At 38.5% G+C, this 72089-nt stretch overlaps 2 protein-coding genes across 3 annotated transcripts in view; one reads left to right on the plus strand and one right to left on the minus strand.

Annotated features, from left to right (window-relative positions):
* The first annotated feature begins 28959 nt into the window (after positions 1–28959).
* Positions 28960–56955, plus strand: emp2.L (epithelial membrane protein 2 L homeolog). Its single transcript, NM_001086112.1, is given in 5 exon segments — positions 28960–29027; positions 48527–48642; positions 50547–50646; positions 52293–52439; positions 55690–56955. Coding segments are annotated over 4 exon segments (498 nt in total). The 5' UTR covers positions 28960–29027; positions 48527–48564; the 3' UTR covers positions 55863–56955.
* Positions 56956–60880: 3925 nt separating this feature from the next.
* LOC108701520 (activating transcription factor 7-interacting protein 2) overlaps positions 60881–72089 on the minus strand; it is a 17237-nt gene continuing 6028 nt past the window's right edge. For both annotated transcript variants that reach the window (XM_018236294.2, XM_018236293.2), the window contains exons 4-13: positions 70880–71014; positions 70661–70771; positions 69397–69560; positions 67272–67342; positions 66575–66618; positions 65962–66010; positions 65380–65534; positions 64570–64624; positions 64191–64321; positions 60881–62547 (exon numbers count right to left, since the gene is read on the minus strand). In XM_018236294.2, the coding sequence (XP_018091783.1) occupies positions 62158–62547; positions 64191–64321; positions 64570–64624; positions 65380–65534; positions 65962–66010; positions 66575–66618; positions 67272–67342; positions 69397–69560; positions 70661–70771; positions 70880–71014 (1305 nt within the window). In that variant the 3' untranslated portion in view covers positions 60881–62157. The remainder of the gene's footprint in view (positions 62548–64190; positions 64322–64569; positions 64625–65379; positions 65535–65961; positions 66011–66574; positions 66619–67271; positions 67343–69396; positions 69561–70660; positions 70772–70879; positions 71015–72089) is intronic.

The raw sequence follows: 72089 nt of genomic DNA on the forward strand, positions 1-72089 counted from the left end.
CAGTCTGGCCGCTCAGTAATTCAGGTGCAGATTCTGCCCTGTTACAAATTTGCAACATTGAGTTGATACATTTCTCAGCAGCATCTCTGGAGTATTAGCAACTATTGTATCAATTCTAATTGCCTTTAATGAAACCCAGGTATTCGTCTCAGCAGGGACAAAGATAAGAAATGTATCAACTAAATGTATTTAGAACAGTCACAGAGTCAGCGACCCCCCCCCCCCTCCCTGAGCTGCTATAGAAAGACAAAATAAGATGAAAAATGTAACTTTACACTTCAATATTAGAAAAACATAGAAAATAGAAAGTAATTGGAAAACGTCCTTATTTCTGGTGAACTATCTGAAACCAAATGAACTGAAAAAGGTGTTGGAAGGTGAACAACCCCTCTAAGTTCTGAAATTCCTTGGACCTTACAGCAATGCGCCTCAGGTTTTTAATCCACCGAAAGGAGTATAGGTCAGCCATTGCTCGTCTAGATGCAAGTGTGCCGAAGCACTAAAAGGTGAAATGCTTTTGCACTTGTGCCCAGATCAATAATAGATGAGCCTTATATGGTCACATCCTCCATATCTTAAAGACCATATTACATAGTATTTGGCTTATTTACAAAGGGTATCCACCAAAATTACGTTACGTCACAGGCAACCTTTGCAGGAAACAAATTTTAAAAAAACACTCACATCACACTCAATTATGTTTGAATGCACAGAGAATGGATCTTGAGGCAGGAGGAAAAGGTTACGCATCTCAGTAAAAATCACAGGAAAATGTAAATTGAAGTAATGATGTCAGCTGATGATGGACAAGGTAGAACCATGAGAACAAAGCAGAGCTGCTGGCAGCGAGGGAAGGAAAAGTAACACATCAAAGGGGATATTCACTTTTTGTATGATGTATATATAGATATTGGGAAACAAATTGCACTTGGTCTTTTTATCTACTTACTGCTGTTTAAATGACATGAAACTGATGTTGCAGAATTTGAAACATTTCTCAGAAAAAAAGACTAAAACAAGAATAGATTAAAATTAGAACAAGCATGTCACTATTTAACTACGAGAAAGATTTCTTTGCAGAAAACAATAGTGTTACTGAAAATGAAAATGAATCTGAAGAACAAAATCAATCCAAAAAGCAAGTATACATGTGATTTCAAAAGAGAAGGTATGAAGCATTTGACCTAGACACAAGAGTAGTATTTTAAAGAACCATTGTACATTACTTCTGTCATACTTTACTTTACTAATGGAAACGATGAGAGATCAAAATATAGCTACTAATCTACAGATTTAGGAGACTCTGTTATAATATTCTTGGCTTATATTGCTGCTTCAGTCATGTTAAGCCTTCATTGATCCCAAGCTGAATGTCCACTGCCTTCTTATCATCTAACAAATCCATCCTGTAGTGTAGTTATCCCATTAGGACAAGAGCACACACAGTGATTCATCCACTTTCCTACTCCTGCATTTTGTTTCAGCTCAGTAATGTCCACGTTTGTAAAGGAGGCTCTGTTTGGCAGTACACCTAACCAAAACTTGCCTCCAAGCCAGGGATACAAAATAAGCACCTGTTTTGAGGCCACTGGGAGCAACATCCAAGGGGACGAGCCACTGGTTGGGGACCATTGTTCTCAAGCAAAAGAAGTAACATAGTTTGTGCAAAAGCCTTTTTACAGCGAGAATTATCAAGTTGTAGAAATGTCTCCCTGAAGCAGATATGTAACGACAGATATATCACATTGTTGCGACAGAAGGATTTAATGCAAGTTAGAAAATACATTGTAATTGACACTCAATACTCTATACAATGTTAATGCAGGCACTAGTCTAGAGTCCTGCAGCGGGTCAGGTACAAACGGCTTACCCGCAAAAACCTGCGGTACCCTGCGGGTTGCGTTTAGAGGTTCCAGGTACGGGTGTACCCGCGGGTCGGTGGTTCTGAGGGTTTGCAGGTCGGGCCGCGGGTCTTCTCAATATCGATATTCACTCCTTTTCTTCTGGTCACGTCGACTTCCGATGACGTCACTTCCAGTTTACAATGACAGCACTTCCTGATTCTTGATGGTCAGCGGGTCGCGGGTCCAGGTTGCAGATAAGGTAGTTGCGGGTAGGGTCGGGTAGCGGGTCCAATCGGTTAAGAATGCGGGTTGCGGGTAAGGGTTGGTTCGGGTCCCAAAAAATGGACCCACGCAGGAATCTACACTAGTCTGAATGTTCATTTACAGTTAGGGTTGCCAACTGGCCAGAATTTTACCACCTGGACGGTAAAAATGATGGTTGATCCCAATGTTATTAATAGGGGACAAGATAAATAAATAGGAAGGCCGGTATTTTTTTCCAGAAAAGGTGGCAACCCTATTTACAGTCCAAAGGGATTTTATTCCCTTCATATGTTTTGAAAAGCTCTATTGTACCTGCCAGTACAGGTATGGGACCTGTTATGCAGAATGCTCTGGACCTGGGGTTTTCCGGAAAATGGATCTTTCTGTAATTTGGATCTTCATACCTTAAGTCTACTAGAAAATCATGGAAACATTAAATAAACCCAATAGACTGGTTCTGCTTTCAATAAGGATTAATTATATCTTAGCTTGGTCAAGTATAAGGTACTGTTTTATTATTACAGAGAAAAGGTGAATTCTAAAAAATTGGATTATTTGATTATAATGGAGTCTATGGGAGATTATTACAGAGAAAAAGTGAATTCTAAAAAATTGGATTATTTGATTATAATGGAGTCTATGGGAGATGTCCATTCCATAATTCGGAACTTTCTGGATAACGGGTTTCCGGATAACGGATCTTATACCTGTACAATAATTTCAGTAGGGTAGAGTTTTGTTCATTCTTTGCTGATAACCAAGAGAAATATATAAGGGCGCCAAGTAGAAAGATAGAGCTTCTGGTTGGCAAATAAAATATCATGAGAAATTAAGTTTTTACCTGCAGCAGAGTTAATTTCCTGCCACAGCTAGAAGCCACGGAGTTGTGCCCTAGAATCTTGTAACCCTAAACACCAATATCGGTACAAAAGGTGAGGAAGACCCTGTGTAAAAGAGCTTACAATCTAAAGGGAAGGGAATAAGACACAAGGTGTGGGAGTGGGCAAGATCAGAATGAAGTGGGTGAGAGATGTGGTACTGTATGTGGTATTGTGTTTGCTAGTTAAGCAGAATGAGGGTAGGATTCTCTAAATAAGTGTGTTTTAAGAGATTTTTTGAAAGCAGAAAGGTTGGGAGAAAGTTGAAGAGACCGTGGGAGAGAATTCCAGAGGAAGGGTGCAGCCCTTGCAAAGTCTTGAATGCGAGCATGTGAGGAGGTAATGAGAGGAAAATTTTGTAGCAGGTCAGTAGAGGAGCATAGTAAGCGTTTGGGAGAGTATATAGAGTTCAGTAATGTAGGGTGGGGCAGAGTTACGAAGTGCTTTGAATGTCAGGGTCATTTGTTTCAATTTTATTCTGAAAGGTAATGGAAGCAAGTGCAGGGATTGGCAGAGTGGCATGGCAGAGGAGGAGCGCTTGCTGAGGTGTATAAGCCTGGCAGCAGTGTTCATAATGGACTGAAGAGGTGACAGTCTTTGGGAAGGCCAATTAAAAGAGAGTTACAGTAGTCTAAACATGATATGACGAGAGAGTGAACAAAGAATTTTGGTAGCATCCAGGGGGATAAATGATCTTATTTTGGATATGTTCCAAAATGATTTAATACATGACTGGAAATGAGGAGTGAAGGACAGGGCAGAATCTAGGATAACCCTTATTAAGCTGATGTTATGGAGTAGTAATCCTTCCTCAAACCATGAAACGTCATTGAAAAAAATCCCCACCAATAATTTCCTCCTGTGTGAAGAAAGCCCAGTAACGATTCAACCCACAGGATTCCTAACGTACAATATTGTGTTATCATCAAATAAAAACATGTCAGTATTTAGCCTTTTCTCTTTGCTGTCATTTTTACATTGGATGAGAAACATCATGTGTGCCATATACCTTAAGGTCTATATAGAGGCGTATAAAACCAGATTCATATACCGAAAATGCAGCATTTTTTCCAGAATTCCAAGATAATGGTAGAAGCTCCAAAAGTAGCATGCGCCACAACTTACATGTGATTTACCAAAACAGATTCCAATTGGCACCCACATGAATGTAGCATTCACATTTTGCTTGGATCAGTTGTGTTACAAAATGCATCAACAACAATAAGCTTTAGCATGCAACTAATTAGATACAAGTCATATCTGTAGACACAAGACACAAAGGGAGCCCTGTAAGTAAGCCTCCCTCAAGGCATGTGCTAATTGCAGGGCATCCCTTTGTCTCAATCGTGTGTTCATTAATGAGACAGAATAGTAAATGCTGCATTTCTTGCTGTCCAAAATAATCTGCCATGTTAACAGCCCCCCAGGTGTAATTGCTGTCGCATAAACGGGTATTTCACAATTCCCATTAATATAAACTGACATAACTGGAAGTAAATCTGGTTCCCATGATTGCCACTTGAATTTGGAGGAAATACTGTTTGTTATCTCAAAAGTAGTTATTATTTAAAATAAATACAATCGCTTGTTTTGTAACCTGTTTGTTGTCCACAGGTATAGTCATAAAGTGCTAATGGCAACAAGAAAATCCCTTACATTCCTCCCCATCCAGCATACAAAGATACTTAGTTAGCATAGAACCTTGCTTTATTAGTTTTATTAAAAAAATGATAACTATCAAACCTATATCCATTTGTGTTTTTATGAACAAGAGGGAATATGTCTTAGGTTATACTATACATAAGGGGCAGATATATGAAGGGTCGAATATCGAGGGTTAATTAACCCTCGATATTCGACTAGGAACTAAAATCCTTTGACTTCGAATATCGAAGTCGAAGGATTTAGCGCAAATCCTACGATCGAACGATCGAAGGATTATTCCTTCGATCGAACGATTAAATCCTTCGAATCGAACGATTCGAAGGATTTTAATTCAACGATCGAAGGAATATCCTTCGATCAAAAAAACTTAGGCAAGCCTATGGGGACCTTCCCCATAGGCTAACATTGAGTTCGGTAGCTTTTAGCTGCTGAACTAGGGGGTCAAAGTTTTTTTTAAAGAGACAGTACTTCGACTATCGAATGGTCGAATAGTCTAACGATTTTTAGTTCGAATCCTTCGATTCGTAGTCGTAGTCGAAGGTCGAAGTAGCCCATTCGATGGTCGAAGTAGCCCAAAAAACACTTCGAAATTCGAAGTTTTTTTAATTCGAATCCTTCACTCAAGCTTCATGAATCGGCCCCTTAATGTTTAAATGAATTGAATCTACAGTGAAAACTAACCCAACTTTGATTGCCTTTCTATGTAGTTTGATTGTTCCATTTCTTTAACCAGTTTTCTGGTCAAAAAAGATGCACATCCATCAATCTCCAAATCAAACTTAACTAGCTGCTCATGAGCCAAAAGAGAAGTGGAAAAAATCATCGCCAGTTTGCCCCAGAACCGGAAAAAACTCTGTCTTGAAAAGTCCTTGGTCAACAACCTACAGTTGCCAAGTCTATTATACTTATTCTTATGTTAGCAGGCCCCAGCACAAACAGAGATGAAAATGTTAAGGGCAAAAATGATCACAATTTGCCATGCTTCTAGCCACAATTCCAGTGACATTACACGCAACACTGATGTTGTGCCCCCACTAGGCGGTTAAGGAACCTACTTGAGTTTAATATTTGGGTATTTTCAGTGTGCTTAGCTTCCTCTGGCATAGGTACTGATTGGGGGCCTGGGAGCAAGCTAAAGGATTGACTGCCATTGGAACAAGTAAAAATGGGGGCAATAGGATAGTTGCTGGCACTGGTATAGGGGGCAATATGAATGGTAACGTGGGAAATGATAATGCATGCCTGTGTAGGGGGGGGCACTGATTAAAGCCCTTCCCTAGGGTGTCAAAAAAACCTTGGCCAGGCCCTAATGCTCAGATTTCATCCATGTCAATATGGGCCGTGTGTGAGGGCGGGTGTTATTTTACATACCCTATATTTGCTGTTATTCAGTTAAAGCAAAAATATAAAGGCATATTTACAAATGAATGTGTTAATAGAGTTCAAGTGCACTATATTTTGCATCCATTTTAGCACTTTGTACTTTTATTTGCATTTGTAAATACAAAGTGAACCCTAAACTTAGTGAGGTGCAATGTACCAGGTTCCTTTGTGCCCATAATAATACTACACACTGCGCCTTGTGCCTCAGTCACAATGGATAGGTGTAAAGACATCTATAATGCAATATGGACTCTAAATTCTGCAGTGCATGGCATGAATGCTTTCTGTATAGTGTTTTGCAGACAGACATTTATGCTCATTTTTGAACCTAGCGCTGAACCAGCAGTTTGTGAATGAGACCCAGATGTGGGAATGTACTTTATTCAGCAAAAAACATGTATAATTCCCAGTAATTGAGGGGGATATCCCTTAAATGGCTGATTGTCTTGCTTTATTTGTGACCCCAGAACTGCCATGATATCAGATGAATAAAATCTTATTAACTGTGATGTTAGCAAATGTCAACAGACACACTAGGTAAATGCACAGAGTGAATAAATAACATGTTCCAAGCTTTCACTGACAACGGGTCTTTTGACTTCCAAATGAAAGATCTGTTTGTATGTTTTTATCTTGGATTGACAAGGCTTGTGTTTGGATGACGCAAAGGGTAAAACACTGGGCGTTTTGGGGAGATTTGGTCGCCTGACTAATCGCCTCGTCTTTGCGGCGACCAATCTCCCCAAACGCCTTCCCTCACTCTGCGCCGACTAAAAAGAAAAAAACGCCAGCACTAATCACACGCGGCGGTTCGTTTTCCGAAGTTGCCTCACGAGCAAATTGTTCATAACTGGAATAACTGCATCATAAAATGCCACATGAGGCTACAAAAAATGCACCCTGTGACCCTATTCTATGGCCTCTCTGTGTTTAAGAGCTGTAGACAAGGTTTTCCAGTAGCCTTTCTTACATGGGTCATGGCATGAAAAGATCCCACTAAATGAATTTTATATTTTTGCTCTATTTGCCTTTAGATTAAAATATTCAAAGTCTAAACCTATACATACTGTACAATGGAAACACCAGTCTAAATGATAGTTTCTTAAAACAATAAAAACAGGGATTTTTGTCTAACTTTAGTATCCTACTTTGTGTACAGAGACATTTTATTCAGCACATTGGATAACACTGCACATACTCAGGGGCAGATTTATGAAGGGTCGAATTTCAAAATGAAAAAACGTCGAAATTCTAATTCAAAAAGACCAACCAAAATGAAGCCAAAGTTTTTTTTGGGTTGAATAGGTCCATTTTCGATCAAGTAGGTCCGTATTTGACCAAATTTTAATTGTTCGAATAGAAGGAATAGTTTTTCCCCCAAAAAAAGTCCACCAATTGACTCCAAATAGGTTCTAGGAGGTCCCCCATAGGCTAAAACAGCAATTTGGCAGGTTTTAGATGGCAAATGGTCGAAGTTGAATTTTTAAAGAGATAGTACATGATAAATTTCGATATTAGATTTTTTGAATTTTGGGCAAATTCAAATCGAATTTGGACTATTCCCTAGTCAAAGTACACAAAAAATAGCTCTAAATTCGAACTTTTTCAATTAAAAAATTCACACCGATCTTTGATAAATTTGCCCCTCCGTGTGCTTTGGAGAGCTTTGGAGAAGCTAAGCTTAGAGTTATCACAAATAAGCTAATGCTACAGATTTTGGTGCTAATTGCTCGGGTTTTAGAGCAGCCATGTAATAAGAATCTGATTTATTAGTCAGTCTTCTATTGTGACATATAGGGGGTTATTTATCAAAGGTCGAATTTTAAAGCTATGTGAGGTTTTTTTATACCTTGAATGAACTCACAACTCAAATTTTTTCCGAATTAAGAAAAAACTTGGATGGAAAAAACTCGAATCGGTGAATTCAAGTTGAACAACCTAAAAACTCAAATTGATCGAGTTTTCTGCGGGGAAAAAACTCAAATTGCTCGAATTGATTAAGCTTTAAAGCGAAAATCACCAAAAAAAACTCGAACATCATGAAGGCTATTAACATTGTCAAATGGTATTATATATATTACATCGTAAGCCAGGGAGCTGCTAGTGAAGTAGAAGCACAGATCTTCACTGCTAAAGGGCCATGGTTGTCCTGGTACAGGGCTAGTAAAGAACCCCAAAACATAATGTGCAGCGTTTCTACACTACTGATTTTCTATGCTTTAGTTTTCCTTTAACAAGATATGTATCATGTTTATTGCCAAATTCTTCCAAACTGAGTTTGGAGAAAGCTGCTCATTCCAGATCATTAGAGCGGATGATAGACAAATGGCTAAAACACCATGTGAGCAGTGTAGAAAATACAGCAATAAGAATAATAGCTGATGGAAACCCACAATTTTCTCAGTGAGCTCTGCCAAAGGCTTTTCGGATTGTCCCACTTTGTAGCCTCATGCAGTAGTTTACTTTCATTTGCTGTTTAAATTGCCTAGAAAACCTAAACTAATTGACCTCCCAAGATGTGGCCCTGAAGGAAGCTGGCTGACAAATCTTGCAGAGCAAATGTTTCATTGCTAGCTTATATTCATCCAAACGTCTGTGGCTGATGTATATGCCAGTGTAAATGGCAGGTCAAGCTCCTGTTCAACAAGAGTTTTGGTATTTAACAAAGGGACTTATTTTATATATTTCACATGCAGGCAATATATTTAAAATGTATTTAGTAGAATATAGTGAGAGCACAGTGGTCATCTGTACAGGACCGGGCCGTGATTTGGTGCATTGCATATAATGCACTGTGGCCTACAATTCTGTCTTTCCTAACTTTGTAGCATTAGTGGCCAAGTGCAAGTGTGTAGATCTAGGAAACTTGGTCTATGTCATTCATAGAGTTTCACTCTTCAAAATATCCTCTGAATATCATCACACAAGTCTGACCTCATCCTCTCAGAAGTAGCTTTTCATTTTGTTTTGAAGCCAAGTTTTGAGTGTGTAAGAATATGCTCTAAATATTTACTTGTGCCAAGGTGTTGTAGGGGGTTAGTGAATGAGCCATTCCAATGTCATATAATCTTAGTTAGTTACACCCAGTAAAGAAGAGTTGGAGCCTATAGCTTATAGCATCTATGACTGCAAGTGCAATTATGGGGTACCTAAATTGTCCCGTCAGTTGCACAATAAATCCTATTCATTAAAGATATGGCATGAAAAGGTGCTCCTTGCATTTTCATACAGTAATTCTTGGTACTGTTACCTTCCACCTGTTCACAATTAAGTGCAAGTGTGTCTCATTATGCAGGGGAACCCTGGAGCAGAAGTGGTGGTAGTACCAGGGTAGTAGAAGGGTAGTAGCTAGTGTGGGCTGCATCAATAGACACATTAGATGTGCACTTAAAAAATCATCTCCTACGCACAAATCATTTAAAAGGCAAGAACCAAAGCACAAAACACGTGTCAATTTTGAAGTATTAGACACAACTGCATCAAGCGCTGTAATAAAGGGAACAAATTCTGCATTATGGATGAAAAACATGGCGGTTGGATCCCTACTAGGTGATGTTAGGACACATTGGTACAGGTGCCAGGGACTTTCCTAAGGGAAAGACATGGCCTTGAGGTTAAGTAGTCTAAATTTGATGCTGGATGTCATGCTAAAGATGCCCAAGAATTTCCCCCTTGGAACAACACTGAATATACAGAGATGCATTCAGGAAATCATTAGGAATTAGAAAGGCTAGAGTCTAAGGCAGCTTTGATTGTCATGCTAGAGACTCTGAATGGAATCCCTGTGGCAGCTTTTTGTTACCCTGGACAAGTCACCTCTTCTGGTGTCTCATCATAATTATGTGTGCTTATGATGACAGTCGTGATTCTTTCCAGGAGATAATAACCATATAACACTCAAGAACCATGAATATCCTGTAAATGATACCCTTATTAACAGTGATTAGTGATGTCATGGAACTCCTCAGTGACTTGCATTAAACTAGTCATTATTGGCTGAGTTGGAACTGTTGGAACTGTATTTGGTGCCTTTAGCAGTGGTTGTCAAACATTTCGTTTAAGCCCTAGTTGAAGTTCAGTTGTTGACTATGGCCCCATCCAACCCTCCATAACGCCAACCCTCCATAATTCATCAAATGACTAAAGATCATCATCATCATCATCATTTATTTATATAGCGCTGTCAAGATACGCAGTGCTTTACTGCAGTTATAGCAAACAGGGAATAAATGGTCGATAACAAACAAGCATTACAGAATACAATAGGGTTCGTTAGAAGGACCTAGAGATTAGAGTTCACAAACTAAAAGGTTAAAGTACAATTGAGACATTAGGATTATATAAACATTTTGTCATAAAGATATAGGAAAAACAGTATTTCTTCTAGTAAAAATACATATCCACCAAAATATCAACATAACTGACCTTCAAACTGGGCTTTTAGATGTATCTAGGAGAACATATAAAGCTGTGTATTGTTTTTATGTGATTGTGCAGACAAGTGTAAAAGTCTAAGCGTAAAAAGTTTTTATATTACATTTTAGAACAGTTTATTATGCCATAAACTCTTTGGCAGCTGAATTGCTCTCTTGGTCTCCACCTGGTTAAGACAATTATAGTGTAATATAAAATAATTAAGTTTTTTTAACTGGTCATGCAAGAAACGTGTTATTACATATTTGTGGTACAGAGAAAAGCAAATGTTTAAAGGGGCAGTATACCCCCTTGTTCAACATGACTGCAATGAACAGGGCTTGTGCTGAACATACTTTTTACCTTTTGTTTTACTCACAAAAAATATTCTTATTACTTCTCAAGTTAAACAATGCAAATGGGGAAACTGAAGTGACTTGATCTTTGGTCCTTTGGCAGATAATTAGATTCCCAGTACACAGATAATCCCCCACATAATGGTCTTCTGCGAACAAAGCAGTCACAACAAGCGAAGGGAGGGGAATGTATACTGTATGTCTAATTAAATATGGACTATCATAAATTTCCTTGTTTGCCCTGTTTAGATCAAGATATAGCAATGCCTCTTTAATAAACAAATAAAGTTAAAACAAAGCATGTTTCTTTGATCTGCCCATACAGTGCTTTGTGTATACATTTTCTAGGACTGAGAATATAATAACACTCCCTGGCCTGCGGACACAATTTGCTAAAGGGCAATAAGGAATGTGTGCAAATTCAGTCAGGGTCTCCAGTTTATAGTTAGTGTTATTTTGTGGCTGTACCACCCAAAAGAGTGGGTTGCAATGCACAGCTACAAAAGGAACTCTGCACCCCTTGTACTGGCTCCATTTTTTAACATTGATTCGTAGGGGCAAATTCACTAACCGGCGGAAATTCGCCAGTGCTGGCTTTGCGCACATTGCAAAACTTCGTCTGGCGTAAATTCGCCTGGACAACGCTAATTCACGAAGATCCGAAGTTGCGCACAGGGTACCGAACGCTGTCGAAATTACGCCAGCGAAATTACGCTCAGCAGTTCGAAGTTACGCTAGCGTTGGCTAATTTGCATATGGCGTGCAGTTAAAGTACAATGGCAGTATATGCTGCAGCAAATACATTACACTACACAAGGCCAGGGAGCCTTAATAAAATTATATAAAGTTGTTATAATGACCTACACATGTGCCCACAGTATAGTTTAGGTGCCATATGTTAGCGAATGTAGGGGGGAAGGGGGGTATACCAAAAACAAATTTACGATCTTTTTCAGTCTATCACCCTTTAAATTGGAAAGAAACGCCAGCCTTAGAAAAATGTTCAACTTTTTTCAACTCCTATCTACTCTATTACACTTTGCCCGGTTGAAGGTGGCGAAGCAAGTACTTATTTGTCTGCCTCCAAAATTGAATCTACTGTGGGGTCTGTGTTTGCCATGTTTCTGTTGATAACAATTATAACAACTAGGTGAGTCAGTAATAGGGGCCTAATATGCTTTGAGCATTAAAGTACAGCAGTGAAGCAGAATAGCACACAGCATGTATTCATTGAAACCAACTTTTTAAACGTTTCCAACTTTTCGACATTTCAAAATGTCTACATTTTACGATAATGGAATGAAACAACAAATCTTGTCATCAAAGGGGTGTTTCATATTTAAGTAAACCTTTAGGGGGTTATTTACTAATTTATCTAATTATCTTATTAAAAAACCACAATGAAACTCCCATGTCCAATTTGACCTTATTTATTAATAAAAAAAACTTGAATTAATCAGATCAGGAAAAACCCCTGATAATATAGAGCAAAAACCCGAAACGTCCAATTTTTTTGAACTTTTTTCCCGCATTGCTAGTTTTTTTCGGGTTTTGGCCTGAAAACCCTGAATTATTCTGATTTTCGGGGGAAACTCAGCGCAAACCACAATAACTTCACATTGAGATTGGTGCCTCTCCCATTAACTTTTACAGGACCTCGACAGGTCTGAGATGGCGGATTTTTGAATTCGGGGATTTTTGCAGCGTTGGAGTATAACAAACCTTGAAAAATTCTATTTTATTTTCACAAAGAATTTCAGTTTATGCCCCAAAAAGCCCGACCAGATAAATTGAGCTTTAGTAAATAACCCCCTTAATATGTTATAGAATGGCCAATTCTAAGCTACTTTTCAGTTGGTTTTAATTATTTATTTTTCATAGTTTTATATTATTTGCCTTTTTCTTCTGACTTTTTCAAGCTTTCAAATGGGCGATGCTGACCCAATCTCAAAAGCAAATGCTCTATAAGGCTACAAATGTATTGTTATTGCTACTTTTTATTTCTCGTCTTTCTATTTAGGCCCTTTCCTAGTCATATTCCAGTCTCTTATTCAAAACAATGAATGGTTGCTAGGGTTATTTGGACCCTAGCTACCAGATTGCTTAAAATGCAAATTGAAGAGCTGCTGAATAAAAAGCGAAATAACTCAAAAACCTTAAATAATAAAACATGACAACCAATTGCAAATTGTCTCAGGATATCACTACAACATACTAAAGGGATATCTACATCATACTAAAAACAACTCAAAGGTGAACAGCCCCTTTAATATTTTTAAATTTACAGATTATAGCCTGGCAAATAGAAGATAATACATTATGCATTTCTCCATATATCTAAAAGAAGGCCTTGATATGAATGCTTTACATTTTACTGATATCACAAAAGTACCTTTGTACTTTTGTACTTTTAAGGTTAAAAAAACAACATCATTATGTCTATTGCATTTTCTTGTGCTACAAACAAAACAAGCTAAACATGCTTAACACATTGCGGATGCCCATAGCATTAAAGTCCCCATGACAGCACATGTTAATTCTCTAAAGCTGTATGTTCCTGTATTAAAGTGAATAATAGTTCTCTTTACCTCTTTAAAGGAGAAAGTTTCTTTTTGCCCAGGATAAAATGCATATTGTGTACTAGGCAGCAAGTGAGAGATGTGAACTACAACAGAGAGTTTTAAGTATGGAACATCTCTTTCTTAAATATTCCCAATTATTAAACCAGTAACCAGAACCAATAATGTAAATTGGTGATATTATAAATGTTTCATTAGCTCTGAAGGAGTGAAGTGTCATTTTAATTAAACACCACACAACAGGCTTTCCCTTTTGCTATTTGTTCCTTTAATATTGAGTGAAAGATGAGTGAAAGATCTGATAACTGTAAATGGTACCTGTTACTTATTTGGCGATGTTGACTAAAGATTACTATAAAGATTATAATGTTTTTCATTTTTATCTATTTTTTTGTGAGACACTTGGCAACTATTAATTGCAATTAAAGGGAACTAGAGAATAATTAATTTGGTGTGAGTAGTACAGATGTTACACTTATTTAATTGATTGCAGATTTGGAAACCTAAAACATTTTTAGTTTTGCGAAAAAACTTGATTGAGGAAAAGTAGACCATCTTCTAGATGGTGATCATCACCAATGTTCATCTGCTGTCCTTGTATCTTTTAAAATTCTAATATTATCCCTAAAAAATAAATTTTGTAATTTTGTAAAAATATTGTTTACTTACAGCAGCTACTTGGGGAAATTGTTGAAAACTACTTAAAACTGTATATAGAGTGTTTTTTTCTATTTTAGCTCCCCTATATTATATCCCCAAATAAACTCCTCATACAATGTCAGTGCCTAGTAAAAACATTACAGGTGTGGGATCTATTATCTGTAAATAGGGTTGCCACCTTTTCTGGAAAAAAAATACCCTATTTGTAGGGAATGTATAACTTTAACCGCTTTATACTGTATTTCCCTATCACTTGTGTACCCTTTTCTATTTTTCCAGATAGATTTGTTTTGCAAAAAAAATGGCTTCAATAATGGACTTTTCTGATTTAAACAGACTATTTATGCAAATAGACATTCATTACTTTTTTTTTACTTACTTTTTTTAATGCTTTTTTCCTTTGGTGGGAGGGCCTTTAGGATATTTTAGGGGCTGTGATTAATGTCTGCCACATTAACTGACGAAGGGGCCAGACCCCCAAAACATTGTGTATTACTTGACACATTAAACACTTAGGGGCATATTTATCAAGGGTCGAATTTCATATTGAAAACCGTACCTTATTTGACCCCAATTAAGATATAGTTAATAATTTTTGGAGGTAAAACAATCCTGTTGTGTTTATTTAATGGTTAAATCATTTTTTAGTAGACTTAGGGGGTTATTTATCAAAGGTCGAATGTTAGAGTTTTCTTTATACCTTGAATGAACTTGAATAAATTCACAACTGGAATGGTATCTTATTTTGGAAAAAACTCGAATGGAAAAAAACTCGATTCTGTGAGTTCAATTTGCGAAACCCAAACACTTGAATTAATTAAGTTTTCCGTGGAAAAAACTCAAATTGCTGGAATTCTAAGGGCAAAATCCTCTGAAAAAGCTAGAACATCAAGCAGGCTATTAACATCTTCAAATGGTTCAGGGGACTTGTCACTGACTCCTACATCACCTCAAAAAAATTTTTTATGTATTTTCAGATTCAAGCTATTTCCAGGGTCGAGTATAATAAATTGTAGGGAATTATTGCAAACGCTTTGCTCTTATCCCTGTAAGGGCAGAAGCACAGAGCATGTGTCTGTGTGCTGTGAGCTGTTACCTAGCAACCAGCTATTCAGTGCAGTAGGAAGTGACACAGCAGCTAGTGAGTGGCTGGCAGGAAGAGGAAGTCACAGAGACTGGCAAAAGAAGAGAGCCTGGCATAGAGAACAGAGAAAGAGGCCAGAGAGCTGCTGGTGGGCCCAGAGAGCTGAGAGGCTACACCACAAGCATTCATTTGGATCCTGCTGGCACAGGGAAGCCACATACTATGCATGAAACGACAGAGAGTGTGAACAAACAGCCGTAGATTCCTATCTGAGCATCCAAAGGAGCTGGTAATTGCACTGTATGACTGAATGTGCTGGACTCGCCTGAAGAGAGCTCTAAAGTATCTGAAGAGGATTTGTGAGTATCCTGTTTAAAGGGACAGTACCATAAAGAGTGCTGAAGATAAAAAGACTGTTATTGAAAGGACTTTGCCTTTTTAGGTAGCTAGACAGCTTTGCGCTAGCAAGTTAGTTAGTGAGGCCCTATTGCCACCGGTTAGGAGTGCTGCATGTACTAGTTGGCGATTTATTTTATAATAAACCGTTATTCAGTTTAACCAATACTGTGTGTGTTGTTACTGTATTCCTAGTGGGGCCACCCGTAGGTGCATTCCCGGATCCCACTAGGTGGAGGCACTGCGCTAGTAAGTGCCAGGTACCCAGTCTCTCCCCATACCACTGTGGAGTGGCTCAGGTTTGTCACGTGCCATCAGGTAAGCGCCACACGTGGAGTGTAACACCAACAAAGGGGTGTCAAAAGGGTTACAAAATCTTGACAAATTTGAGATTATTTTTAACCTGAAAATGTGAGTGACCAAAATAATCAACTAGAAAACTCGAATTATCATGGTAATAAATAACCCCCTTAAAGTATGGAGATCCAAATAATGGAAAGATCCCTTCTGGAAAACTCCAGGTCCCTAACATTCTGGATGACAGGTCCCATGCCTGTATTATACTTTAGTAATATAGTGCCAACATATTCCTCAGCTCTTTACAGAAGTTGTACACCATTCACACCAGTCCCTATCCCAGTGGAGTTTACAATCAAAGGTCCCTATCACATTCACATACATTATCATCAATTTGATGAGGAACCAATTTACCCGCCCGTAAGTTTTTATAGTGTGAGTGGAAAACTATGAAATGTAAAAACGTCTTGAGAATGTATAAACTTCTTGCAGATAGTGTCTTGGCTGGAATCCAGGACTCCTGTTCTGCAAGGTAGCAGCATGAGTGCCACTGTAAAGTAAACACAGACCAAGAACTAGGCAACCTTTATTCTTAGTGCATTCCTTTCATTTTTCATGATCAGTCATATTACAGTGTACTTTAGTGTAGTTATTGTAACATTGTAAGAGACTATAATGGTAACTTATACTGTAGTTCCAATGACGGGATTATGGATATTAACCTTTGGCTAGAGGCTCTCAATCTATTTGCGCCTCACACCCCTATGTACAGTACATGGAGGTTAAAAGTTTCTCAGCCAAATAATCTACATTTAAATGCAATCATGAGCATCACTCCCAGTCCTAGTCCTGTTTGTTTGGCTTTTAATAAAAACATATATCAAAGTAGAAAAAGTAATATTTAGGCGTTCCTTTGAAGGTCAGATTGACCTATTTCACTTGTATAATGTTTAAACTCTACAAACATAATGGTTGGTGTTTTTCCAAGAGGATTGTAGTTTAACAAAGACAAATGTGTTCGTAAACTCAGTGCTAGTCTTCTGCTTTATATAGAATCAAAAGAGGTTCATGAAGAAAAATTCCTCATGTTGTACAACTGTGACCATAAAAGGGCTGACAAATATAAAAGTGGAGACTGGATTATTTAGGGAAGTGAAGTAAAGGAAACAGAACTCTAATATAGGCCATGATTTTCATTTATTCAACCAGTCAACAGTATAAATATAATATTATGGACCCATGAAGAAAAACAGCAGCCATGTATGAAGATCAACATTCCACATGGGCTTCACTAAATTTCAAGAAAGTCTCACAAGTAAGATTGGTTTCACTCTTTGAGAAAAGTGGTCTGTAAGCATATATAAGATGGCAAGGTTGGAGGGTCAGGCCTTAAAGGAGAACTAAACCCTAAGAATTAATATGGTTAGAAATGCGATATTTGACATACTGAACTGATTGTACCAGCCTAAAGTTTCAGCATGTCATTAGCAGCAATGATCCAGAATTTCAAACTTGTCACAGGGGGTCACCATCTTGGAAAGTGTCTGTGACACTCACATGCTCAATGGGATCTGAGCAGCTGTTGAGAAGCTAGTTTACAAAAAGAAAACGAGGTTTGTCTGCAATATAAGCTGAAGGCTGATTACTAAATGTTGCACTGGTTTCTGAGCTGCCATGTAGTAATTATCTGTATTAAATACTAATCAGCCTTATATTGTGACATTTATATTCTGTATATACGGTATATTGTGAGTTGATCCCTAAGCTCAGTAAGTGACAGCAGCACAGAGCATGTGCAGTGAATCAGCAGAAAAGAAGATGGGGAGCTACTATGGTGACTTTGGAGACATAGATCTTCCCTGCTAAAGGGCTGTGGTTTCCTTGGGCTGGTATAGATGTCTAAAGCTAGGCTTTAGTTCTCTTTTAAGGATATGTGTTTGCAACCTGCAATATCAAAAGCTAAGCAGGGTCTAACTAAATGTTTGATGACATGACAGTTTTAAGCACTTTCAGCAAACTCTGAAAAACGTTAAACTGAGCTACCAATAAGGCTTCCCCAGATCTGCTGAGATGTTAAAATTTTAGCTGGCTATACACCTTAATATCCACTAGTTTAGTGAGGTCGCTAATTTGGCCATCTAAATTGTGCTCAACCGTGTTGACCACCGTGCCAATGATTGGATCACAATGAACGCAGGCACATCAGACGAGGATGACATAAACACACCAATGTGGTCTCTGTCCAAGAAGATTTTTAAACCTGCCCAAAATATATCTGGACAATTTTCTGCCAGACTCCATCTGGGTGGCAGTTTTCGAGTGTCCATACACGGACAGATAAGTTGCACTGAAGGGGCCAAATCAGTAGCATAAATCTGCCCATCTATGACCAGCTTTACACCAAATAGTTAGGACTGCATTTTAACCAGGTACGTTGCTCATGTTATTTTTATGTACAACCTTGTGTAAAGCGTGGGTATCTTTACCATATTCTAGTGGTATCATTCTGCAAACTTAAAGGGGCAGTTAACCCCCTTGTTCAACATGAGTTCAATGAGCAGGGCTTGTGCTGAACATAGTTTTTTCCTATTGTTTAAATCTATAAATATCTATGGTTTGTGTTATTTCTTGAGCTAAACAGCACAAACAGGAAAGTTTCTACATAGTGAGTACTTACAAGGTAGATCTTTATTAACTGTGTACAGTTAAGCCTACATAATGGACTTATGCAAACAAAACAGTCACAACACAAGGTGAAGAGGGAGGGGGTTCTAAACTGGTAGTCTAATTACCTCTCACAAGAACAAAACAAGACACTGCTTTCATTTCCTTGTTTTCCCTATTTAGCTCGAAATATAACAAAAACCATAGACTTTTTTGTTATTAAAACAACAGTGCACTGTATACAGCCCCTTTAAAAAGCTATAAATAATTACAGACAGATAAATTATTGAAAAAAACAGCCTGTGGAATAACTAAATTAAGATGCTTGGGAGAATGCATTGGGAATGATAGTGTATATGAGTGGTAGCATGCTCGTTTGGCAGCAAATATATATATATATATATATATCACTGAGACGTGGAGAAGTGAATGAGATCTTCCTCAGTGTGAGTCATGTGAGATTTAAAAAAATAACTTGCTGGACTAGATATACAAAGTTCCATGAGCAGGTTTAATTTGTTAGTCAAAGCATTCTTTCAATGTTCAATTTATAAGCACATGATAAAGACTTTCTTCCAAGAGTGTTTATGTAAGTTTGGAGTTCTAAGGCTTGCTCCAAGACAGGCTGTTTGCCATCTGTATCCTCCCAACAAGCGTTTGGCAAATGGACTTATTTCACCAAATATCTTGGAAACTTGCTAAGCACTCAGAAAGGAAATTACTTTTCTATGCACTTCAGAAGAATGTGACACAAAATAGCTGAGAATGTTTTGTATAGATCTGTTAAATAAAAATAACCACAACATTATTATAATTTGCATGTAAAATCAATCAGTGCATTAATACATGTATTGACTTCCACAGGATGAATCTTTAAAGGCAGCATTTACTAAACTACAACCATCCAAACCATCTGATAGAAATTAGTTTTTTTTTTCCCATCACATGATATTAAGTGCCCAGAATAGAAATAAGAAATAAACAGAATATAGACTTTTATACTGCATATTTTAGAATGTAATGTTATTATTTATACATATAGCATTGATAATTATAAACATATCTGTGCACAGGAAGATTAAGCAGTTTGCCCAAGGTTATCAGTGTTTGAAACAGTTTTAGGGCCACAAGGATCATGACAAACTTGGGGGGCACATTTACTAAGATCGAGTGAAGGATTCGAATGAAAAAAACTTTGAATTTTGAAGTATTTTTTTTGGGTACTTCGACCATCGAATAGGCTACTACGACCATCAATTACGACTTCGACTCGAACGATTCGAAGTAAAAATCATTTGACTATTCGACCATTCGATTGTCGAAGTACTGTCTCTTTAAAAAAAACTTTGACTACATACTTCGGCAGGTTAAACCTACCGAGGTACAATATTAGCCTATGGGGACCTTCCCCATCACTTTTCTAAGATTTTTTTTAATCGAAGAATAATCCTTCGATCGATCGATTAAAATCGTTTGAATCGAAGGATTTTATTGTTCGATCGAACGATTTTTATTTGATCGTTCGATTGTAGGATTTGCCCTAAAATCCTTCTAATTCGATATTCGATATTCGACCCTTAGTAAATGTGCCCCTTAGTATATTCTACCTGGAGAAGTGTGCAAACCTGAATGAGGAAGCCGTGATTAGTTTTAACAGAAACTGCATTTTCTGGTCAAAATGACAGGCTCTTTTTCAGTATTTAGGCACTGTGCAGTGACTTATACATGCCAGCAGAAAATGTGTTCAGTCTGCCATGAGGCTAAACCATTCGTTAGCACTGCAGCACAAGTGCCTTGTTTTAATGACTATTTTTTAAGGTACTATGGGAACCCACCCGTAACAGCATGGGAACACAGTTTTGAGTGCTGACCCATAGGTTAGTTACCTCAATCATAGGCAAATGCACATTATTGTTCATTTATTAAAGTGCATCAAGCACTTTAGTAATGATTTCTGTGAGTGCATTCAAATTGTTTGTTATGGGTGCAGTTATCAAAACTTGTGTATAAATGTACTCATCTAGTTTAGATGCTATGTCTACTAGAGATGCACCAAATCCACTATTTTGTATTCGGCCGAACCCCCGAATCCTTTGTGAAAGATTTGTCCGAAAACCGAACCCTAATTTGCATATGCAAATTAGGGGTGGGAATGGGAAAACATTTTTTTACTTTCTTGTTTTGTGACAAAAAGTCATGCAATTTTCCTCCCCGTCCCTAATTTGCATATGCAAATTGGGATTTGGATTTGGTTCGGCCAGGCAGAAGAATTCGGACGAATCTGAATCCTGCTGAAAAAGGCCGAATCCTGGTTGAATCCCGAACCGAATCCTGGATTCGGTGCATCACTAATGTCTACTATTACTCCCTTGTACATGCATAAAAGGAGATAGGCCATTGGTTTCTTAGTAGAACTGTGTATACAAGGTTATCTCTAAATATCTATTTCCTGTGGATCTGAGCATTTCTTAGTAACATTTTTGTCAAATCAGTTATTTACCTGAATTACCACTCTGCTGTCCTTATATTTTACATTAGAATTGTATTCTTATTTTCTGAAAACATAGTTCTTGCTGAGCTTCACATCCAGCTGTCCAAATGAATAAGGTTGGACTTAGAGCACCACTAATTTACACAATATATAGTATTTGCTCATCTTTACTGATCTACTGGAGCGCAACGGTGCTCAAGTTGTACCCAACATATGGTTCTCGGTATATACGGTTGTTGCTAAATACATATTTCTTATAAAACACGTAGCAGGATTGAGGTCTTTCACCCTACTTCTCCCTACTCAAAATACAGTCTAAATATACCTCCAACTAAAGTCAATAAAAATCGCATGAAAGTCACCTGTTCCGTCATTTTCACTCTCTCCCCACAAAAATGATTATGGGTTATAACAGGAAAAAGTGCAAGTCAAGGAACTGCGACCTGATACTGCTCATTTCACATACAAAATAACTTATAGACTGTTCTGAAAATGTTTAACTACCATAAGTAAACTACATAGGTTTTATAGACTTGTTTTTTAAATGTAAGCCTTATAACTTAAATCATCTATATTAAAGGGGTTGTTCACCTTCATATATAGAAATAACGACTTTTTCCAATTACTTTCTATTTTCTATGTGTTACCGTTTTTCTAATAGTGATGTGTAAAGCATAATTTTTCACCTTCTAAAGCAACTCTGGGAGGGGGGTCACCAACCCTGTAAACTGTTCTAAATTGATACATTTAGTTGATACATTTCTTATCTTTGTCCCTGCTGAGCAGGATCTCTGGGTTTCATTACAGGCAGCTCTTAGAATTGATACAATAGTTACTAATATTCCAGAGATTCTGCTGAGAAATGTATCTAAATGTTGTAACTAAATGTTGCAAAATTATAACAGTTCAGGGTCTGCACCTGAATTACTGAGCTGCTAGACTGAAACACCAGAGACAGGGACATTCAACTTTAAACTTAGATTTTAGAAAAACAGTAAGAAAATTAATAATGGAAAGTAATTGAAAAAAAGTCTTTATTTCTGGGGAACAATCTGAAAACTGAAAAAAAGTGTATGGAAGGTGAACAACCCCTTAAAGGGCTTTTTATTTGCAAATTTGTTCTCTTTGCAAATTTTATTACATTTCCCCATAAGTATTTTTTCAGTATTATCTCATTCCAGGGTGTCTACAAATGCTCCTGTGTATGTACCATTATGCATCTTATTTTACAGCTGATGCCCATATGTCCTTTATAATAATAGCTCATATGTGAGCTCAGATTCTGTTGAATAGAATAAAAGTGAAAATGCTCTCAACTGTCGCATTTCCCTTTTGTTGACTTGGTGCTTTTCCCACAAATGATAAAAGCAACCAAAATATATTTTCATGGTTACAACCCACATATTCTTCGTGCTGTTTATCAAACATAACACATTTTTATTGTCCGGAAGCATCCATTTCCTTTGTGATTAAACAGCGACTGCCTTCATAGTTTGGATAAGCCTAGAGTTCCTTTCCTCAGTATACAAGTGTTCTCAGAAATGGAACCATGCAGGAAATTACACATGGACAAATGTGAGTGAAAAGCCTTAATAAAGAATATGAGTGCTGCATTTATAAAACTGTCATAATAATTATCATATTCACTCAATAAACACATATTTAAATATATATTTTTGTTGGCAAACTGAAAAATGGAAAAAGCCCATTTAAACAGAAAGCAAACTGCACCTCTCACCAATTCAATGCCACGTAGCAGTGAACTGAATAAAAACATATTTTAATGAATATAAATTAACCAAATACAGGAAAGTAAAGATAAATGATAGTCTCATAACAAATGAAAATGTTGGGGGCTTATAATAAATCTGGGCTCTAGTGTGCAATTTGACCCAGCCAGTCAGATGAAGAGAGAGAGTAGCAGTTATTTTGAGCAACATAAAATACAAAAAACTGCTTCTATGTGGGGAATATTTCAACCCCAAACAAAAGTAGTTTTTATTTGCTTCTGTTCTCTTTAAATTTTAAACTTTTTGTACGTTATAGAGGCAAGAACACAGTGCCCATACTTCTTAGTATGAGACTGATAACTTTATGTTTCCTAAAAACCTTTTTGTACACTAATCTCTAAAATGTTTGACCTTAATGATGCTTAGTACAGGAGAAACCCCTAGGTCAAACATTACTTTAAATATGTCTCTGAGCAAATGATGAGTAAGCTTTGAGGCTGTTCCTATTGTTACTTTCTCACAGCCTCAGTAAGCCATGTTTTCATAGTGGTTTCACATAAATGGATTGTCATGCTACATCGAAAATTTGGGTGAAAATAATGAGAACAATGGAATTTCCCTGGCTATCCTCAGACATCCTTCATGCACTGTTTTTTCTCACATAACCCAGCTGATAGGATAAAAAGTTCACCAATGAATGAAGAACTCCTCTCCACTACTCTACTAGATTAATAATATAATTAATATTAATATCCTGTCTCACCATCTTCCTCTCAATCACCCTAAGATAATAAATAGAGAGCTCTTCTAGAGGAAATGCTGAATGCTTTTAAAGTTCTACAAACAGAAGGGATTTTCATTTTTGGTCTTCAGTCAGGTGGGCCTGGTTGCTTTTCTGACTCTATGTCACTAACTCCAAGAAAACTAAAAGTAGTCAATTAATATTTTTCAGATATAAAAGTGTTCCTAAGGTAGTGGCTGTAACATGTAAATCTATCCAACCGTCTACCTCTTACCAGTATTTCATGGATGATAATTAATACATATTCTACTCAGAAGGGTTAGGAGCTCATTTGGGTCCTCATTAAGATCAGCAACTTGGTCTCATACAGTTTCTTGCCACTGTGAGCAGACCATGGTCATCTATAAGAAAATCTCAACAGATGGTTTGTCTAAATCTAGTGACAAGACAAGTGAGATGCAAGCGCACAATCTCAGTTTTCCAGTGGAACAGTTTTTATTGTCTAGGTGTTTCAGCTGAAAAGTAATTTTGCCTTATTCTAACTCTTTTCCATTCCCAGTAGAGGAACACAAACTTCTTCAAAGAAATCCTGGCTTGAGCAATTCTGAGCAGAGGTCTGCCATTCACTGTTACATGTCACAGATGGGGAGGAGCTTTTTTTTGACTGTCATTGTTATTTTAACCTTACACAGCAGTCAAGATATCAGTTGTGATAAGGTTTTTGGTTTTATTTCCAGTTGCAGCTTATAACAGTTTGTTAATACTGCTGTATTCCTTATAAGCTTAATGAGCTTATGCACTAACAAAAAACATGGACAATCTTATCTATGTAAATGTTAACTGGTAAGTGCAAACAGCAGGACACACATTACAACTGTGCAGACAGAGAAGGGTGTGTGCACCCAGTAGATATCACACAGAATTAATTTGGGAGGAAGGAAGGAACTATCAAATGCACACTTCAGGAGAAAGGAGACAAAGCGGAGGCATTGGTAATATTGTCATATTACTGTACCAGGGCATAAAGTTCAAACCAATTTTTTCCCCTGTAGAGAATATCACAAATATTGTACTTCCACTTCTAATTCGAAAATACCACAATTCACAAAACATAATACTTCCACTCTAATTTACTAAAAAATAACGTGGTTAAAATGATTCCCCAGGGTGAAAATGTAAACAGGAAAAATTGTAACAAGCTAGAATAACTAAGCAGTGGGCACATGGTTACTAGTTTGTATAGTGTCATAATGTAGCCATCCAGTTGATACAAACAGAATTTAAAAAAAAACTAATAAAATTACATAATCCCAACCACTATATGCATTTGCCCTCCAGTATGTTTGCATCCTGCCCCACCTAAAGTAGCAGGTATTCAAGGATCCAAAAAATACATAGAAAAGTATGATAAGTAGCCATACCCACTAAAAACACAAGTTCGGTGATTTCAAAACACAAACACATTTTCTAAATTAGAGTTATTTGAATCAAGGCATTTAGGGAGTAGGAAGGTTCAGTATGCATTCTCTCTATTTGGATGTTTGGACCCAAACAGCAGATTTCCCTTCAGGCCCGGATTTGTGGAAAGGCCACCTAGGCCCGGGCCTAGGGCGGCGTGATTTTAGGGGGAACTGCCGGGGGAGCAGGGGGTGCGAGCGGACCAGGGCCCCCCCTCAGGGCCCCCCAGCAGCCCGCTCGCCACTGGAATCCGCCGTGTATGGAGGGGGGCGGAGGCCCGGCTGCGCGTCACGCACCAGGGCCCGCCCCCCTCTAGTTACGGCACTGGGTGGCATGCTGCCCAACTACACCCACATTGGTTCAAGAACACTGGGAATGTGCAGAAGATACAATAATTTTGTAAATTTTCCGTGCCCAATCCACATTGCCCCTGTCCCGATTATGAAAATTTGCATGAATAAAGGGGGGGCACGTGTGACGAACGGTAGTGGGCCTAGGGACGCCCGCTATGTAAATCCAGCCCTGTTTCCCTTGCTCTACCTGTGGTTTAGAAATAAAGAACTGTATGAGTTTTTTAGGGACATATTTAGCAAATGGTAAAAGTGAAAGTTCATCATTTGATAAATATGCCTCTAAAAATCCCATACACATTAATAGAGCGACTGAATTTCTATCTGAAAGGCTATGGCTGGCTCTATTTCACCTTTTGATAAATATGCCTCTTCGGTGATATTAGTGGTCAGATGTGGTTCATATTTATAGGTAAAGAAAGGCAGTTGTATTGAACAAGGACAGCCCAGCAGCAATATGGGCTAATATGCTTAATGTCATTAAAAATCACAATACACTTATATACCAAAATCCTAATTTATTTCCTAATTCAAATTAAAAAAAGCTTGAACAAACTCCCATGCCAGATTTTGCCTTATTTATTAATAAAGTAACTCGAATAAATCAGATCAGGGAAAAAACAGATAAAATCAAGCAAAATTGAATCGTATGATGTTTTTCTGACTTTTTTCCCAAATCACTCAGTTTTTTAGGGTTTTTGTCCGAAAACCTGAAATGTATTGTATTATTGGGCTAAACCCAGCACAAACCACATTATCTTCATATTGGGATAGGGACATCTTCCATTGACTTATACATGACCTTGACAGTTCTGAGATCGTGGATTTTCGGATTCAGGCTTTTTGTACAATAAATCTATTGGTTTTTTTCCACGAAAAAGTTTAGTTTTTGCCCCAAAAAGCCAGACCATTTAAATTCGAGGTTTAGAAAATAACTCCCTTAATATGGTGTGGTAGATGTTCTCTCGTGGTATAGTGCTGTATAATTAGTGGACTCATTATTATAGTTACAGTAATAGTTTAAATACGGAAACTATTCCTATCTTGCTGTAAAATTACAGGTTCTAGAAGCCTCTAACCTAATCCAGCACACGTCACTGATCTTATCTTCCAAAGTTAAGGCTCTTACACTTTGGCAAAGTGTAGTCAAACCCAATTAAATTAAAGCTTTGGAAGAGCAGGAAAATGGGGCCTAGAAGGTGGAGTGGCAGGTCCCCCTTCCCACTAAACTATACAAAGCATGCACTATTCACATACGGTTATGAAAGTAGGCATCATACAAGACTTCCTCTGGACCCTGTTCACTCCTGGGCCCCAAGGGTCTGATGCTGGGGTACTGCTTTTTACCACACATTATTAATAATTTAGATACAGACTTCAGTACATTATGGTCACGCATGTTCTTTGCATTCATTTTTTACTTTAAAATCTTATCCCCATCATTTTAGTCTATTTAGTCTATTCCTCCCATTTTGTAAAAACTTTTAGGCAGATTAATTAGCTCCTGATAAAATTGACCATAGTCATACCTCCCCAATATTTTGGAAACAGAAACAGTGACAAAAAGATTTGCCGCAAGTAGCTCATGACATTTTGACCACGCCCATTTTTGTGACCACACCCCCTAATTACCCTGTTCATGTTAGAAAATTTGGCAGGTTATGAAAGTTTGAACACATTTCTGGTTTTTATGTGTTATTACAATTTTACAAATGTAGGTGAATTGCCCTTTAAGCTGTGAATCTAAGTTTTCAAAAGAGACTTTCTTATCTTTAACGGTTACAAAAGTAACGTATCTATTCTGCCAAAAGCCAATTAAGTTAGAAACCTTGTATCTTCTGGCTGTTCAGTGCAGTAGATGAAAGAGAAAGTTGGGGCATTTCAGTAACAAACCCGGGACTGCTGGCTGAGCTGTCAAAATCACGACTGTCCCATGAAAAAACGGGACAGTTGGGAGGTATGCATTGTGTGTACAGGTCTGGACTGGGAATCAAAATAGGCCCTGGCATTCCAAGTACACAGAGGCCAAAATTGTCTATGGGACCTTACAGCAGCCCCTCTGGCATTTGCCAAAACCCACAGATTGCCGGTCTGGGCCTGTGCTGTGTGTATGACTGTGATATGAACTGTATATTGTAAGCCCAACTGGAGTAAGGACTATAAATAATGATCATTACCAATTATCATAATAAAAATTTAGTTTTGTATGACTTTATTTCTATGCGTGTGACCAGCACAGAATTTTAAATGAAAACACATCAATTTGTTCAGTGGCATAACTACAAAAGAAGCAGACTCTGTGCCTGCAGATGGGGCACCATGAGACCCTAATTCATGAACAAATTCAAAATTAGGGATGCACCGAATCCACTATTTTGAATCCTAATTTGCATATGTAAATTAGGGATGGGAAGGGGAAAACATGTTTTACTTCCTTGTTTTGTGACAAAAAGGCACGCGATTTCCCTCACGTCTAATTTGCATATGCAAATTAGGATTCGGATTCGGTTCAGCCAGGCAGAAGGATTCGGATTCGGTTCAGCCAGGCAGAAGGATTCGGCCAAATCCGACTGAAAAAGGCAGAATCCTTGCCGACTCCCAAACCGAATCCTGTATTCTGTGCATCCATATTCAAAATATTCAAAAACCTTTGTATATGTTAGGGGCCCTAAAATGAATTTGCTGTAGGGCCCAGTAACATTTATTTACGCCCCTTATTTGTACCTATTCTGACTCCACTCCACTTATCTGTGGACACAGTTTCAAAAAGTGTGCAGAAAATATATTTTTTGTGCCCTGTCAAAAAAATGAGAGCAGAAAAGCCTCCCAAGTATTTCTTGCTGTGTGAAATGAGTTCAAAAAGCTAGAAATCAGTAGGAATTGTTTCCAAGCCCCAGGTCCTGTCCAGTGACAAGCATATATATTACAAAAAATGCTAGAAATAACCCAGGCTTTGGCATATCCTGTTTTCCTTTTGGTCTATCCGTTATGGTGGAAAATCATGTGAATAATGACAAATATTTTCATCATTGTAGTTGCCTCTGCCCTATGTTATACTCAGTGGTATCATCACCACTATTTATTTATACCAGAAAAAAATGATACCGGGATTTACAGTACTATTAAAAACCAGGTGACGTTAATACATGATTAAAAAAAAGATTTCTGAATGAGAAAAGGGCAGATGCAACAGAGAACCAAAGATAAAGCTTATGTGAAGTAAAGTGAAAGTAAAGGGGAAGTATTCCTGTTAAGCAGGAATATTCCCCCTTTAGAGTAACAGTGCCCTAGAAAGTCAGCTCTCCCATCCATATGTTTGTGGGCTGGAATAAAAACAAACAGGAGAAGCCAGTTGGAGTTGAAGAGTTGGGCTGGGGTGGAGCTTGGCATCAGGGTTGGATACTATAATCCCACATTAGACACTTAAAAGTCAGTGCATTTTTCGAATTTGAAAAGTGCTTTGGGGGTGGGAGAGATCCCCTTTCAAGTGTCTGTGTGTGTATATGTGTGTGTGTGTATATGAGTGTGTGTGTGTTTAGACAGAGTGGATTCTATTTCAGTCCCCACCCAGACTGCTAGTGACTTCATACTCCTAGGAGAGAAGGGGAGGGCACTGGAGTGGTGTGAGACTGGTTCAAAACAAGTGCCAGATTCATAGCGCGCAGGCACACACACACACACACACACACACTTGCACCCAAACTCATACACCTCCTTCTACTACTCTGCTTCTCTGTCCCTCCGCCTGGACCAGACTCTGTCTTCAAAATAATGTAAGTACCTCTTCCCTCATCGCCTTAAGTCTGCCTAGTTGTGGGGATGAAAGATGCCCAGGGTGCGCCACCCGCACAGCCCCTGCTTATGGGGAGATTCTAGGTAGTGGAGTTGCTATGGAAATCAATTTAGTCCCTACACGATGTTGTGGGATGCAGGAGTGCCCAATAACTTTTGGCAATGGTAAAGTTTTATTGCGCGCATGCAGCTCCCTGGCACAACTCATACACTGCCCTGACTGGCACTTTTTTTAACGTTTGGCACAGATGTCCCTCCGCTTTTATACGCCTTAATCGTCGTGGGGAGGGTGTGCGACAGTGAGGTATTTAGGTGCGATGTGGTTTCTAGTGGATGTAGGTAGATCTTGGGTATTTACGATGAAATCCCGAATTATTTGGGCATTTTCGGTTTCTTTATGTTATTTAGCGTCCGTTTCTGAGATTATTCATTGCATTATTTCCATATTGTTGATAAAACCTACACGCTAACCTACCTTCTAACCCCCCCCCCCCCAACTAAGGGAGTGGTGTCTTCCTTGCGCGGAATTTGCCTGAGGATGTTGAACTCTGCGCCTCTACCCGGGGGGCCGCAGTCTTAATCACTCCTCTTATTAACCCAGTCAGCCCCGGGCTAGCACTCTAGTCAGTTTGTGAGGTGTTGCCCGTGTGACAGGGATAGCTGAATTCTCATTAACTGCACCTTAGCCGCTCACATCTTGTCACTTCTCACAAGTCTGGAGGCGATTGTTGCAGCTGGTGGTCTTGTAATTATGTGCAACGCCCATTGTTTTCAGAAAACAGTGCTGCCAAAGTGCAAATGTTTAAATTAGTCATGTATTGTTTATCTAACAGATCATGTGCAAACAGGGGTAAAGTAGAGAAACTATAAACTGTTGCAGTCTTCCAGTTTGTCTTTTCATTCAGAGGACAACAATAATAATTGCTGCAGACTTGGAGCTGACATTTAGGGTTCCAAGCAACTGTCATAGGGGCCCTGCAGTGTAAAGTAGCAGGTATCAATGTAACGCTCCACAAAGTCACCAGCTCACTGCAGAGATAGAGCAACAGGAGCTCCAGTAGCATTATGGATCGGACGCTTTATTGAGTAGGACTCACTTTGCTTCTTGGGTGGCTTATCAGTTGTACTTTTGTATTTTCCATGTACTTTCTTCTATTGTATATCATTCAGAATATATAATTCTGCTTTATAAATACATGTTAGGGCAGTGATGCATGGTGCTACTTTTCACCTGCACTGTGTCACGACTACAAGATGCCAGAAGCACATCAGTACCTGTAGTAGCACTGGGGGTAATAGCACATCAGTACCTGTAGTAGCACTGGGGGTAATAGAACATCAGTACCTGTAGTAGCACTGGGGGTAATAGCACATCAGTACCTGTAGTAGCACTGAGGGCAATAGCACATCAGTACCTGTAGTAGCACTGGGGGTAATAGAACATCAGTTCCTGTAGTAGCACTGGGGATAATAGCACATCAATACCTGTAGTAGCACTGGGGATAATAGCACATCAGTACCTGTAGTAGCACTGGAGGTAATAGCACATCAGTCCCTGTAGTAGCACTGGGGATAATAGCACATCAGTACCTGTAATAGCAGAAGAGTGGGGAGAAGCATGCAATGTAGATGTGAGGTAGCAGGTTTAGTTACAGTAGGGTAAAATTGGTAATACTCAGGTTTTGCCTATTTGGACTACCGTATTCTACTTTATGTTAAGTTGGTTTAGCTGCCCCACCCAGGGCTGTATTTCAGTCGGGTGCCACCGTAGGTTCCAGAATTTTGACAGCTTGCCACCCCTTCCAAGATTAGTGCATGTGCAGTACAGTTTCAGTTTAGCCAAGTGTTTGCTGGCATACAAGGGGACTTTTTTCTGTAAGTGTTATATTGTTTTACATATATAGACACCTGTGAGCTGACCACTTAAAGCTGCCCCCCTAGTCACAGGCCTATGGGTGCCGACTTAAAAATACAACCCTGGCCCCACCCGGCCCTGGCCAGCACAGAGTATTTACCTGACAGTATTTCAAAAGAAAAGTAAAGGCTGTTGGGAGACAACAGATTGGAACTGGGTTGAAAAATAAAGTGGGAGGGACTCCCTCTTATGATAGCTTTGTATTACATGTAGATGTGTTTCAAGTTTAAAACCTGAATGTGTTGTGATGGCGAATCTGACCTGTTTCGCTTTGCCGAAAATTTATGAAAATGAGAAAATTCACCAAAATGCATTGAAATCTATGGGCTACAAAATGTTTTTGACACACAACAATTATTTTTGCCCATTGGAGTCTATTTGCTCATCACTAGTTGTGAGCATTCCTCTAGATTTAGTTTATTTTTAATGGAAATATGCTCTTGTCATAAAATGGAAGTTATTACAGATGCAAGATTTTAGTAAATACTATTTATTATCTTATATAGCTCTGACAAATTACAGAGATAATTTATCACTATGCCCATACTCGTCTATCAGCTCTCAGGGAATTCCGATTTCTGATACATAAAAGTGACAGCTAAAGGGCAGAGACACACGGTCACATTCGGGGAGATTAGTCGCCATGCGACAAATCTCCTCTTCTTCGGGGCAACTTCGGAAAACAAAGCGATCCGAGTGTTATTCCGCTGGCGATTTACATTCTAGCTGGCAGTTTGGGGAGATTAGTCGCCCAGATGAAGAGATTTGTCCGCGAGTGACTAATCTCCCCGAATCTGACCCTAAAACACCACCTGGTACAGTAGTGATAAAATGTATTGTGCATACACGCTGCCATTAATCTTTTACTGGTGAATGAAAAGCCATTCTACCTGGATTTATTGATGATGAGCAGTTGCAGCTATTCTGGCTTTGCACTGCCTTGGTTGCACTTAGCTGTCTTGTTCAGACAAGTTAAGAAATATTTGAAGTAATAAGCCATGTGAATAGCAGTCGCTCTCAGCTTCACATTACAGGTATTAGTGGATTCCTCAAAAATGCCAAAATGCTTGTAAGTATTTCAATTAGAAGATGGGCTTAGAAAGCCATTGATGAAGCAAAGCTTTTCTATCCTGTAGCTCATTGTTCCTGTAGCTAATTAGGCCTGCACCAAATCCAGGATTCTTGCGTGTTCAACTGAACCACATCTGAACCCTTTAGATCATGTGACTATAGTTCCAAAAAAAAATCAAGGTAACGCAGCGAATGCAGTTTTTATATATATTCGAATATACAAATTGGGGTTCGTATTCAGTTCTATATTCAACTCTTTCTGGAGGTTTTTGCATTCAACTGAACCAAAAGCAGGGCATCCCTTCATCTAAGAGAAGTATATTGTATTTTGTGTTTAAGTAGTCTGGCGTCAGTACGTTTGGAAAGTGTTCCAAAGTCAAATTAGCATGGACGGATGCTTCAAGCTTTAATTCCATAATAGCTGGAGTGCCACATGTTACCTAACCCTGCCCTAGTGACTCTATTTAATATGGGTGGACCCAACTGTAAGCATGATTATGATCCAAAGAAAACAACATGAATGACAGATTGGAGGTGTAGCACATGGCATTGCAGTGTGTTTGGCGTGACATTTCTTTCACTTGTATGCGGAGAAACAGGAGCACAGTGTATATGGTCCTGGTATGGAATTGTGCATGAAGTCTCCTCCCTGTGGATCTCATTATCGACTCTATGGCATCCAGTGGATTGCAGAAGCATTTTATTTTTGTTTTTATCTATATTAGAACCATTTTTTTGTTTCCTGGGTTTTAACATCTGGTTAAAGGAATCCAAGTCATAACTTATTTCTTGTGAGCCTTGCCCATGGCAATACCTTATTATTTTCTGGTTGTTTGTGAAGATTCTCATTTATTTAGGTCATGGTATATCTGTAGAAATAAGTCAAATCAACTGGACTTGCTGTGTCTTTTCTAGAAGATCTTTCACCAGTCACCAGTCATCCATCATTCTCTCGAATGAGAAAGCCAGTTGGATGACTGGTGAAAGGTCTTCAAGAAAAAATACTGCAAGTCCAGTTGATTTGACTTATTGCTACAGATATTTTCTGGTTGGGTACTGGGTATCACAAAGATTGTTAAAAAAAAAAATACAAATACAGGTATGGGACCTGTCATCCGGGAACCCGTTATCAAGAAAGTTCCAGATTACAGAAAGGCAAATTTTTAAAAATAATTTTGTTTTTCTCTAATAATAAAACAGTACCTCGTAGTGGATCCAAACTAAGATATAATAAATCCTTATTGGCAGCAGAGCCAGCCTATTGGGTTTGTTTAATGTTTACATGATTTTCTAGTAGACTTAAGGTATGAAGATCCAAATTACAGAAAGACCTGTTATTTGCAAAACCCTGGGCCCCGAGCATTCTGGATAACAGGTTTCATACCTATACACCAATATAACAAACTGTATTATTCCTGGTGATTTAGGGTCTAAATTTTAATTCTGCACTTCTCCAAGTTTTTTTTTTCTATGCCATCTAGTTGCTAAGATCACTGACTCTCACTGACAGGTATGGGATCCATTATCCACAAAGCTCCAAGTTATTGTAAGGGCATCTGCAAAAGAGTCCATGTTAAGAAAATAATTCATTTTTTTAAATGATTTCAGCAATTTTTCAATGATCCGGAAAATCCCAGATCTCATATGCATTCTGGGTAATAAGATGAATAGAAAATGTTGCAAAAAGAGGTTTGCAATAAAACAAGTAAACAGATTAGTCAATCTTGCAATGCTGTAATAAATCATTGCATTGATCTGTGAGGCTCTGTAGATCCAATCAGACATATCTATCTTTATGCATTTCTGTGTACTCGCAATAAGTTCTGGTTCGCCTGTGTTCCAAGAATGTACGTTTTCATATATTTGTGGGAATCTATGAATGATCCTTGTGTTTTGTGACATTCCCACCGACACAAGGGTTAAGAAAACAGCACAGCAAACTTGCGTGGTTAAGACACACCCATATTTATAACCCTTTCTGTATTGTATAAGGGCCTGTATTACACTTTTATTACACTATTCAGGTATAGAATCTTGTATCTGGAATGATTGGGTCCTGGGGTATTCTAGATAAGGGATCTTTCTGCAATTTGGATCTCCATACCTTGAGGGATCCCATACCTGTTCTGTAAAATTGCTACTGTCTTGCTTATAATGAGATTGTATCTATAGGGAAAAGTACCATTTTATCCAGATGGTTTAAAACAAACAATAACATTTGGTGGAGATAGTATTGGTCATGATTTTCTTTATTGTATCTATTTTACACAAAGGGAAACACAATTTTAATTACAAGTGTCATGTCTTCTTGGCATGGTTTACACTGACATAGAACCCATGGTGGGGATTTCACTTGTGGCATTATCAATGGGCAGGCAGGACCTCGCAATTAAGTTATGAATGGGAAGGCAGCACTTTGCACTAAGGAATGGAAGGAGGGACCTCGCAATGAAGTTATGAATGGGAAGGCAGCACTTTGCACTAAGGAATGGGAAGGAGGGACCTCGCAATGAAGTTATGAATGGAAGGGCAGAACTTTGCATTAAGTTATGAATGGGAAGGAGGGACCTTGCAATGAAGTTATGAATGGGAAGGCAGCACTTTGCACTAAGGAATGGAAGGAGGAACCTCGCAATGATGTTATGACTGGGAAGGAGGAACCTCGCGATGAAGTTATGAATGGGAAGGCAGCATTTTGCACTAAGGAATGGGAAGGAGGGACCTCGCAATGAAGTTATGAATGGAAAGGCAGCATTTTGCACTAAGGAATGGGAAGGAGGGACCTCGCATTGAAGTTATGAATGGAAGGGCAGAACTTTGCATTAAGTTATGAATGGGAAGGAGGGACCTTGCAATGAAGTTATGAATGGGAAGGCAGCACTTTGCACTAAGGAATGGAAGGAGGGACCTCGCAATGAAGTTATGAATGTGAAGGCAGCATTTTGCATCCCAAACTTGCTCATATAGTTAAATGGGTACCAACACTTTCCATTATTTATTAACATACCATTTAAGTTGCGAGTTCATTCGAGGTATAAAAAACTCTAACATAGATCTTTGATAAATAACCCCCCTGTACTGTATATGGCTTTTGCTACATGGTATTAGGAGTCATGAATGCCAGTGCAGACAGAACAGACAGGCCGACGCTGCTTTTAATAACAATTACATTTACAAATGACATCAGAAGCACTGAAACATTTTTCAATTATGTAAAACTCGTTAGAATAATATTTGTCTTTTAATTGTAGAAAAAAACTGTTTTTGTGCTTCCATCCTATTCAGCCTTGTGTGTGTGCACTGGTAAACCTCGGCTAAATCATGTTGACAATATAAAAGTAGAGAATATTAGGAGAGAATAAGTTCATGGTTGGAATCCACTCAGCCAAGGTCCACAGGATTTATTTTGTTTCTCTTGACTCAGAGCGGTGCAGCTGAACTGCGTATAAAGGAAAGGATGTCTGCTAAACACATGGATCTAATCTGTTTCTCAGATGTTTTTGTATGGGGAACAGAGGCACAAAGAAAACACAATCACAGCTTTTTTTTGTCCGACTCCTTTAGCTCACAGTTACAGAACTTTCTCAGAGAAGCCATGGCTTGTGGGAAACTGCTACTGCTGTTAATTGCTGGCCCAGAGAGCGGAATTAGCAAGCTTTAGTTGTGATGAGGCCTGCGATGCTAAACATATAAGTGTAAGGGCTACAGCATGTGCTGTATTTTGTCTGCGATATTTCTCAAAAGGGAAAAACAAATTGACACTATGCCAACTCTCTAAAACTGTTTCCCGTTAAAGATAATGGGAAATGCAGAGCTTATGGTGCACGTGATCGCCCAAAGATACAGAAGACTGGGATTCCTGAAGATGTTTCTTTATAAGATCATACAAAATAGTGTAGAAAGAATACCATAGAATGACTGATGGATAAAGCAAACAGCCTTCATTACTCCAGAGATAAGCTATCAGCAGCACTGTAGGCCTGGCACAAGGGAGCAAGACCTTTCCTTTCATCAAAAAGATTTCTATCAATGCCCAAAGCAGAGTTTATTAGTGTGTCTGTTTAACTGGCCTTTCTACATCATTGTCACTCTGTCTGCTCCCATTTAGCCCTGGCTGCTCTGTCCAGCTCACTATATTATATATATATATATATATATATATATATATATATATATATATATATATATATATATATATATATATATATATATATATATATATATATATATATATATACTAAACTTATTCTACCTTTCATACAAACATCTGTTCCCAGGGAAGAACAGAAAGATAAAGAACTAAAATAAATACAAAATAAATGAAGAGTATGCAATCCTATTAAGATAATTGGATTTCCTGTCTCCAACATACCAGAAGTTCATTTTCAGTGGAACTAAAATGGAAAATAAACCATGAGATTTAGGGAGGCCACCTTAGAGTTCCATGACCTATACAAACCTCTCATATAAGTATGGAAGTCTTCAATGATTTATATTCTGCTTATGTTTTGCATTATTTCCTATATATACTATACTATACGTCTCCCATAGACTCCATTATAATCAAATAATGCAAATGTTTAAAATGTATTTACATTTTTCTCTGTAATAATAAAAAAAGTACCTTGTACTTGATCCCAACTAAGATATAATCAATCCTTATTGGAGGCAAAACCAGCCTATTGGGTTTATTTAAAATCAAAATTATTTTTAAGTTAAAGTATGGTTATCCAAATTACAGAAAGATCGTTTATCCGGAATAACCCTCGGGTCCTGAGAGTTCTGGATAACAGGTCCCATACCTGTATAAGATCTACTAGCTTGAAAACTGGTGGATTCTTTCCATAACATGCATTTAAATGTTAAAAAAAACAATAGGATTGTTTTATCAACTATATTGATTTATACAACTTAAGGTGGCCATACACGGAGAGATCCGTTCGTTTGGCGAAGTCAATATCGGGCTGATCGGATCCTAACGAATGGGAATGGGCGGTCGGATCAACGAACAGATGCGGCTGCGATCAGACGGGATTTTTAGTCCCATCCGATCGAGATCTGGCCGACTTTCGGCCAGATCTCGATCAGGGAAGCCCGTCGGGGGGCCCCATACACGGGCCAATAAGCTGCCGACTCGGTCTGTCGGCAGCTTTTATCGGTCCGTGTATGGCCACCTTTACATACCATCAAGTACAAGCTTCTGTTTGATTAATACAGCAATAAAGGAACATATTAGAAATAATTAAGCATTGTTTGCTTACAGTACCTAATGGAAAATGGCATTCCTTCATTTCTGTTATTTCTTATCAACAGTCCTGTTGTATATAGTAATGTTTTATTTCTCTGTGTAAGTGCTGTTGTGCTTGTAGTGGAAAAAATATCTCATATTTCAGATGTTTAGAAGCTGAATTGTGATAAAATGATGGTATAAGATGTCTGTGAAGTTCCCGGACAGAATTCATTGTCTTAAAAACCCTTGGACAGCCACATCCATCCTAAGGAATTATAGTTCCACTGCACAATGCTGGATACACAGTGGTCCCTGACACCCTATAGTCATTTAGCTGTAAATTCATGTAGTTTGGTAAATAACATTAATACAATGGATCACACTTCAGACTTGCAGGTCGTATTGTTGCTGAAATAAAACTTATTTTTTTCACTTGTGAGTGACCTGTGAGTGCGAGCTTCCATTGTGCCTTTGTATATACTACTTTCCAGTTCTGCACCCAGGCACCGTATACCGACACTCTAGATATATATATATAACCGCACTCGCTGCGACTTAATGCAAAGAAAAAAGTTTTATTACAAAAAATCCAATGTTTCGTGCACAAACAGTGCTCTCTTTGCGCTCTAAACGTTGGATTTTTTGTAATAAAACTTTTTTCTTTGTATTAAGTCCCAGCGAGTCCGGTACTCTTTATTTATTTATTTTCTTTGACCAGCACCCAGGCAGTTAAAGGAATTGTTCAGTGTAAAAATAAAAACTGGGTAAATAGATAGGCTGTGCGAAATAAAAAATGTTTCTAATATAGTTAGTTAGCCAAAAATGTAATGTATAAAGGCTGGAGTGATTTGATATATATTATGTCAGTCAGATCACTACTTCCTGCTTTTCAGCTCTCTTGGTTTACACTGACTGGTTACCCTGGTTACCAGACAGTAACCAATCGGAGACTTAAGGGGGGGCCACATGGGTCATATCAATTGCTTTTGAATCTAAGCTGAATGCTGAGGATCAATTGCAAACTCACTGAACAGAAATGTACCATGTGGCCCCCCTTCAAGTCGCTGACTAACTCAGAGTTATAGAGCTGAAAAGCAGGAAGTTGGATTCTGGCTGTTTTATTAGACATCCAGTCACTCCAGCCTTTATACATTACATTTTTGCCTAACTAACTATATTAGAAACATTTTTTATTTTGCACAGCCTATCTATTTACACAGTTTTTATTTTCACACTGAACTGTTCCTTTAACAACATTTTTCTTCAATTTGGGGGAATTATTCATAAATGTGTATGTAAATATTGTTATACTTATAATGCTCTGTGCATCCAGATACAGAGAGACAAATTACATTTGTTTATCGCTTCTTGCTAAATAGCATCTCTGTTATCTGCTAGGCAAAGTGGGCCCTCCAGCTCTATTTGACTCTTGCCAGAAGCTTCCCCCACAACAAAGAAGCTTTTGTTTATACAACTTATCAGAGCTTCTGAAGCAAACACACAGTCTTTACAATACATCATATAGAAAGCCCTTTTATTATTGTTGGCTACCCAGGCTGTGTTTATATTCCAGTGCTTGAGCTTCAGCCCAGGCTTATCTATGCATTATTGTGTACAAACAACAAGAGGGTCTCCTCCTAAATCTCAAGGTGATGCTTCTCCGCCCTAGATACAGTGAAGACAACAGAAACAGAATAGTGTGCATTTTTGTGGCTCAGTATATTATTAGCTATGCTTATCTTTCTTGTTTTCTAAATTTCTGTTGGCTTAGGGCAAAGAAAGACGGGGGTTCAGGCAGGCAAATTAAAACTGTTCCCCTCCAGATCAGTTAGAGTCATGGGGAGGTTTGTCTTCAGAAATTTAGTGCACATTTTTACAACTGAACTATGTATAATAATATGTGTATACGTCTAGGAAGATACTACCAATGGTTGCACTCACTCTGTACGTTGTGACTTTGAACAATGGTGAGTTGGTTATTGGTGGAGCCCTAGAGTTTGATACTGACCAAGAAGAAAATGGAATGGACAGAATTGGGGATTTTAACTGTTAAAGAACACAATCGCTCAGCTTTGAACACAGTCCCTACTGTGACTCAAACAGCTTCTTTTCGTTTTTTTTGAAATGGGAGTTTTAAATGTCAATGGCACAAATACAAGTATCCATACAAAAAGCTCTTTCATGAATGTCTTATCCATAATAAGGATGGCATTTACAGTAGACAGACATATGTACGAGACATGTATTTGGAGAATTCCTTTATTTGTAGACTAGAATCTTAGTTAAAGGTCACAAAAACTCATATGGTGGGTACAACTCAAGGTATAGAAAAAAGACCTCTACCATTATGCACCAGACTGTCTTTGAGTCAAGGAGGCAAGGGTGTGCGAGAGCCAGTTTTGTACCAAGGTATAACTCAAGCATACATAAGGGGCTACACAACTAACACCCATATGAGTTATTCATCCACATGCTTGATCAAATAGTTCCTAACCACCTGCTTTGCTGCAGGTTTGGCTGTGTGATGAGAAGATGGGGAAAGATACAACTCTTTTCCCTTTGAGAAGTGGCTGACTCGGAGATTTGTTGCCAGCAATACAAATGCACGACTACGGGTGACAAAACTACATTGGAAATTTCAATTAGAAATAACTGAAATTGCCTGTTATATTTTTTAAACGCACATGAATTCGATTTTACTATAAATTCGAATATTCGATTATTTATTAAAAAAATAGAATTTTTGAATTTTACTGACTCGAAAACTCGAATCGAATTCGACCAAACTCAAATGTCAGGAAGGCCGCAAACAACTACAAATTGGTCACTGAACCTCTCCCATTGATTTATGCAGTAATTCGACAGGTTTTAAGTGGCGAATAGTCGAAATTGAATGTCGAAAATCGAATTCGAATTTTTAAAAAAAACTCGAATCAAGTTTGGATATTTCCCTAGTCGAATTTGACAGTTTTGACCGTAAAAAAAATGTTGTAAATTTAGAATTTTCAATTCGACCCTTAATAAATCTGCCCCATATTGTCTAATTTCATCTTGTGAAAACAAATGCCTGTCAGTGCAGTGTGGCTGATATGTGGTGTACATTCTTATCCTTATAAAATATGGGGTGGTTCCTTTTAATGATATGTTGTATACTTGCCAGACAGGAATAGGAGTATATTAAAGGGATTGTCTGCCTTCACAAAACCTGTTCTTTGGTCGTTCAGATACCACGCCGCAAACAAATACCTTGTTTTTTCAATTGTAATCAATATGTTGTACGGTATCTTTTTGCTGGAGAGAGGGCTGCTAATGTAAAAAACAACTGATCGTATCTGGCACCTATTTCTACCCATGAGCGGGTATGACATTGTCAGAGCCATTAGGCTCCAGTGGTCTATGTGCCTAAAGCTGGCCATAGACGCAAAGATCCAATCATACGAATCAACATACAATCGGACTTTCCCATCTCCCGACCCTCCACTAACCATTCAGATCAAAGTATTACCATTCCGATCAAATAAAGTACAAAAGAACAGATGAGCCGATGTTCTGCCCCTGACAGCAATCGTACGATATCTATGTCCAACCAAAGCTAGTGACAGTCTCCCACTGAAAATCGTATGATCGGCAATACACGCAGAGATATTATCGGCAGCCGACAGAAATTTTCTAACCTGTCCGATCGACCAAATGACCGATCTCCGCCAGACGAAAAATGTCGGGACTCTCCACACACGGTCCGAAAATCGTACGAATCCTCGATTCTCACGATCGGATCGTTGCGTCTATGGCCAGCTTAAGATTCAGCGTTGGGAAACTCCAGTTCTGATTATACATGGGCAGTTTTTTGGAATCTTTTGTCTGATGACTTTAGTCGATGACTGAACCCTAACAAGCTAAAGGGAAAGATGGAAGACATTGCTTTGGGCTTTCCCGCCAACATGATTGCGTCAATGTAAATGCCGCAGGGGCGGATGCAGTGAGTGCCGTAATTCGTCTACAGATTTCACACTTGATACATTATCTTTGCAATAACAGTTTTTGAATATGTCCAAAAACATCTGGACAGCCACTTGGAACCAGGGTCGGACTGGAGTAATGGAGGCCCACAAGGACTGCCATATGAAGGCCCCTCCAGGCAGTCACTGGGGGCCCCTCCCAGGTGCCTTTATAAAAGCTAGTGCAGTGTGCGCCTGCGAGAAAGTTGGTGTGGCACGCTCCTGTGCAAAAACAGTTGCACCACGTGCCTGCGAGGCGTGCAGCAGCAAGGGGGAACCTGTTCGGGGGAGCATAGCTGGGCTGGCGAGGTCTCATGAGGACCGGGGCCCTCCTGTTTTTTTTTGGGTATCCCGCTGGCCCAGTCCGACACTGCTTGGAACAGCATGGCCACACTGAATTAGCCTTCAAGTGGTAACAGCCTAGTTTTATTGTTTTTACCTCGATTGCATTTTGATTGCTGTTGCTATAGTACTAATAGATAAAACAGGCTGCTAATAAGTGCACAGTGTGAAGGCTCCATGATATGACAGCTTAATTCTCCCGCAGACAAGCCTTACCCTCCCTGCCGAGGTAGAAGAACTGGATCGCACAGATATCCCCAGGCTTTACTCATAGCAGACTTGAACTGTAATAAAATTACACTCGTGCCCTTCCCTTCATTTTTTGGAGGGGTGGGTTAGGGTTCTATGTGTTTGACCTATACTGCGTCCCACGTGAAGCACGCACATGTAGGACTGGGTGCAACTCAATATCTATAAGCAGAGGCATAGCAATAGAGGTTTCTGGGGGTTGGAGATAGAGTGAAACGTCGATTTTAAATACCCTGGTTTTAAGTTTTCCCCGCATTTTACATTTTTTTATTTGTGGTCCCACCAATTTATAATGCATTTCAATGGTTGCGTTTCCTTGATTTTAAATAATGTTTTCCTGGGTTTGACATCAAAAGTTTGCCCTGATGTACTCAAAAACTGCTTTTTTTTACTCTATGAATGTTATTATTAGTGAAATAAAGAGGTTTAAAATACTTACCAAATGTATATTTTGCCATGGATCTGCCTGTAAATTATCAATTCCAATTAGTCTGCCCCCTATACAGTCCTGCACCAATCACTTATTGCTTTAGGTTGTGTACGTGACTGACAGATAGTCCTTGCATATGCCCCCCCATAGTGTAACATTAACACTGCAATGTTTAACCCTTGTTATTAACACAATAAGGGCAGAAACACACGCTCAGAATCAGGGAGATTAGTCGCCCGGCTACAAATCTCCTCTTCTTCGGGGCGACTAATCTCCCCGAACAGCCTTCCCGTCAGCTAGAATTTAAATCGCCGGTGGGCTGGCACTCAAGAGCTCTTAGTTTTACGAACTTCGGAAAATGAATCGATCCGAGCTCCACCCCACCGTCGATTTACACTCTAGCCAGCGAGAAGGCAGTTCGGGAGATTAGTCGCCCCGAAGAAGAGGAGATTTGTCACCAGGCGACTAATCTCCCCAAATCTGAGCGTGTCTCTGTCCTTAATATTGTATCTCAAAGTAAAATGGACTCCTGTGCTTATATCCTTTCAGTACTTTAACACATTTCCCTGATTTTACATTTTCCTGGTTCCCTGAAAAATGTAAAGTGGCGGTTCTACTGTATGAGGTTCCATTGGGACACTGACTGAACATATATATAAATATATATTCAATATATTGATGATAAATGTAGCATGAATCTTGTGGGACAGCCGTGTGTTGCTATGCATGTGCCACCTGCTTTATGTCCCTGATAAGGAAAGGGATTGGCCCGGCAAGTTGCCCGTAGCTAAAATGTAAAAGCTGATTCACCTGATTGTATCCTTTCCCTCGCCCAACTGGAAAGCCAGCCGGTCTTAATGTCACAGCTGCAGGGTAAGTACAGTTTAGAACTATCCAAAGCAGTAAAACAACTTTTCATCTTCAACTTCAAACGCCGCTTTTAATCTCCCCGCTACAGTAATAGTCCTGCCCATGGCTCTTCTTATACCTGTTGATCAGAGCTTTGCCTTCCGGGAGTTGTAAGACGTTAGCATATTGAAGCATATGTGCCCATGTCTGCAGGAAACATCATTGGCTTGCTTCCATGCCTGGAGACAAACTCTTCCATTTTGGTTTAAAACAGGAAATTATATCTAGATAATAGATATTTCTTAAACGATTAGGGTATAAACCACATAAGCTTGCGCTTGACATAATATTTTTCTTATCTACATAACAACGATTTCTGACATTTATTTACTTAGCAGTGGTAACTCCTTGTAAAACCGCCCGGGCGAGCAGACTTGTCTCTGCTAGATACCTCATGCCCTTTATGAATGGAAACCTTCTTAAAAAAAGCCGCACATTACAGTCAGTTTTAGGAAACAAGATAGGGTGCCAAAATGCAGTCTTTTAATAAATAGTAATGAAAGAACTTCTAGTATTTCTAATGTTACACACTAGGGTTTATATACCAAAAATGGGGCCAGGCAGAAAGTGCTACAAAAGAAATCTTTGCTTTACTGCATTACCGTGCTGCTGTGCCTCGGTCTATATGCAGGGCTGCCTTCTGGTTGGGCAGTAGTAAGATGGCACAAGGGGGCAGATTCACTAAAGGGTGAATTTTCGCCAGCGAACTATTCGCCACACTTCGCGCCACATTGCCACTTCGCTAATTCACTAAAGTGCGAAGTTGTGTCCTGGGCATTGAACACTGGCGACTTTTCTCTAGCGTTACTTCGGCAGTGCGAGAGTTTCAAATCGAAATGACGCAAGCAATCGCTACTGCTTAGCGAAACTTTGTTAGTCTTATTATGCTTAGGTCAATTTGAATAGGGTGGGTACATTAAAGTCGTATAGACGTCTTTATTAGAGATGTTTGTGCAAATGCTTGGAAGTGGCCACTTTTTATTACAAATGTCCAAGGATCCTGAATAAAGACAAGATCCTCTAATTCCCTACACATGAGCTCACCCTAAAAAAATGTTCTATGGCCCTCAAATGTCTGGTGGGAATAATTCGATAATTAGGACTTTTATGGTAATCATGCTTAAAAAAAGGACAAGTCGCCAGTGTTTTTACAACTTTAATGCATTTCCGGCATACAGGATATGATGTCACTTACATAAGATTGAGGAAGATGTAGCTCCATTTTATCAGTACCTGGTCTGAGGTGGAAAAGTCAACTCTGGCAAAAGAGTTAACAACGCTCAGTAAAATTTGCATCTTAGTGAATTTGTGGAGTTGCACTAGTTCGTTAGAGCGAAAAGTCTCCTGCCGATAAAGTGCAAGGGAACACTAGCGACGGTCTCGTTCACTAGCGAATTGTCGCCTACACCTGTTAGTAAATTGCCAATGTCCCTGCGGATGTGATTTATGGAAAAATGCTGCTAGCGTTAGCCACTTCGCCATTTAGCGAATCTACTAATTATTGTGATTCCCCCCCCCAAAAAAACGTTAAAGGCTGTTCACCTTCCAAACACTTTTTTTGACTCAATTGTTTTTAGATTGTTCCCCTGAAAGACTTTTTTCAGTTACTTTCCATTATTTTTACTGTTTTTCCAAAATCTAAGTTTAAGGTTGAATGTCCCTGTCTGGTGCTTGAGTCTGGCAGCTCAGTAATTCAGGTGCAGATTCTGAACTATTGCAATTTTGTAACATTTAGTTGATACATTTCTCAGCAGCATCTCTACAGTATTAGCAACTATTGTATCAATTCTTACAGCTGCCTGTGATGAAACCCAGAGATTCTGCTCAGCAGGGACAAAGATAAGAAATTTAACAACTAAATGTATCAATTCAGAGCTGCTTCAGAAGGTGAAAAAAGACACTTGATGCTTCAATATTAGATAAACGGTGACACATAGAAAATAGAAAGTCATTGGAAAAAGTCGATATTTCTGGTGATCTATCTGAAAACAACTAGTTTAACCACCCCTTTAATACTGTTGGTAGCAAAATAAAAGAGGTAAGCTCCCCGACTGCAAACAATTGTGTGCGGATCCGTTTCAAAACGTCTTAAGGGTCTGGCCACACGGGCGGATTCGGGGATATTAGTCGCCAGGCAACAAATCTCCTCTTCTTTGCGGCGACTAATCTCCCCAAATCTACCTTCCTCTACCTTCCGCTGGCTAAAATGTAAATTGCCTGGGGCAGGCACACGGAACACTTTGTTTTCTTAAGTTGCCCAAAAGTGAGGCAATTATGTTCGACTTCGGAAAACGGCCCCCAGGCGATTTACATTTTAGCCGGCGGAAGGCAGATCGGGGAGATTAGTCGCCACGAAGAAGAGGAGATTTGCCATCCGCCGACTAATCTCCCCGAATCTGCCCGTGTGGCCAGACCCTTAGTGAATCTGCCCCATGGAGCTGAAGCCTGTTTTAATGCCTGTGTTTTTGTGCTACAAGTTGTGTATGTAAGAACCCTAAGGGGTACAATTATCACCCTTTACACTCCAGCACTGGGGAATGAGCAGTAAGGCCTCAAGAGCCAATTCCTATTGCTCCCCAGTGTTACTGGTACTTGCTTACTCACTAGAGCTACTTTTAATGTAGTTGCAGCCATTTTTGAGACAGGGGGGTATTCACAAGTAAATAAAACGGGTAAGCAAAATGAATGGAGCAAATTGGCTGTGCAAAGAAGGTCATATTAACACCAGTTTCATGTGGCGTCTTTGGCGTGAAATTGCCGTTGCAAGCGCCTCTTTTATTCCTGTGGGGAACTATTTTCAAGTTACACACAAATTTGTCAGAATGACTTGAAATCATTAAAACATGCTGCACGTTTTTAACAGCAATTTGCTTGTATTTATAACATCACATTCAGACAGATGGAGTTAAACTGTGCTCATGCTTAAAGGGACAGTGTCTGCCCAATTTCAACATGAGCTTATGCTGAATATACTTTTTGCCTATTGTTTCAATTAAGAAATATCTGTGGTTTCTGTTATTTGTGGCACCAGACAAGGATATGAAGCCACTTTCACTTTAGTACTTCCCGATCCAGAAGAACTTCAAAGGGGATGATAAAACTAATTACCAGTCCAACGAGAAGCCCCTAATTATGAGCAGTTTAAAGGCTGCTGCTTGGATAGGGGGAAGTTTGTTTGTTTAAAGGTAGATAGGGAGCCCTGTTTATAATAAAAGGGAGTGGTTAGTTCAGAGAACATAGCGTAGCTTTCAAATGAGTGCTTTACTGGACAATATGGATTTTTAAACTTTGTAACAAATGCGTTTTTCCCTTTAAAAAAAATAAATCTCAAAAGACCTGGAGAAGGTGGGGCCAATTGCAGAAACTGATATAAAAGTCTGAGTGGCACAGGCAAGACAGGGCTGCAACAGGGAGGCACCAATGTGGTCAGTTATCACATCAAAAAAGCAACTCATAATCCTGCTCCAACAAAAAAACAAACCCACAGCACGGATAGGGTTAACCTTTCTTCCTTGCTTTTTACTTATGGCATTTGTAAACCAAACAGACAAAGTTTGTCATTTTTATGAAATACTTATTTATATCTATTTGGAATGTACGGAATTATTGGTGCAAGTCCACAAAGAAACTAAAATTTTTTATAACTGTCGCAAGATGTTGTTCGGCTGCACACCAAATCCAAAAGTAGAGCGCTGCTACCACCTATTGGTGTTATGTGGTAATGCATATGTAGTGACATCACTATTTTTATTTTCCGCATATTCTGCAGTGCTGTACAATACATGGGTTTATAGAAAGGGCACAGAGAATTACATACATATTAACCAGTAAGCAATATAAAAGGTATGGGACCCTGACCGAAGGCGCCAATCTAAAAGAAAGAGCTTACAATCATTAAATCATTTCAAATCAAAACAAATCTTTACTAGGGCAGGTGGTGGGCTAAACTCTGCCCATGGCCCACCATACTTGTAACATTCCATTATTTTATACCAAACCAAGGTCTTACAATAATTTAACAAACAAGGATTACAGAATAGTACAGCATCAGAGGGCCTTGGTCACAAAAGCTGACAATCTAAAGGTGTACCTGAATGTAATGCTGCAAGATTACACGGTACTTCACAAAGTTTAAATCATCAGAATTCACTTATAATAATGTCAAACAGATTACAGATAGATACTCAGTATGCGCTGTGAAGTCACTCATGTATTTGAAAAAGGTCCCCTCAATGGGTTATTGCATATAAGAAGTCACTTTGGAGTCGCAGGACCTGTGTGATAGAATAATAATATCCTAGTTAGGTATCAGCTGCCCTGCCAGAACCTGGAGGCACAGGGATGTCTCATTGTGTCCTTGCTATGTCTTTCCCAGCATGCCCAGTAAAGCTGTCCAGAACAGCTTACAATCTAAGGGTCAGGGCACACGCTCAGATTCAGGGAGATTAGTCGCCTGGCGACAAATCTCCTCTTCTTCAGGGCGACTTATCTTCCTGAACTGCCTCCCGCCGGCTAAATCGCTGGCAGGATGGCACACAGAGGAGAGTCCTGCGCGGGTCCATTTTTTGGAACCCGTACCTGCAACCTGCATTCTTACCCATTTGGACTCAATACCCGACCCACAAGTACTTAATCCACAACCCGAATCCGCTGACCATCAAGAATCAGGAAGTGCTGTCAATGTAAACAGGAAGTGACATCATTGGAAGTAGGCGTGATCAGAAAAAGGAGTTAAAATCACTATTGAGAAAACTCACGGCCCGACCCGCAGAACTGCCGACCCTCATCTATACCTGCACCCGAAACTTCTACCTGCAACCTGCAGGGTACCCGACCTACTGCAGGACTCCAACTCAGATCGCTTCATTTTCCAAAGTCGCTGAAGTTTCCTCGTGAGGCAACTTTGGAAAACGAAGTGCTCCGAGTGCCACCCGCTGGCCATTTACATTCTAGCCAACGGGAGGCACTTCCGGAAGATTAATCGCCCCGAAGAAGACATTTGTTGCTGGGCAACTAATCTCCCCGAATCTGAGTGTGTGCCCTGATCCTAATAGAGTAAAAACACATTGTATCTAGATGCATCTAAACCACTTTCATCTTTTATGGTGCTACTGTTCCTTTAATGCTTTCAGTACTCATTGATAAGTTAGTAGGTGTAAATGGTGAGGAATTGTTCCTGTTGTCTGTGCTACAATAATAGACTAGCTGCCCATAGAGAACACGTAGTACAGGCAACTACTATCAGCCCCGTACGAGAGAATGTGAGATATGAAGTGTATCCCATATTGATTGTGTTGTGGGTAAAGCTAATGTTTTGCTTTCCTTTTGTTTTGCAGTTACAGCTTGAGCTGATAGTGAAGAAACAGGTGCAAAGATGCTGGTTGTCCTGGCGTTCATTGTCATCTTTCACATAACTTCCATAGCGCTGCTCTTCATCTCCACAATAGACAATGTAAGTCAGCCATTAGCTGGAATTGTGTTGTGTGTCCCTTTTATCTGCTGCTCTGCTTCTCTCTCTTCATGTCTCTAATGCTCATATCTTGTGTTTTCTTTTAATGAGCGCCTGCACCCACGAGACTGCTGAGCTGGGAGCACCGTTCATGTGGTGTCATGATAATGCTTTGCAGAGCAAAAATACGGATTAGATAATTCTGTCCTATTCAATTCTGCTCCAGGCCACAGATACAGTATATACTTCCTACACAAAAACAGACAAACTTCACACTTTACATTAAAAGGGTTGCGTTAACTTTTAGTATGATGTAGAGATGGATATTCTGAGACAATTTGCAATTGATTTTCATTTTTTATTATTTGTGGTTGTTAAGTTATTTAGATTTTTATTAAGCAGCTCTTCCAGTTTGCAATTTCAGCAATGTGGTTGCTAGGGTCTAAATTAGCCTAGCAACCATACATTGATTTGAATAAGAGACTGGAATGTGAATAGGAGAGGCCTGAATAGAAAAGATGTGGCAATAGCAATACATTTGTAGCCGTACAGAGCAATTGTTTTAGATGGGGTCAGTGGCATTTAAAAGCCAGAGAGAGACAAACAAGAAGGCAAATAATTAAAGAAAGAAAGTAAACACTAAATAAATAATGAAGACAAATTGAAAAGATGCTCAGAAATGACCTTTTTATAATATTAAGGGGCAGATTTATCAAGGGTCGAATTTGAAAAACTTTGAAATTCGAATTCAAAAAGACCAACCGAGATTAAATGGAAGTTTTTTTTTTTTTTTGGTTTATAGGTCCATTTTTGATCAAATTCAAGTTTCCCCCCCCCCCAAAAAAAATTTTGATTTTTCAAAGTCCACCAATTGACTCCAAGCAGGTTCTAGGAGGTCCCCCATAGGCTAAAAAAAGCAATTCAGCAGGATTGAGATGGCGAATGGTCGAAGTCGAATTGTTAAAGAGACAGTACATGATAAAAAAATGTTTTAATTTGAATTAATTTAGGGGCAGATTTATCAAGGGTCTAATTTGAAAAACGTCGAAATTCTAATTCAAAAAGACCAACCGAAATAAAATCAACTGTTTTTTTTTTTGCCGAATAGGTCCCTTTTCGATCGAATTTGAATCGTACGAATCAAAAGTAATATCGCATTCAAATCTTACGATTAGCTCAAACAAAAATTAGCTCAAACTTTGAATTTTTTTATTTCGTATTTTTACTTCGACCTTTGATACATCTGCCCCTTAAAGTCGAGCCACCTCTTAAAGGGGTGGTTCACCTTCAAGTGAACTTTTAGTATGTTAAAGAATGGCCAATTTGAAACAACTTTTCAGTTAGTGTTTATTATTTATTTTTTTATAGTTTTTTAATTATTTGCCTCCTTCTTCTGACTATTTCCAGCTTTAAAATGAGGGTCACTGACCCCATCTAAAAACAAATGCTCTGTAAGGCTACAAATGTATTGTTATTGCTACTTTTTATTACTCCTCTTCCTATTCAGGCCTCTCCTATCCATATTGCAATCTTATTCAAATCAATGCATGGTTGTTTAGGTAATTTGGCCCCTAGCAACCAGGTTGCTGAAATTGCGAACTGGACTCAAAAACTATAAATAATAGAAAATGAAAACCAATTGCTCAGAATATCACTCTCTATGTCATACTAACAGTTAATTTAAAGGTGAACCACCACCATTGATGCAATATTTTGGCACCCCTGAAAAAAGTATGCGCAAATACTGGCAATCCCTGCAGCACTGTATTAGGCTCTAAAAACCTCACTACTCAATACTTTAACTTCCCATTCAGATATAACATTCTCTGATTGTTTTGTGTTTTATTTATGTCAGTTTCCCGTTAAGATGTATTTCTCCATTAACATTTGGTGCGATTGATTTGCAGGCCTGGTGGGTAGGAGATAACTTCTCTGTTGACATCTGGAGATCCTGTTTCACCAACGTCACCAACACAGTGTGTAAAGACATTGTAAGCAGTAACCCATGTAAGTAACGGCAAATGTGTCTCTGCAACAACATAGCTTTTGTTTATCTGGAAGCCTGTTATCCAGAAGGCTCTGAATTACGGAAGGACCATCTCACATAGCCTCCGTTTTAATCAAATAATTCAACATTTTAAACAATTCAATTTTCTCAGTAAAAATAAATAAGCTTGTATTATAATTATTAGCAACATGTTTTTAGAGCGCCAACATATTGCATAGCACTGTAAAATAAATGTGTTTATACAAAGAAATGACATACATAGAACATACAGTTACATAAAGAGCAATACCGATACAAAAGGTGAGGAAAGCACGGTGCAAAAGAGCTTACAATCTAGTAAATTTACCCCAAGGTGTGGGAGTAGGCAAGATCAGACATAAGCAGGCGAGAGATGTAGCATATGGTATGGCATTTAGTAGCTAAACAGAGTACGGGTAGGCTTCTTTAAGTGTGTTTTAAGGGATCATTTAAGGTTGGGGGAAAGTCGGACAGACTGTGAGTGAGAGAATTCCAGAGGAGGGGTGCAGCCCTTGCAAAGTCTTGAATGCGAGCATGTGAGGAGGTAATGAGAGAAGAGTTGAGGAGCAGGTCAGTAGAGGAGCGTGGAGTAGAGGAGCAACATAAACACACGTGTAGTAATCTTTGTCTGCACTATCACAGTTTGACTACGTCTAACATAGAAACACTTAGGGGCACATTTACTAAGGGTCAAATATCGAGGGTTAATTAACCCTCGATATTCGACAATTATATATTATATATTAAACAAACAGATAAAATCCTTCAAATATTGAAGTCGAAGAATTTACCGCATTTACTTCGATCGCACGAAAAATCGTTCGATTGAACGATTAAATCCTTCGAACAATTCGAAGGATTTTAATCCATTGATCGAACGATTTTCCTTCGATCCGAAATTGCTTAGAAAGCTTATGGGGAAGGTCCCCATAGGCTAACATTGGTGCTCGGTAGGTTTTAAGTGGTGAAGTAGGGGGTCGAAGTCTTTTTTTTAAAGAGACGGTACTTCGACTATCGAATGGTCGAACGATTTTTACTTCAAATCGTTTGATTCGAAGGTCGAAGTAGCCAATTCGATGGCCGAAGTAGCCAAAATAAACCTTCGAAATTCAAAGTTTTTTTCATTCTAATCCTTCACTCGAGCTTAGTAAATGTGCCCCTTAATGTAATGGTGCAATACAGAGATCTGTATATTGTCACATGTCCATATTGAATGGCAAATCTGGTGTTGGAATGTGTCAGCACTTGCTTTACTGTAAAGTAGGGATGCACTGAATCCAGGATTCGGTTAAGGATTCGGCCTTTTTCAGCAGGATTTGGCCGAATCCTTCGGCTAATTTGCATATATATCCAAAATAGTGGATTCGGTGCATCCCTACTGTAAAGCTGCAGGGGCCTATTTTGTTTCTCCTGCTCAATCAGTTGTTTTGGTTTATTCTTTTGTCATTGTTATTTGTTTGTCAATTAAATTGGGGTTAATTACAAATACTTACTGTAGTGAGTGAATGCAGAGTCTGACATTCTAGGAAGCTGAATCATGGCCAGCCTTATAGTGTTATGGTAGAACAGTCTGCACTGCTGTGTTGCTAGATTTCTAATCACATTTTTATTAATGTTTCCCCTCCAGCATATCAAGCCATTCAGACCATCCAGGCAACAATGATCCTAGCTACTATCTTGTGCTGCTTTGGGTTTTTCAGTTTCATCCTTCAGCTCTTCCGCCTCAAGCAAGGAGAGAGATTTGTGCTAACTGCCACCATTCAGATACTGTCATGTGAGTAATGAGTGCATGTTTACACCCCAGAAGGCAGATTAGCATATCATTAAATACCAGTAGGCATGAAACGCATAAGGCATTTGCTATTGTACCCACTACATTTACTGCTGCTTGTATTTATAGCTACATAGATTTATGTACAGTGCCTGATGAGTTTTATTTGTCATATATGATATTTGTACAACTGCCTCATGTAGTTAGCCAGACTGCATTATTCTGAATAGCGGGGGTTTCTGCAGTCCCATCTGATATAATCACTCTCGGTTTACATCCGTTAAAGGAACAGTAACACCAAAAGATTAAAGTGTATTAAAGTAATTGAAATACAATATACAATTGCCCTGCACTGGTACAACTGGTGTTACAGTCCTGCACGGAACCAATTTCTAAGACCTGGATCTGACCCCAACCCGCGACCCTAACTGCAACCCGCATATTTAGCCACTTTACTACCCAACCCAGACCCGCAACTGCCTTATCCGCAACCCGACCTGCCAACAACCATCAAGCAGGAAGTGATGGTGCTGCAAACCGGAAGTGATTTAATCAAAAGTGGGCGGGACAGAAGCAAGTTTCGTAAAACTTTAAAAGGAGTAAAATATAGACAACATTGCATAAGATAAGACATTTAGATGAGACTCGCGACCTGCAGACTTGCGGGTATACCCGCACCTGAAAATCCTCCCCTCATTCCTAAGGGTGCCCACTTTTTTTGCAGGTAACCCGCCGGCACCCGACCCACTCCAGGACTCTAACTGGTGTGTTTGCTTTAGAAAACTACAACAGTTTATATAAACAAGCTGCTGTGTAGCTATGGGGCAGCCATTCAAAGCTGAAAAAGGAGAAAACGTACAGGATACACAACAGATAACAGATAAGCTCTGTAGTATACAAATGGATTCTTCAGAACTTATCTGTTATCTACTGTGTAACCTGTGCTTGAATGGCTGCCCCCATGGGTACACAGCAGTTTATTTGTATAAATTTTAGTTATGGTTCTGAAGCAAAAACATCAGTTTTACCATTACAGTGGAGCAGTACATAAAATATATATATATATATATATATATATATATATATATATATATAAAAATTCCGAATGGGCAGCACCCCGCCTTTGAAGCTTACCTCGGGTGCAAGGTAAATTAAATGGATAATAAAATAGAAATGAGCAGCAACACCGAGTTCTTTAGTGAAAAAATGAAAGTGTATTAAAAATACATGTAAAGCTTTACATGTATTTTTAATACACTGATTTTTTCACTAAAGAACTCGGTGTTGCTACTCATTTCTTCTTTATTTATATATATATATCTATATATATAGATATATATATAGATATATATATATAGATATATATAGATATATATATATATAGATATATATATATATATATATATAGATAGATAGATATAGTCAAACGATTCTCCGGCACTCACCCTCAGTTGATCACATCCCGGGTGCTTCTCAGGGGGAAACACATGTGTACAGATAGGAGCACTCACGGGTATGGTGATAAAGAAAAGTCTTTTATTGGAGTGTTACAAACTACCCCACATAGATAGATATATATATAGATAGATATATATAGATAGATATATATAGATATATATATATATATATAGAGATATATATATAGATATATATATATATATATATGTGTGTTCCTTTAACTTTAGTCTGTATAGTGTCTGTATGAGTGTAAAACCATTACACTCACATAAAAGAATTATGTGTATGCACTCCATAGAAATGGCCTCCCAAGCTTCCTTCCAGTGTGGACGGTCTAGCACTTACAGGGGAGCTTAGTTGTTGTTTTTTAAATAAAACACAATTGTTTCCCCCAACCAGCTATTAGCCCATAACTCTGGTGTGGGAGACAATTTGGGGCTGACAGGTGGGGAACTATCGCAAAAATGAAAATTTAATATAAGCTTCATCATACGCAAGAAACAAACTTTCTAAATATAATCAATGAAATATTCTGCATCGTTTCTGAAATAATCAAGTTAATGTTCATTATCCCTCTCTCAGCATCTGTTTCTCTTCATTCTGTCTTCATGCAGCAGTTGGGTGTCAGATAATCATTGACAGTTAGATTCAATATATCCCTTTATTAGCAGATGTATTACAGCTCACTCCAATAACTGATTCCAGGACAAACCAAATCTAACAAAATAACTGCCTTTTGCACAAATCCTGCATGTAGAGAGACATGATGTCTGGTGATTTTAATAGAGTGAGCTCTAATACATCTTCTAGCAAACGGTATATTGGATCTAACAGTCAATGAATAGCGGACACGCAACTGCTGCATGAAGACAGAATGAAGAAAAACAGATGCTGAGAGAGAGGGATAGTGAACATAAACTTGATTATTTCAGAGACAGTACAGAATTTTCAATTGATTGTATTTAGCAAGTTTCTTATTTCATTTTTGAGATAGTTGCCCTTTAAGGCTGACAGATTCCGGCCATTCAGCCTGCACCTCCTTGCATGTGTAAATGATGCACAAGTTAGGAGGGGGTGGTGGAAAGAATATGCTGCTCCTTACACAGAGGGTCATATTTATCAAGGGTCGAATATCAAATAGAAAGAACTTCGAAAATTCGAATTCAAAAAGACCAACCGAAATTAAGTCAAAGTTATTTTTTGGTCAAATAGGTCAGTTTTCGATCGAACAGGTCCGTATCCGGCCGAATTCGAATAGTTTGAATCGAAGGAATATCGCATTAGATCGAATTCGATTCGAAGTTTTTCCCAAAAAAAACTTTTCAAAGCCCACCAATTGACTCCAAATAGGTTCTAGGAGGTCTCCCATAGGCTAAAACAACAATTTGGCAGGTTTTAAATGGCAAATGGTTGAAGTTGAATTTTTAAAGAGACGGTGCATGATAAGTTTCGATATTCACATTTTTTACAAATTTGAATCGAATTTGGACTATTCCCTAGTCGCAGTACACAAAAATAGCTCAAAATTCAAATTTTTTTCATTCGAAAATGCACCTCGACCCAGAGTCAATGTTCAGTCCACAGTGCCTATGGTTATTTTTCAAATGCCCCACGCATTTCCCACCCCCCTTATTTTTAAACTACTAATTGCTGCCTCTTTATGCACTTTGCACACTACATGAGATGTTGTTATTGACCAACTTGTGTCTATAAAATCCATCACGGAAGAACCCACACGTTAAACTGATAATATTGCCTATTTTGTAATCTATTGCCTTGATTTTGATTCCCACAGGCCTCTGTGTTATGATTGGTGTCTCTATTTACACTTCCATGCACGACCAGTTCCACCCAGAGCTTAAACCCGACGCCGGCAGATTTGGCTACTCATTCGTCATCGCCTGGATCGCCTTTGCCTTCACGCTAACGAACAGCATCATGTACCTTATACTGAGAAAGCGCAAATAATTTGCCGCGGCAGCTAGTCCATTTCTTATCACTACAGAAACCAAATTCAGATAATCGTTTTGTATATAACCATTTCTTATGGTTTTGTAGTATTGTTTGTTAAAACAAAATGTACTGTTTCCTTTGCATCCATGCTAAAGACTCTGATACATTGTACATGCACCCTGGAACATTTGCCTTCATCGGGGCGAATGGGAAGGAAGAAGAATTATTGCAATGCATGTATCATGTTTTATAACTTGAACTGTTTTTATTTTGTAGAAATATATTTTTATTTCAGATTTAGGCGTAACAAAATATAGTTAGCGGGTTTTTACGTAAAAAAAAAATTTCTGTGCAATGAGAGCCAACCTTCCCACTAGTAAATTCTGTATAGATATGGGCTGAAAGTTCTTTGGACTGTAAAAAAATAAGAACATTATTAAAATCCTCACAGTCAGTGGAGCTCATTTATCAATACTGGGCAAATTAGCCCATGGGCAGTTACCTATAGCAACCAATCAGTGATTAGCTTTTTAAAGCCAGCTGCAAGTAGAACAATGAATGCGGCAATCTGATTGGTTGCCATGGGTTACTGCCCATGGGCAAATTTGCTCAGTGTTAATAAATGACCCCCAGTGAGTTTTGTTGATTGCTGGGGTCAGTGACCCAGAGATAGAAGAGGCAGAATAGAAACCAAGATAAAATATTTAAGACCAAGTGAAAGGTTGCTTAGAATAGGTCCAATAATATAAAGTGGAATTTCCCCTTCCCATTGTCTGAAAGCAATACATTCATAACTTGCATTCCTTTGCATTTGTGGTGAAGGATAATTTTGACTCCCAGCACAACCCACTCCGAGCTGTACATAATTTGTAAGTTGTTCATAGATGGTTCTTTTGCATGTAGTATTAGCATTTAAGTCATGCCTATAATTCTGTTACTTATATTCAATTAGATTAAACAGCTGCTTTAGTAAGTAAACATATTTGCTTCTGCTGTCTCTTAGTTTCCCTTGGAATTCTGTGCATAGATGGGGGTGGGGTTAACACACAAAAATGGAGATTGTACTGTATGTTTCTAGAAAAATTAAAAGTAAACATGTATATTGCAATGAAGACTTATATTTGACATTTTTCAGTAAATTTTCCCTTTTCATTTGACATGACACAGGGTGCAGCTGGGATAACAGATGTGGGAGGGTGTTGTTTATACAGAGCTCATTATATATATCATATTTGATTATGAGCAAGAAGGGGCTACAGAGCTACAGCAGCCAGAAAATACAGCACCAACACCTCATGGTGCACCAGATATCAGATTGCTCCCATATTTCTCTGTGAAGCGTCAACACTAGTGATGGGTGAACCTCTCCCGCTTCGCAGCGAAATTCATGAAACAGTAAAAAATTAGAGGAATAATCGTGAAAACGGAAAGTTCACGAAAAAATCATGAAATTCTAAATCGTGAATATCAGAAATTGATGCCGGCGGATTTGCAAATTTATTCGCCGGCTGCAAAACGTGGAAATTCGCCGCAAATTTGTGCCAGGTGAATTTATTCACCCATCACTAGTCAAAACTGTATATTCCGACTAGGTGGCTCCAAAAATACAGCTGCGCTGCTAGACCCCTTTTAATTTTTCACTTCAGGTATTGGGGTCATTTTAACACAATTCCATTTATGCTGTATTTTGGCGAAAAGCAGTCCCCCAATGTATTCCCTTTACTTTACAAAGTAGAAACATCTTGCTTGGAACCTGTTGTTTGGCACGGTTTAGGGCCACAAATACAGAGAATATTGTTACAATGCCAACCTTGAGGTCATTTATAGAAAAGAAATGAAAAAGCAATGGCCCAAGGGCAGTCCCCTGAGGTAGGCCACTAATAACTATGGTTTAACACACTTTGTAATCCGTTCTTCAGCCAGTCCAAATACAAACAGTGCAGCTTGTACCGTTTAGTATTACCTGTGTTAAATGATACCCCCAAAATGAACACTTAAGCAACAGATAGTTTATATCAAATTAAGTAGCATATTAAAGAATCTTACCAAACTGGTATACATATATTTAAGTAAATATTGCACTTTTACATCTCTTGCCTTGAGCCACCATTTTGTAATGGTCTGTGTGCTGTCTCAGAGATCACCTGACCAGAAATACTACAACTCTAACTGTAACAGGAAGAAGTGTGGAAGCAAAAGACACAACTCTGTCTGTTAATTGGCTCATGTGACCTAACATGTATGGTTTGTTGGTATGTTTGTGAGTACAGTGTATCCTAGGATCCCAGGGGGCGGCCCTTATTTTTTAAAATGGCAATTTTCTATTTATGATTACCCAATGGCACCTACTACTAAAAAAGTATATTATGAAAATAATGTATTTACAGGTTCACATGAGTTGTTTTATGCAATATCTTTTTATAGAGACCTACATTGTTTGGGGGGTATAGTTTTCCTTTAATGCCGAACGTACTCTACAAAAAAAACAAAAAAAAAAAAAACAACCAGATTTAATACAGGTATGGGATACATTATCTGCAAAACCGTTATCCAGAAAGCTCTGAATTGCAGAAAGGCCGTCTCCCATAGACTGCATTTTAATCAAGTAATTCAGTTTTTTTAAAAAGGATTTCTTTTTCATCTTGAAGTGTAAAACTACCTTGTACTTGATCCCAACAAAGATACAATTAATCCTTATTGGAGATAAAACAATTCTTTGGGGTTTATTTAATGATTTTTTAGTAGTCTGAAAAGTATGGAGATCCAAATTACAGAAAGATGCCTTATCCTAAAAGCCCTGGGTCCTGAGCATTCTGGATAACAGGTCCCATACCTGTATGAGTTTATCACATGGAAATGGATGGATCTCGGGTCACTTTGTTTTCTTTGTAGTTCGATATTGATATTGTGACTTTTTTTTCTCATGAGCTTTATTTTGAGGTGGCCATACAAGATCCGCTCTATTTTAAGGTCACCAAGCAAGTGGATCTTTCCCCAATATACCCACCTAGGGTGGACGATATTGGTCTGTAATTCGATCTTTTGCCCTAGGGCCACAAGACAGGATTACAACTAGGGGTATAAGAGTGGTCGGAGCAAGGACCATTCAGCAGCTCTCCAGTTTGAAATCTGGTTGCTAGGGTCCAAACTACCCTAGCAACCATGCTTTGATTTGAATAAGAATAGGAGAGGGTCTGAATAGAAAGATGAGTAATAAAAAGTAGCAATGACAATAAATGTGTAGCCTTACAGACCCCCATTTGAAAGTTGAAGAGTTTCAGATGGCGGCAAATTTTAAAACTACAAAAAGAAGACCAACTGAAAAGAAGCCTAGAATTAGCCTATAACATACGCAAAAGTTACCTTAAAGGTGAACCATCCCTTTAGGCTTCTTGGCCGACTGCTTCAGATCTGCATTCAGAATTTGCTGATATTTAGTGTTTCCTGTGCCACAGACTCCCTTGAGTTATTTATACAAACCCAAAACACATTCAATTAAAGAGAGAAATTTAATTAAGAAAATAAAATATGACACAGTGGAAATATTTATACAAAAAAGCAGTCACAGAACAATTTTACCAAATAATACAATCATTTCAGTACAAACAACCCGTATCTATTTAAATACCTGAAACGCGAGATGAAAAGAAACTAGAGGGGTACAATGTAACCGCACTGGATTTGTTTCTGTACATTCAGAAAGGTGCTGCAATGAATGGTATAGAGACTATAGAGCAGTGAATATTAAAAAAAAAAGGGGGGGTCGGGGTTTCCTGAAAGACTTTCTACGCAGTATATAGTTAAAAGTTAACTTTTAGTAAGATGTAGAGAATTATATTCTGATAATTTGCAATTGGTTTTCATTTTTTATTATTTGTGGATTTTGAGTTATTTAGCTTTTTATTCAGCAGCTCTCCAGTTTGTAATTTTAGCAAACTGGCTGCAAGGGTATGAATTCCCCTAGCAACCATGCACGGATTTGAATAAGAGATTGGAATATGAATAGGAGAGGACCTTACCAGAAAGAGGAGAAATAAAAAGTAGCAATAACAATAAAATGTCGCCTCACAGAGCATTTGTTTTTTAGATGGGGTGACGACCATTTGAGAGCTGGAAAGAGTCAGAAGAAAAAGGCAAATAATTATAAAACTATAAAAAAAAAAAAAATAATGAAAACCAATGGAAAAGTTGATTCCAATTGGCCATTCTATAATATACTAAAAGTTTACATAATGGTGAACCACCCCTTTAAAGGGGTGCTTCGACTTCCAGTTAACTTTTAGTATGTTACAGAATGGCTAATTCTAAGCAACTTTTCAGTTGGCCTTCATTATTTATTTTTATATATATATTTTTTTTATTATTTGCCTTCTCCTTCCAGCTTTCACATGGGGGTCACTGACCCCATCTAAAAACAAATGCTCCATTAGGCTACAAATGTATTGTTATTGCTACTTTTTATTACTCATCTTTCTGTTCAGGCCTCTCCTATTCATATTCCTGTCTCTTATTCAAATCAATGCATGGTTGCTAGGGGAATTTGGACGCAAGCAACCAGATTGCTGATACTACAAACTGAAGAGCTGCTGAATAAAAAGCAAATTAACTCTAAAACTACAAATAATAGAAACGGAAAAACAATTGCAAATTGTCTCAGAATATCACTCTCTACATCATACTAAACGTTAATGCAAAGATAAACAACCCCTTTAAGCTATCTGGTTGCTAGGATCCAAATTACCCTAAAAACCATGTAATGATATGAATAAGACACTGGAATATGAACAAGTGAGGGCCTGAATAGAAAGATGAGTAATAAAAAGTAGCAATAAAAATTAGGGATGCACTGAATCCAGGATTCGGCCTTATTCAGCAGGATTCGGCCGAATCCTTCTGCCCAGCCGAACCGAATAAGAATTTGCATATGCAAATTAGGGGCGGGGAGGGAGATTGTGTGACTTTTTGTCTGAAAACAAGGAAGTAAAAAATGCTGTCCCCTTCCCACCCTTAATTTGCATATACAAATTAGGGTTCGGATTTGGTTCGGTATTCGGCCGAATCTTTCGCAAAGGATTGGGGGGTTCGGCCGAATCCAAAATAGTGGATTCGGTGCATCCCTACTAAACGTTAACTTAAAGTTGAACCACCCCTTTAACAAGCCTAGAACTACACCAGCATGGGTTACTTGTAACCATCGATGCGGCTGAAGCTGAGTAACTAGTGGATTTGAAGCTTGTCCATCAGATTCTGTTAGAAACATACAAAATTTTCGTTAAAAAAAAGGTCACTTTTGACATAGATGCTGCATGCAGTTCAGTACTGTAAGGGAGGTATAGGGCGTAAAGATAATACTTACATTTCTACCCACTTTATTCCCCAGAGAAGAGTGAGTAATTACAAGAGGTGTATTAATACACAGGTAGCAGGTTCTGTATATAATAGTATATTTGAGGTTTCTCTGGTTTAGATGTGCCAAAGAGTTTTAAAAAAGTAAGAAAAAAATTCATTAAATGACTATTGGAAATCGGTGGCTTGTAAGTGCTTAAAATCTATAAAAATATTCATTTGTGTTACTACGATGCTGCGTGTTTACACAAGAATGTATGTGAGCAAAAAAAAAAAAAAAAAAAAAAAAGCTTTTTGCCAGGGTCTCAGAAGCAAAACTCTACTGCTGGAGCCCAAATTTCATCTTATTAAAGGACAGAGCCATGGTTTGTCCCCCCCTTTAGGGTCATGTGATCAATGGCAACCATACGGTAGGATGAGAGTTTACTTTGGATGTCAGTATATATCATGTGATACGTTAGATTGTTAACCCCGCCCCTTTTCTATTTAAATATTTACTGTGTTTATGATGTGATCAGTCAGGATAATACTGCACTTCATACAGTGATTTACCCCCATAATAAATCACTTGTTCCAACAGACTGGAGTACCAGGTACCATGAAATGCTCAATATAAAAGAATATGAATGGAAGCAGACCAGGAAGCACACTACTAGGCTTTCTATCCAGTAGCTGGAAAGGTTTGGTGATTTTTCAGTAATGCTTGAGCCATGCTAAATCCAATCCAATCAGAATGCTAAATCCAATGAGGTTTCCTAGTGTGATCCTCGGTTTTACATCTCTCCCCAACTTACCAAGTTAAACCACTCAACTCACAGAAAGCCTCTAGGACAAGTGCAATGCTTAGAGTAACAGGCGGAAACATAGGCGGAAACATGGACGAAAATGCTTCCAAGAAACTGAAAGTAAAGCGAGTATGAGGGTCATGTATGACATATACTGGCCCATACTGGTGACAGCTACACTAGAATAAAAGGCCATTCGGAGCCTTTACTGAAGGCAGTAAAGTAACTGATTGAATGTCGCATAAGGGTCCAAAACGTCCATAAGAATCTTTAGCCCTCAAAGTGAAAATATAAGTGGAGCCGTCTTCAAACTGAGTTAATGTGCAGCCCATTGGTAGCGGTAACGCTTTTATTTCCCCTATCTTTTTCCACAGTATTTTTTCAACACTGGGGTCCACTTTATGGACATACAAACAGTAGCTTTCAGCTGGAGCACAGTTCGGGTCGATCTTGCTAACAGTCCAAGACAGGGCAATTCCCTTTGGATTTTGGACTTGAGTCAGTCTCAGTTCAGGCTTTTGAGGAGGTTGAAGCTTCTCAGGTCCAGAATCACAATTTGGTGAGGTCGCCTGTACGACAAAGGATATTATTATATGGGCAGAATGACAGCTGTTGCCTTTGGTCACTTGTCATTGAAGAAGCCCCCAGCAGGCAATTGATGGACTAAATATGCTTATCAGTTTCATGTTCCAAAACACACTGCAAATGTTAGATGATAAGCTGGCACAAAAAGCCTACAATTAGGTGACCCATATAGGCACAAAACGCGTAAGGCATCTAACATTGGTATTATGATTCTCCCTGAGCTGAAGGTCTGGGGCATGTGCACCTGGACTAGGGTTGCCACCTTTTCTTTTGACCTTACACCAGCCTTTGGGTTGGGGGACAGTTCGTGATGTTATGCGGGGGTGGGGCTATGACGTAGGGGTCAGGAAAACATGTAGGTTGGGTGGAACGAAGGTGGGTGGGACTGGAAAATGTGAGGGGGAATGGGCGGACTGGGTAGGGAAATGGGTGGGAAAATGGGCGGACTTGTGAGTAGAAGGAAAGATTGGCAGTGGAGGGGGATAAGAGGAAGGAGGGATTTACAGAGCAGTTTAACTTTACCAGCAAATACATTGCCAGTGATTTTGATATACAGGTACCGGCCAGGTGGCAACACTAACCTGGACTCACTGTGCAATGCCTTGAGTTCTCCACATTTTTGGATATACCGGTTCCTCTATATTCCAAAGAGTGTTAGATGCAAAACATTCTGTACTCATTAAATCTTTACTGATATTACTTAAAAATGAATCAGCACTGATTTCTACATCACTGTGGCATGGTCACAAAGGAGCCAAGTGGTAACATTCCAAAGTTAAAGGAAAACTATACCCCCAAAATGAATACTTAAAGGGATACTGTCATGGGAAAAAAAAATTTTTTCAAAATGAATCAGTTAATAGTGCTGCTCCAGCAGAATTCTGCACTGAAATCCATTTCTCAAAAGAGCGAACAGATTTTTTTATATTCAATTTTGAAATTTGACATGGGGCTAGACATATTGTCAATTTCCCAGCTGCCCCAAGTCATGTGACTTGTGCTCTGATAAACTTCAATCACTCTTTACTGCTGTACTGCAAGCTGGAGTGATATCAACCCCCTCCCTTTTTCCCCCCAGCAGCCAAACAAAAGAACAATGGGAAGGTAACAAGATAACAGCTCCCTAACACAAGATAGCAGCTGCCTGGTAGATCTAAGAACAACACTCAATAGTAAAAACCCATGTCTCACTGAGACACATTCAGTTACACTGAGAAGGAAAAACAGCAGCCTGCCAGAAAGCATTTCTCTCCTAAAGTGCAGGCACAAGTCACATGACCAGGGGCAGCTGGGAAATTGACAAAATGTCTAGCCCCATGTCAGATTTCAAAATTGAATATAAAAACATCTGTTTGCTCTTTTGAGAAATGGATTTCAGTGCAGAATTCTGCTGGAGCAGCACTATTAACCGATTCATTTTGAAAAAGAATTTTTTTCCCCATGACAGTATCCCTTTAAGCAACAGATTATATCAAATTAAGTAGTCCAATTGTTAAACTGTTGCTTCAAAATGTAAGTGGCCACAGTTTATGGTAACATGCCTAAGGCTTTGTGACATTTTAATAACATGAAAGACAGTACCCTGTGCCCTTAGTTTGTCATTTTTATATCTCTGACCCCATTTTACCTGAACATGTGAGGGGCTGGTGATTGACTTGGCCACTTCACTTTCTCTGCATCCCAAAGCTTTGTTACTATATAACGTTTCACTTGTATCTGGAGTAACAGGACATTTATCCACAGACATTTGCTCTGGTGCTGAAATAAATATGTTTGTTTCAATTTTTTAAACATACTGATATTAAAGAACACAAATTACCAACCATTTTATTATATTTAAATAAAAGGGTTGTTACCTTCCAACATTTTTCAGTTCAGTTGTTTCCAGATTGTACACCAGAAATTCAATTGCTTTCAATTTTTTTCAATAGGATTTGTACTTTCTGATGTTGCACTTACAGTATAGAACATTACCAGAGCACATAAATAAGGAATGAATGAATTACCTTCATTACAATGTTGGTCTTCAGACTTTATCGAACCAGTCTTCGTTTTCTTACACTGAATAATAAAAAGTTATATATTAAATATATTAAATATATGGTTGGAGCAACCAAGATTCTGACCAATAATAATGAAATGACAAATGTGCTTATTTTAGCAGGCCATAAGGTCAATATAATAAGAATGCACTACACATAACGAAGATAATAAAAAGCTGACCATGTTCTGACTAGTTTTAAGGTAACAAGCATTTATGTAACTACAAAGTCATGATTATCATAATGATAGCAATGGACAAGAGGGGTCCTTTAGGGAAACCCCTGGACACAAGTAAGGGGTGCAAGAGTGAACCCCTTAGTGCTCACCAGTGGAGCACTTGCACCCAGGGGTGTTATGCACTTAACACAGAGCCTAAAATTGCTACAGGCATTGCATCTTTTTTCCAGAAATGCATTATCCAGAACGCTCCAAAATACAGAAATATTTATTTTGTTGCTTTTTCTCTGTAATAATTTGACAGTATTGACAGGTACTTCATAGTTTTCAAGTGGCAGTTCATTTCCTCCGCACATAATGGGAGTTTATTGTTTGCCCTAAATTGCCCTCTGTGCCACTGACATAAATAGACAATACATTTACCGCAATATCATCATATTTTTTCGCAACAAACAACAAAGTACACCTACAACTGGCACTAAAATCTCACTGGGAGCCATTTCTATTGCCTGAAACTGTGACAAAACATCATAAATCATCCCCTGTCCTAAAGCTGTGCTCTCAAACCAGATAACAGATTATTGACATTATCTTACCTGCATGTGCAAAGGCATAGGAATTAACTCTGGCACCTCAGCTTCAATACATATCCCAGAAGATTTGTTTTCCAAAGGCTTTTGTACGGCGCCTGACAATGCTGCAATATTTTGATCAGAACAGGAGTGGTGTTCTTCTAATTTTATATCTGGTGCTGAAACAAAAGAAAAGCAAAATCAACAAAACCCTTATTGCAGAGATCAGTGTAACTACCCAGGAGGTTAGTGTGGTGTTTTATAGATATTAAAATAGTTACCAAAAGCAAAATAAAGGAAAAGTTGTAAAACGTTTGTTGTTAAACCAAATTTGTGTGGAGGTCCTTTATTTTGTTTGCCTCTCTAGTGGTTACAGATATCCAAACATGTCACACCCATAGTTATTAAAGTAGTGAGATGAATAAGATATGTTATTAACAATCTATGGTTTAAATGGGATCTGCACAACCTGGAACACTGCCTAGTAACCTGAAATTTCCCTTTACAGGCAATAAACATGTATGGGTTACCTGTTCTATTATATGTATAAGTTCATTATATATTGTTAGATGCTGGTAAGGCAAGAAGGGTACATTTTTTAATTACCTTCTTTGCAATCTTCCGCTTCATCTTCAGTCAGATCAATTATACTATTCTGCAAAAAGCAAATGATGGAGACACAAAATGTTCACGTGTAAAATGAAAAGGCAATGCATAGCCAACCATTGTCCAGGGTGACAAAGTTTAGATTTTCCCAGATTGGTCTGTTTATTGTGCCCACTTTTCAAAGAATTCCGACAATCCAGTTGGCACATCATTCCCATTGCATAAAGCGATCAAAAGTCTAGCCCCCATATGTAATAAAAGGCACTAAATTTGCACAGAAGCAGTAACCTTTAGCAATTAAAAAAATGTTTGCTTTTAAACAGGTGGCCAGTAATGGCTTCCAGTTGATTGGTTGCTATGGGTCACTGCTTTTTTGGTTTATTTATTGTTTACATGATTTTCTAGTAGACTTAAGGTATGATGATCCAAATTACTGAAAGATCCGTTATCCAGAAAACCTCAGATCCCAAGCATTCTGGATAACAGGTCCCATGCCTGTATTACATAACCAGTTAACAAAACAGTTTTATCATGATGAAGATGATCCTTTTATTTGCCAGTTAACATTTGCATAAACATGGATACAACCTGAGCAGTTCAGTTTCATACATACTTTTCGACAACATTCCGTCTGACAGATAGTTTCCTGTGCTGAAACTGGCAAATACACAGAGACAGTGAGAGTTAACATGAAGCTTTAGAAAACTCCAGAAATAACAATATTTATAGGTATTTGGATAATACAAAGCTGTGTAGAAGGCACAAACCCATGCAACATATGCCATGACAAAAGACAATAATGTATAATTTTAAAGAGCTGGCATAGCTTTAGTTGTCGTTTAGGTGAATATGCTATTATATTTTTTGTGCATTCTTCATTCTAACTTCTATAAATACGACAAGGACTATGGCCTAGAAGCCCAGTGGCATAGGGACATTTGCTTTGGATCAAATGCCCATATCTATACCTAGGGCCGGAACTAGGGGTAGGCAGAAGAGGCATCTGCCTAGGTCACAATAATAGGGGGCGCTGGGCAGCTACCGCAAAAATTGTCTTTTGCCTACGCTTATAGTCCGCACCTCTCAGTTACTCATCTTCCTTCCCTGCACCCTCTCTCTATCGCACACCCCTCCCCTCCGTCGCTCACCACTGTCCATCGCGTGCACATGTATACACACACATGCGGGAAGCGGGACTCTATATTAGAGTCCTTTACACAAATGGTTTGAGAGTGCAGTGCATAACATAGTCCAACAATATTGTAAAGAAAATAAAAAGCAGAGAGTGTGCTAAAATCATTAGTACATACCTAAAGTGTCTGAGATCGCTGATGAATGCAACACACTGTCTGAAAATAGTGAAGAATTTTCTTTTTTTGTGCTGTAATAAAATAAAACAAAATACTATGAAACCAATGGTATCTCTCTTTACACAAATAATCGATAGGTAGAAGCAGTATTTATTTAAAAGAACCTGTAACACCAGTTAATTAACATGACCGAAATTCCAATACAATATACATATACTTTCTTCTAATTTTGGTTCTGTACATTAGCACAATGAATTTTAAATGAAACAACTCCGATGCAGTTGAACTGCAGACTTTCAGCTGAAATTCAGTGGGTTGAACAAAAAGATTGCATCAAAATGTGAGTAACTAAATCCTTTTTTTTAACACAATCCCTTCATTTTAGGGGCTCAAAAGTAATTGGACAAATTAAAAAACTGAAAATAAAATGTTCATTTCTAATACTTGGTTGAAAACCCTTTGCTGGCAATGACAGCCTGAAGTCTTGAACTCATGGACATCACCAGATTCTGGGTTTCCTCCTTTTTAATGCTCTGCCAGGCCTTTACTGCAGCGGCTTTCAGTTGCAGTTTGTTTCAGCTGGATTTGAGCAGACAGTGTCTCTGAACACCTCAGAATTCATTCGGCTGCTTCTGTCCTGTGTCACATCATGAATAAACACTAGTGTCCCAGTGCCACTGGCAGCCATGAACGCCCAAGCCATCACACTGCCTCCACCATGTTTTATAGATCATGTGGTATGCTTTAGATCATGAGCTTTGGATCATGAGCTGTCTCCTTCTCCATACTTTTTTCTTGCCAGCATTCTGGTAGAGGTTGATCTGTCCAAAGAATGTTTTTCCAGAACTGTGCTGGCTTTTTTTTAGATTTTTTTTTAGCAAAGTCCAATCTAGCCTTTCTATTCTTGATGCTTGAGTAGCTTGCACCTTGCAGTTCACCCTCTGTATTTATTTTCATGCAGTCTTCTCTTTATGGTAGACTTGGACATCGATACGCCTACCTCCTGGAGAGTGTTGTTCACTTGTTTGGCTGAAAGTGTTTCTCATCACCATGGAAATCATTCTACAATCATCCATCACTGTTGTCTTCCGTGGACGTCCAGGTCTTTTTGCGTTGCTGAGTTCACCAGTGCTTTCTTTCTCAGGATGTACCAAACTGTAGATTTTGCCACTCCTAATATTGTAGCAATTTCTCGGATGGGATTTTTCTGTTTTGCAGCTGAAGGATGGCTTGTTTCACCTGCATGGAGAGCTACTTTGACCGCATGTTGTCTGCTCACAGCAAAATCTTCCACATACAAGAACCCCCCCTCAAATCAACTCCAGGGCTTTTATCTGCTTCATTGATAATGACATAATAAAGAAATTGGACTGGAACGGGGATGAGGCAGAGCACACTCTTCAACACTTTTCAAAAGATAGCCCGGTGCACAGAGTAGAGGGTACAGCAACCCCCAAACAAATACTTCAAGTAAAGATACACTGGTACACAGGGCAATTGCAGTGCAGGGTGACCCCCTGCTGTTTGTGCGGACGTGTGACGTTTCGGGGCGAACATGCTTGAGAAAGGGGTTTGCCCCGAAACGTCACACATCTGCACAAACAAACAGCAGGGGATCACCCTGCACTGCAATTGCCCTGTGTGCCAGTGTATCTTTACTTGAAATAATAAAGGAATTGCCCACACCTGCCCATGAAATAGCCTCTGAGTCAATTGTCCAATTGCTTTTGAGCCCCTGAAATGAAGTCATTGTGTTAAAAAAAAAAAAGGCTTTAGTTCCTCACATTTTTATGCAATCTTTTTGTTCAACCCACTGAATTAAAACTGAAAGTCTGCAGTTCAACTGCATCTGAGTGGTTTCATTTAAAATTCATTGTGGTAATGTACAGAACCAAAAATAAGAAAAATATTCTCTCTGTCCAAATATTTATGGGCCTAGCTGTATAATAATAATAATACTTGGTTTATCAACTATAAGAATATTAAAGGATTCCCAGACATTCAGTAGTTTCCCTATTTATCAGAACATTCCTGGCAGCTAGGGAAACATTTATTAGCCCTGATAACTTTGCCATCGACATCTATGAGCAGTTACAACAACAGAAGAAGAATACAAACAAATTACCTTTTATTATGATCAGTTTCTGTCTTTTGTCTGTCGTTGGTATTTGATATATTTGAGATCTTTGCAAGCGAATCTGTTGCGAAAACTTTTTTAGGGGATGGGATTGATGCCTCCATTGATGGCAGTTTCTGATCAGATGCTACTTTGGCATTATCAGTAGTAACCTGTAAAGAATCAAATGAAACAATTGAAAATTACAGTAATTACTGCAACAAACAGCATGTGCTTTTCAGTGTGGTGAATCAAACAGGTGGCATAGGACTGAAGCATGCAACTGACTTCATTTGTTTTCTGGGGATAACAATGCCTCTTTAAAGATTAAAGCAGGCATATACTGCAACCATTTAGTCACACAAATTACAGTGATCTGAGCAATTAGTTACAACCCAGTGCTGGAAGATGCAGAAAGGATTTGTGCCAAAATGCTCAGAGAAAGTGAGCTGTAACAAGAACTACATTGCCCAAAATATGCAATACAAATTTAGAGGACCATTTATCAACTTATTTTCTCTAAAGCCACAGTTGAATAAAAAAATACGAGCAAAAAAAAAAAATAACACATATTTTTAGAGGAAATAATCAATTTGCAAAAAAAATATAATTTGAATGTTAATAAATAGGCCCCTAAATGTTGTTTGTTACACATTAACAAAATAGTAAAACTGGTAGATTGCGCTTTGATCTTTGGACTTACTACATGAGGAAGACAAATGGAGTTAAATACCAAGTCCAAATTTATCTCATAATTTAAAAAACTCGACCAAACGCCCATCCCCAATTTTGCCTTTTTATAAAATAACAGAATACATCTGATCGGGGAAAAACCCTATAAAATCAAGCGAAAACCTGAAATGTATGTTTTCAGATATTTCTCCCGAATCACTAGATTTTTCGGATTTTTGCCTGAAAACCCCAAATTTATCGGATTATCAGGCTAAACCCAGCGCAAACCATGATAACTTCCATTTGGGATAGGGGCATCTCGCATTGACTTATACATGACGCCGACAGGTCTGAGATGGCGGATTTACGGATTCTGGCTTTTTGAAGCATTGTGGTATAATAAATCTTGAAGAACTCAAGGGCTTTTTTTCACGAAAATTTGAGTTTTAATCCAAAGGCCCCCCCCCCCGAAAAGTTTGAGCTTTAGTAAATAATCCCCTCAAAGTGTGTTTGGCCCAAAAATGAAACGACATTCAGGTTGAAAGATCAGATACTCACGTTGTAGCATAGTAATTTAAAAAAAATTGTTTCAGTTCCTTACCTCTTCTTTTTTCGCATTTTTAATGTAATTTGATTTACTGCGTTGTTTTGCTGCCTCTTTCTGAACACTCAATACCGATTTAATACGTCTTTCCAGTTTTCTGGCTTTTCTCTGTAAAAACAAACATGACACGTTCATTTCTGTCAGTGACAGAATAATGAGTATCACACTGAGTCATGGCAGCTATGAATTCATGTGTCAGCAGCATGGCAAACTTACAAGGTATTGAGCGATAACATTCCCTTGGTTTCCCATGCATTTAATAAGACTGACACGTCGACTAAGATCTTCCATTCTTTGATCAAAAGAGTCTTTGAAGAAGCTTTGTATCCGATTTTCAATTAGGCATTGAATCTGTGAAGTAAAATGAAAGTGAAAAAGGATGAATGAATTGTGGCGCACAGCAGATAAACAGCTGCCCTGACTACACATTTATTGATTTCTTAAACATCTCCATTTTTATACAGTTTTTGCATTATTTGCATTCCTCCTCTAATGCTTTCAAGTTTTCAAATGGGGGGAATCACTGACCCTGACAGCTAAAAATTAATTCTCTTTAAGTCTACAAATTCAACAACAATAAAAATGAAACCAAATGCAAATTGTCTCACAATTGAACTGTTTAAATCATACTTAAATTTAATTTTAAGCTAAACAACAATTTTAAGTAGCTGCATGAGGATCCAAAAAAGTAAATTCACTCTTATAAAGCAGAATTATATACACACATAAAAGCACAAACTCCAAAACACATAGCTTTAATAAATTAAGAGCAATGTACATTTTTTTTTATTTAAATGACCAGGTACATACAGCAGAGGCCAGATGTGTGCTTTAACAAATTCCAATCAACAGAAGATACCCTGTTGTACATGACATAAAGACAGAACATAAAATGGTGGAGCATGTGCTTTGAGAAAATACAGATGAATGGGTAGCATGAGTAATCTGGCCAGTTCATAACTCAAAAGAGGATTAAAAATAAATAAATAAAAAAGAGAGAGAACAAACAAATATGATTTACAGCTGATTAAAACAAGTAGTCTGACAATATTGTAGATTATTAAATGGTAGTGTGTCTCCTAGGAAAAGGAGAGCCTGTACTCTAATCAGCTATTTGAGAACTAAATCTTAAAAATGTATATGGTTAAAAATGCCATATTCTATACACTGAACTTATTGCAGCCTAAAGTTTCCACTTGTCAATATCAGAAATGATCCAAGACTTCAAACTTGTCACAGCGGGGATCACCTTCTTGGAAAGTATCTGTGACAATCACATGCTCAGTGGGCTCTGAGCAGCTGTCGAGAAACTAAGCTGGTTGGCCTGCTTTCTAAACTAAGGTCTGTTGGGCTTAATGAAGTCGTTTGCAAGTGTATAGGAAACTGGCTACAGGATCGAGTACAGAGGGTGGTTGTTAATGGGACA

This window comes from Xenopus laevis, chromosome 9_10L (assembly GCF_017654675.1).
Source record: "Xenopus laevis strain J_2021 chromosome 9_10L, Xenopus_laevis_v10.1, whole genome shotgun sequence".
In the NCBI taxonomy this organism is placed as follows: Eukaryota; Metazoa; Chordata; class Amphibia; order Anura; family Pipidae; genus Xenopus; species Xenopus laevis.